This window comes from Castor canadensis, chromosome X (genome assembly GCF_047511655.1).
Source record: "Castor canadensis chromosome X, mCasCan1.hap1v2, whole genome shotgun sequence".
NCBI lineage: Eukaryota > Metazoa > Chordata > Mammalia > Rodentia > Castoridae > Castor > Castor canadensis.
In genome coordinates this window covers 91,275,059-91,347,147 of record NC_133405.1, presented here as the reverse complement: position 1 = coordinate 91,347,147, position 72,089 = coordinate 91,275,059, and the positions used below count along the sequence as shown (strand labels likewise).

At 42.3% G+C, this 72,089-nt stretch overlaps 1 long non-coding RNA gene across 27 annotated transcripts; it reads right to left on the bottom strand.

The window, feature by feature from the left end:
- Window positions 1-12,982: 12,982 nt before the first annotated feature.
- Window positions 12,983-58,288, bottom strand: LOC109680997 (uncharacterized). Of its 27 annotated transcripts, none has more exons than XR_012444457.1 (8): window positions 57,439-57,883; window positions 55,408-55,508; window positions 48,531-48,648; window positions 43,609-43,741; window positions 31,441-43,513; window positions 26,090-27,109; window positions 19,215-19,311; window positions 12,983-17,901 (listed from the first exon to the last, which is right to left on the bottom strand). It is a non-coding gene; the product is annotated as an uncharacterized lncRNA (long non-coding RNA). The 27 variants fall into 27 exon arrangements; XR_012444438.1 differs by having other exon boundaries at window positions 12,992-17,901; window positions 19,215-23,261; XR_002211864.2 differs by lacking the exon at window positions 12,983-17,901 and adding an exon at window positions 58,212-58,288 and having other exon boundaries at window positions 19,276-23,261; window positions 57,439-57,809.
- Window positions 58,289-72,089: the final 13,801 nt, after the last annotated feature.

Here is a 72,089-nt window from a genome sequence, read left to right as displayed (position 1 = left end):
CAATGTTGCATACAAATACAGTTTTTCTGTTTTGTAACCTTGGCAGTAGTCATAACCTTTTGTAAGAGCTGCTATGGAAACTAAGGGACAGTCACCATGGTACTGAGTACATTAACAAAAAGACTTTTTTTTCACTTTTAGAAGTCACTCAAACTCAATGTAATAAATTTGGAAGACATAAGGCATAATAAAAAATGCGGGTGTTATTCACAATCGCATCACTCAAGCATGACTATTAATACTATTTTGTGATTAATTTCTTTACAGGTTTTTCATGCATAAAGTGTCGTTCTAAAATTTAAAATTTATTTTCAAGTGATACAAACAAGCAAAATTATACATATTTATGGGATATTGTGTCATTCAGATACATGTACACATTGAGTATTATTCTAATCAGGGAAACCTGCTTTCTTTTTGAGCATTTGTCATTTGTCTATGGTGGAAACACTGAAAATTCTGGGTTTTAAAACAAAAGTGCATTTCTTTTAAAAAAACTTTTACTCATATGTGCACACAATGTTTGGAACATTTCTCCCCCATTTCCTCTGCCCCCTCCATGACCCCCCGAGCCCCCTCCCTTAACCCTCCGCTTACCCCCTTACCCCTGGCTACCCTGAAGACACTATTCTGCCCTTATCTCTAATTTTGTTGAAGAGAGAGTATAAGCAACAACAGAAAGGACCAAGGGTTTTTCCTAGTTGAGATAAGGATAGCTATACAGGGAGTTGACATGCATTGATTTCCTGTACATGTGTGTTACCTTCTAAGTTTTTTTTTTTTACTTCTTAAAATTTTTAAAAATTTTATTATTCATATGTGCATACAAGGCTTGGGTCATTTCTCCCCCCTGCTCCCACCCCCTCCCTTAACACCCGCTCCGCCCCCTCCCTCTCCCCCCCGCCCCCTCAATACCCAGCAGAAACTATTTTGCCCTTATCTCTAATTTTGTTGAAGAGAAAGTATAAGCAATAATAGGAAGGAACAAGAGTTTTTGCTGGTTGAGATAAGGATAGCTTTACAGGGAGTTGACTCACTTTAATTTCCTGTGTGTGTGTGTTACCTTTTAGGTTAATTCTTTTTGATCTACCCTTTTCTCTAGTTCCTGGTCCCCTTCTCCTATTGGCCTCAGTTGCTTTTAAGGTATCTGCTTTAGTTTCTCTGCGTTAAGGGCAACAAATGCTAGCTAATTTTTTTAGGTGTCTTACCTATTCTCACCCCTCCCTTGTGTGCTCTCACTTTTATCATGTGCTCAAAGTCCAATCCCATTGTTGTGTTTGCCCTTGATCTAATGTCCACATATGAGGGAGAACATACGATTTTTGGTCTTTTGGGCCAGGTTAACCTCACTCAGAATGATGTTCTCCAATTCCATCCATTTACTTGCGAATGATAACATTTCATTCTTCTTCATGGCTGCATAAAATTCCATTGTGTATAGATACCACAGTTTCTTAATCCATTCATCAGTGGTAGGGCATCTTGGCTGTTTCCATAACTTGGCTATTGTGAATAGTGCCACAATAAACATGGGTGTGCAGGTGCCTCTGGAGTAACCTGTGTCACAGTCTTTTGGGTATATCCCCAAGAGTGGTATTGCTGGATCAAATGGTAGATCAATGTTAAGCTTTTTAAGTAGCGTCCAAATTTTTTTCCAGAGTGGTTGTACTAGTTTACATTCCCATCAACAGTGTAAGAGGGTTCCTTTTTTCCTGCATCCTCGCCAACACCTATTGTTGGTGGTGTTGGTAATTATGGCTACTCTAACGTGGGTGAGGTGGAATCTTAGTGTGGTTTTAATTTGCATTTCCTTTATTGCTAGAGATGGTGAGCATTTTTTCATGTATTTTTTGGCCATTTGAATTTCTTCTTTTGAGAAAGTTCTGTTTAGTTCACTTGCCCATTTCTTTATTGGTTCATTAGTTTTTGGAGAATTTAGTTTTTTAAGTTTCCTATATGTTCTGTTTATCAGTCCTTTGTCTGGTGTGTAGCTGGCAAATATTTTCTCCCACTCTGTGGGTGTTCTCTTCAGTTTAGAGACCATTTCTTTTGATGAACAGAAGCTTTTTAGTTTTATGAGGTCCCATTTATCTATGCTATCTCTTAGTTGCTGTGTTGCTGGGGTTCCATTGAGAAAGTTGTTACCTATACCTACTAACTCCAGAGTATTTCCTATTCTTTCCTGTATCAACTTTAGAGTTTGGGGTCTGATATTAAGATCCTTGATCCATTTTGAGTTAATATTGGTATAGGGTGATATACATGGATCTACTTTTAGTTTTTTGCAGACTGCTAACCAGTTTTCCCAGCAGTTTTGGTTCAAGAGGCTGCTATTTCTCCATTGTATATTTTTAGCTCCTTTGTCAAAGACAAGTTGGTTATAGTTGTCTGGCTTCATATCTGGGTCTTCTATTCTGTTCTACTTGTCTTCATGTCTGTTTTTGTGCCAGTACCATGCTGTTTTTATTGTTATTGCTTTGTAATATAGTTTGAAGTCAGGTATCGTGATACCTCCAGCATTATTCTTTTGACTGAGTATTGCCTTGGCTATTTGTGGCCTCTTGTGTTTCCATATAAATTTCACAGTAGATTTTTCAATCTCTTTAATGAATGTCATTGGAATTTTGATGGGAATTGCATTAAACATGTAGATTACTTTTGGGAGTATCGACATTTTTACTATGTTGATTCTACCAATCCATGAGCATGGGAGATCTCTCCACTTTCTATAGTCTTCCTCAATCTCTTTCTTCAGAAGTTTATAGTTTTCCTTGTAGAGGTCGTTCACATCCTTTGTTAGGTTTACACCTAGGTATTTGATTTTGTTTGAGGCTATTGTAAATGGAATTGTTTTCATACATTCTTTTTCAGTTTGCTCATTGTTAGTGTATAGAAATGCTAATGATTTTTCTATGTTAATTTTATATCCTGCTACCTTGCTATAGCTATTGATGATGTCTAGAAGCTTCAAGTAGAGTTTTTTGGGTCTTTAAGCTATAGGATCATGTCATCTGCAAATAGGGATATTTTGACAGTGTCTTTACCTATTTGTATTCCTTTTATTCCTTCTTCTTGCCTAATTGCTCTGGCTAGAAACTCCAGTACTATGTTGAATAGGAGTGGAGATAGTGGGCATTCTTGTCTGGTTCCTGATTTTAGAGGGAATGGTTTCAGTTCTTCTCTGTTAAGTATAATGCTGGCTGTAGGTTTGTCATATATAGTTTTTATAATGTTGAGGTACTTTCCTTCTATTCCTAGTTTTCTTAGAGCTTTTGTCATGAAATGGTGTTGGATCTTATCAAAGGCTTTTTCTGCATCTATTGAGATGATCAAGTGGTTTATGTCTTTGCTTCTGTTAATGTGGTTTATTACGTTTATTGATTTTCGTATGTTGAACCACCCCTGCATCCCTGGGATGAAGCCTACTTGGTCGTGGTGAATAATCTTTTTGATGTGTTGTTGAATTTGGTTTGCCATTATTTTGTTGAGGATTTTTGTGTCAATGTTCATTAAGGAGATTGGCCTATAGTTCTCCTTTTTGGAGGTGTCTTTGCCTGGTTTTGGGATAAGTGTAATACTGGCTTCATAAAATGTGTTAGGCAGTTTTCCTTCCCTTTCTATTTCGTGGAACAGTTTAAGGAGGGTTGGTATCAGTTCTTCTTTAAAGGTCTGATAGAATTCAGCAGAGAATCCATCAGGTCCTGGACTTTTCTTTTTGGGGAGACTCTTGATTGCTGCTTCATTTTCATTTTGTGTTATAGATCTATTCAGGTGATTAATTTCCTCTTGGTTCAGTTTTGGATGATTATATGTATCTAGAAATCTGTCCATTTCTTTATGATTTTCAAATTTATTTGAATATAGGTTCTCGAAGTAGTCTCTGATGATTTCCTGGACTACCATGGTGTTTGTTGTTATCTCCCTTTTGCATCCTTGATTCTACTAATTTCGGTTTTTTGTCTCCTCATTTTAGTCAGGTTTGCCAGGGGTCTATCGATCTTGTTTATTTTTTCAAAGAACCAACTTTTTGTTTCATTAATTCTTTGTATGGTTTTTTTGGTTTCTATTTCGTTGATTTCAGCTCTTATTTTTATTATTTCTCTCCTTCTATTTGTTTTGGGATTTACTTGTTCTTGTTTCTCTATTAGTTTTTGATGTATCATTAGGTCATTGATTTGGGATATTTCAGTCTTTTTAACATATGCACTCATGGCTATGAACTTTCCTCTCAGGAGTGCCTTTGCTGTGTCCCATAGGTTCTGGTAGGTTGTGTTTTCATTTTCATTGACTTCCAGGAACTTTTTAATTTCCTCTTTTATTTCATCGATGATCCATTCTTCATTAAGTAATGAGTTATTTAGTTTCCAGCTGTTTGCATGTTTTTTGTCTTTACTTTTGTTGTTGAGTTCTACTTTTACTGCACTGTGATCAGATATTATGCACGCTATAATTTCTATTTTCTTATATTTGCTGAGGCTTGCTTTGTGTCCTAGGATATGATCTCTTTTGGAGAAGGTTCCATGGGCTGCTGAGAAGAATGTATATTGTGTAGAAGTTGGATGAAATGTTCTGTAGACATCAACTAGGTCCATTTGATGTATTGTATATTTTAGATCTTGGATTTCTTTATAGATTTTTTTGTTTGGATGACCTATCTATTGATGATAATGGGTATTAAAGTCTCCCACAACCACTGTGTTGGCATTATTTTTGTTTGGATGACCTATCTATTGATGCTAATGGGTATTAAAGTCTCCCACAACCACTGTGTTGGCATTAACATATACTTTTAGGTCTTTCAGGGTATATTTGATGAAATTGGGTGCGTTGACATTGGTTGCATACAGGTTGATGATTATTATTTCCTTTTGGTCTTTCTCCTTTTATTAGTATGGAATGGCCTTCTTTATCTTGTTTGATCAATGTAGGTTTGAAGTCTACTTTGTCAGAGATAAGTATTGCTACTCCTGCCTGTTTTCGGGGGCCATCGGCTTGGTAAATCTTCTTCCAGCCTTTCATCCTAAGCCTATGCTTATTTCTGTCAGCGAGATGGGTCTCCTGTAAGCAACAAATTGTTGGATCTTCCCTTTTAATCTATTTCATCAAGCAGTGCCTTTTGATGGGTGAATTAAGTCCGTTAACATTAAGTGTTAGTACTGATAGGTATGTGGTGTTTCCTGTCATTTAGTTGTCTTAGTTGTTTGAAGGTTTGATTGTGTGTACCTAAGTTAAGGTTACCTTCTATTGTCTTGCTTTTTCTTTTCCTGTAGTTTGGTGCTGCCTGTGTTTTCATGGTTAAGTTCGGTTTCACTTTTTGTGTGCAGAATCCCTTGCAGAATCTTTTTTAGTGGTGGCTTTGTGGTCACATATTGTTTTAGTTTCTGCTTATCATGGAAGACTTTTATTGCTCCATCTATTTTGAATGATAGTTTTGCTGGGTAGAGTATCCTGGGGTTGAAGTTATTTTCATTCAGTGCCTGGAAGATCTCAGCCCAAGCTCTTCTTCCTTTTAATGTTTCTGTTGAGAAGTCTGCTGTGATTTTGATGGGCTTACCTTTGTATGTTACTTGTTTTTTCTCTCTTACAGCCTTCAATATTCTTTCCCTAGTTTCTGTACTTGTTGTTTTAATGATGATATGTTGTGGGGTAGTTCTATTTTAATCTTGTTTGTTTGGTGTCCTGGAGGCCTCTTGCATCTGTATGGGAATATCTTTCTCTAGATTTGGGAAATTTTCCATTATTATTTTGTTGAATATATTACGCATTCCCCTCGCTTGCACCTCTTCTCCTTCTTCGATCCCATGATTCTCAAGTTTGGTCTTTTGATGGAGTCGGTGAGTTCTTGCATTTTCTTTTCACAGGTCTTGAGTTGTTTAATTAATAGTTCTTCAGTTTTTCCTTTAGTTTACCATTTCGTCTTCAAGTTCTTAGATTCTGTCTTCTGTTAGTTCTATTCTGCTGGATTCGCCTTCCATTTTGTTTTGCAGTTCTGTTTTGTTCTTTTTTCTGAGGTTTTCCATATCCTGGGTGGTTTCCTCTTTAATGTTGTCTATTTTTGTCCTGAGTTCATTTATCCACTTATTCATTATGTTCTCTGTTTCACTTTGGTGTTTATACAGTGCTTCTATGCTTTCCTTTATTTCTTCTTTTGCTTTTTCAAATTCTCTATTTTTGTTGTCTTGGAATTTCTTGAGTGTCTCCTGTATATTTTGGTTGACCCTATCCAGTATCATCGCTATAAAATTCTCATTGAGTACCTGTAATATGTCTTCTTTTAAATTATTCTTGTGGGCTTCATTGGGTCCTTTGGCAGAATTTATCTTCATTTTGTTGGAGTCTGGATCTGAGTATCTGTTTTCTTCATTCCCCTCTGGTTCCTGTACTAATTTTTTGCTGTGGGGAAACTGTTTTCCCTGTCTTCCCATCATTGTCTTTGGTGTTGTTACTGTCCCTGTACTGTGTGCAATTAAGTATTTTCTAGCTTGTATAATAACAATGGTAATATTTAGAATGGAAGGGTGAGCGGAATTGGAAAGCAAGAAGTTAAAGGAAAGGGAAAAGCAAATAAACAGACAAGAAAGTTTCAAAGGTATAAACAGGGAGCATTAGTGTACTAATTGACAGTAAGCTGAACAGGCATTAGAGAGACAGAGAGAGGATTGAAAATAAAAAAAAGATAAGAATAAAAATAAAAAATAGGTAAATGAAATATCTATATATAAAAATAAAATAAAATAAAATAAAATGAAAAATAGAAAATTAAAAAAAACCAAGAACCAAAAAACCAAAAAACCTCCAAGTTCAAATGCAATGAATTTTCAGTCTTAATAATCTGGGTGTCCATCTCAGTCTCCAATCCTGGAGATGGTGCCTCAGATGTTGTTCTGTATTTGTCTCATCAAAGGGGACGCATAAAGTAGAACAAGACTACACACATCCACATGCACAAAAACCCCACCAAAGTGTCCCAAGTTCAAATGCAATACAGTTTCAGTAAGTTTTTCAGCATGCAGTTGTAATTCGGTTGTTCTCTCATCAAAGGTAGGGAGAAAAAGAGAAAAAAAAGAAAAAAAAACAAACAAGAGTCTGGAGACAGTTCTGAGAATGGTATCTGCAGCTGTGGCTTGCCTGCCCGCTGCTGTCAGCCTGCTGTTGCTGGAGGCGTTATTTATGCAGATCTCTGGGGTGAGCTTAGCACTCACCTGGCCTTGTAGGCGTTGTTTACTCAGAGTTTTCCTGTGAGCCTCTGCTACAAGCTTTCCCCTTTCCAAGCACTGGGAAAGGTGACACTGCACCTGCGTTCTCAGGCCTGCGTGTTTATTTACAGTTCACTTGGGAAGTGGGTCTTCCCCCCTCTCCTGTGCAGTTTTCCTCACTTTTACAGGCTTTCTTGCTCCTGATTACTGGGCGGTGCTGCTGCTCCTGCCAGCCGCCATATTGTTTACAGTTCACGTGGGAAGTGGGTCTTCTCTCCTCTCCTGTGGAGTTTTCCTCCCTCCGCCACTCTCACAAGGTTTCCTGCTCCTGGTTGCTGGCCACACACCCCCGCTCCCCCCAGAGTCTCTCTGGCCCACCCGCCTTGTTTATTTACAGTCCCAGGAGGGATTCCCTTCCCCTAATCTTCGGTGCTCAGTGCACCTCACCCTCTTTCCCACGTGTATTTATTGTTCTTATTGTTTATTACTCAGTTTCTCTTTTTTCCCTGGCTGGGGATTGGTCTGTCCAGTGGCTCTGCTGCTCTGGACCAGGCTTGTCTGTGGGAGTACCGTGGTACCACGAAGCTCACCTTGTCTGCGTCTTCCCAAGCCATCTGGGCGTGGGCGACTGGTGGCCCGGGGGCCCCCCTTGTTTCTCTGTTTAAGTGGAGATTCTCTGTGCCGGCTGGATGTGTGGAGGGGTCAAAGTTATGCCTCTTCTCAGTGATTATGCCTGCAAAGTGTGTCTCCAGCATGTCTCCAAGATTTCACTATAGGAGGCTCGCTTTCTGCTTCCTCCCTCTAGCCGCCATCTTGGAATCCCCAGTTACCTTCTAAGTTAATTCTTCTTGAACTGACCTTTTCTCTAGTTCCTGGTCCCCTTCTCTTGTTGGCCTCAGTTGCTTTAAAGTATCTGCTTTAGTTTCTCTGCATTGAGAGCAACAAATGCTATCTAGTTTTTTGGGTGTCTTACCTATCCTCATACCTCCCTTGTGTGCTCTTGCTTTCTCATGTGATCAAAGTCCAATCCCCTTGTTGTGTTTGCCCTTGATCTAATGTCCACATATGAGGGAGAACATACGATTTTTGGTCTTTTGGGCCAGGCTAACGTCACTCAGAATGATGTTCTCCAATTCCATCCATTTACTTGCAATTCTTCATGGCTGCATAAAATTCCATTGTGTATAAAAACCACATTTTCTTAATCCATTCATCAGTGGTGGAGCATCTTGGCTTTTTCCATAACTTGGCTATTGTGAATAGTGCTGCAATAAACATGGGTGTGGAGGTGCCTCTGGAGTAACCTGTGTCACATTCTTTTGGGTATATCCCCAAGAGTGGTATTGCTGGATCATATGGTAGATCTACGTTTAGATTTTTAAGGTGCCTCCAAATGTTTTTCCAGAGTGGTTGTACTAGTTTACATTCCCACCAGCAGTGTAAGAGGGTTCCTTTTTCCCAGCATCCTCGCCAATGCCTGTTGTTAGTGGTGTTGCTAATGATGGCTATTCTAACAGGGGTGAGGTGGAATCTTACTGTGGCTTTAATTTGCATTTCCTTTACAGCTAGGGATGGTGAGCATTTTTTCATGTGTTTTTTTTTGGCCATTTGAATTTATTTTTTTGAGAAAGTTTTGTTTAGTTCACTTGCCCATTTCTTTATTGGTTCATTGATTTTGGGAGAATTTAGTTTTTTGAATTCCCTATATATTCTGGTTATCAGTCCTTTGTCTGGTGTGTAGCTGGCAAATATTTTCTCCCACTGTGTGGGTGGTCTCTTCAGTTTAGAGACCATTTTTTTTTTGTTGAGGAGAAGCTTTTTAGTTTTATGAAGTCCCATTTATCTATGCTATCTCTTAGTTGCTGAGCTGCTAGGGTTCCATTGAGAAAGTTCTTGCATATACTTATTAGTTCCAGAGTATTTCCTACACTTTCCTGTACCAACTTTAGAGTTTGGGGTTTGATATTAAGATCCTTCATCCATTTTGAGTTACTATTGGTATAGGGTGATAAACATGGATGAAGTTTCAGTTTTTGCAGATTGCTAACCAGTTTTTCCAGCAGTTTTTGTTGAAGAGGCTGTCTTTTCTCCATCATATATATTTAAAACCTTTGTCAAAGAGAAGTTGGTTATAGTGTATGGCTTCATATCCGGGTCCTCTATTCTGTTCCACTGGTCTTCATGTCTGTTTTTGTGCCAGTACCATGCTGTTTTTATTGTTATTGCTTTGTAGTATAGTTTGAAGTCGTGTATTGTGATACCTCCAGCGTTGTTCTTTTGACTGAGTATTGCCTTGGCTATTCATGGCCTCTTTGGTTTCCATATAAATTTAACAGTACAGTTTTCAATCTCTTTAATGAAAGTCATTGGGATTTTGATGGGAATTGTATTAAACATGTAGATTACTTTTGGGAGTGTAGACATTTTTACTATGTTGATTCTACCAATCCATGAGCATGGGAGATCTCTCCACTTTCTATAGTCTTCCTCAGTCTCTTTCTTCAGAAGTTTATAGCTTTCCTTGTAGAGGTCACTCACATCATTTGTTACGTTTGCACCTAGGTATTTGATTTTTTGTTTGAGGCTATTATAAATGGAATTGTTTTCATATATTTGTTCTTAGCTTGTTCATTATTAGTGTATATTTATATCCTGCTACCTTGCTATAGCTATTGATGGTGTCTAAGAGCTTTGGAGTGGAGTTTTTTGGGTCTTTAAGGTATAGGATCATGTCATCTGCAAATAGGGCTATTTTGACAGTTTCTTTATCTATTTTTATTCCTTTTATCCCTTTTTCTTGCCTAATTGCTCTGGCTAGGAATTCCAGTACTATGTTGAATAGGAGTGGAGATAGTAGGCATCCTTGTCTCGATCCTGATTTTAGAGGGAATGGTTTCAGTTTTTCTTCATTAAGTATAATGCTGGCTTATAGGTTTGTTATATATAGCTTTTATAATGTTGAGGTACTTTCCTTCTATTCCTAGTTTTCTTAGAGCTTTTATCATGAAATGGTGTTGGATCTTACAAAGGCTTTTTCTGCATCTATTGAGATGATGAAATGGTTTTTGTCTTTGCTTCTGTTAATGTGGTTTATTACGTTTATGGATTTTCATATGTTGAATCACCCCTGCATTACTGGGATGAAGCCTACTTGGTTGTGGTGAATGATCTTTTTGATGTGTTGTTGAATTCGGTTTGCCATTATTTTACTGAGGATTTTTGCATCTTCATTAAGGAGATTGGACTATAGTTTTCCTTTTTGGTGGTATCTTTGCCTGGTTTTGGGATAAGTGTAATACTGGCTTCATAAAATGTGTTTGGCAGTTTTCCTTCCCTTTCTATTTCGTAGAAGGAGGTTTGGTGTCAGTTTTTCTTTAAAGGTCTGATAGACTTCAGCAGAGAATCCATCAGGTCCTGGACTTTTTTTTGGGGGGGAGACTCTTGATTGCTGCTTCAGTTTCATTTTGTGTTATAGATCTATTCAGGTGATTAATATTCTTTTGGTTCAGTTTTGGATGATCATGTGTATCTAGAAATCTGTCCATTTCTTTAAGATTTTCGAATTTACTTGAATATAGGTTCTTGAAGTAGTCTCTGATGATTTCCTGGACTTCAATATTATTTGTTGTTATCTCTCCTTTTGTATTGCTGATTCTACTAATTTGGGTTTTTTCTCTCCCCATTTTAGTCAGGTTTGCCAGGGGTCTGTCGATCTTGTTTATTTTTTCAAAGAACCAACTTTTTGTTTGTTTTTTTGGTTTCTATTTCACTGATTTCCGCTCTTTTTATTATTTCTCTCCTATTTTTTTTGGGGATTTGCTTGTTCTTGTTTTTCTAGGAGTTTGAGATGTATCATTAGGTTATTGATTTGGGATCTTTCAGTCTTTTTAAAATATGCACTCATGGCTATAAACTTTCCTCTCAGGACTGCCTTTGCTGTGTCCCATAGGTTGTGGCAGGTTGTGTTTCATTTTCAATGACTTCCAGGAACTTTTTAAGTTCCTTTTTTATTTCATCAATGACCCATTGTTCACTAAGCAATGAGTTATTCAGTTTCCAGCTGCTTGCATGTTTTTTGTCTTTACTTTTATTGTTGAGTTCTAGTTTTAATGCATGGGATCAGATAGAATGCATGGTATAATTTTTATTTTCTTATATTTGCTGAGGCTTGCTTTGTGCCCTAGGATATGATCTATTTTGGAGAAGGTTCCATCAGCCACTGAGAAGAATGTACATTGTGAAGAAGTTGGATGAAATGTTCTGTAGACATCAAGTAGGTCCATTTGATCTATTGTATATTTTAGATCTAGGATTTCTTTATTGATTTTTTTGTTTGGATGACCTATCTATTGATGATATTAGAGTGTTAAATTCTCCCACAACCACTGTGTTGGAGTCCTTCAGGGTATGTTTGATGAAATTTGGTGCATTGGCACTGGGTACATATAGCATGATAATTGTTATTTCCTTTTGGTCTATTTCACCTATACTAGTATGGAATGTCCTTCTTTATCTCGTTTGATCAATGTAGGTTTGGAGTCTACTTTGTCAGAGATAAGTATTGCTACTCCTGCCTATTTTGGGGGGCGGGCATTGGTTTGGTGAATCTTCTTCCAGCCTTTCATCCTAAGCCTGTGCTTATTTCTGTCTGTTAGATGGGTCTCCTGTGAGTAACAAATTGTTGGATCTTCTTTTTTAATCCATTTCGTCAAATGGTGCCTTTTGATGGGGTATTAAGTCCATTAACACTGAGTGTTAGTACTGATAGGTATGTGGTGATTCCTGTCATTTATCTGTCTTAGTTGTTTGAAGGTTTGATTGTGTGTACCTATGTTGAGGTTACTCTCACTTTCTTGCTTTTTCTTTTCCTGTAGTTTGGTGCTGCCTGCCCTTTCATGGTCATGTTGGGTTTCACTTTCTGTGTGCAGAATCCTGTGAAGGATCTTTTATAGTGGTGGCTTTGTGGTCACATATTGTTTTAGTTTCTGCTTATTTTGGAAGACTTTTATTGCTCCATCTATTTTGAATGATAGTTTTGCTGGGTAGAGTATCCTGGGGTTGAAGTTATTTTCATTCAGTGCCTGGAAGATCTCAGCCCATGCTCTTCTTGCTTTTAATGTTTCTGTTGAGAAGTCTGCTGTGATTTTGATGGGTTTACCTTTGTATGTTATTTGTTTTTTCTCGCTTACAGCCTTCAATATTCTTTCTCTAGTTTCTGTACTTGTTGTTTTAATGATGATATGCCATGGGGTAGTTCTATTTTGATCTGGTCTGTTTGGTGTTCTGGAGGCCTCTTGCATCTGTATTGGAATAGATTTCTGTAGATTTAGTGAGTTCTTGCATTTTCTTTTCACAGGTCTTGAGTTGTATAACTAATAGGTCTTCGGTTTTTCCTTTAATTACCATTTCACCTTCGAGTTCTGAGATTCTGTCTTCTGTTTGTTCTATTCTGCTGGATTGGCCTTCCATTTTGTTTTAAAGTTCTGTTTCGGTCTTTTTCCTGAGGTTTTCCATATCCTGGGTGGTTTCCTCTTTAATGTCTATTTTTGTCCTGAGTTCATTTATTTCTTTATTAATCATGTTCTTTGTTTCACTTTGGTGTTTATACAGTGCCTCTATGGTTTCTTTTATTTCTTCTTGTGCTTTTTCAAATTCTCTACTTTTGTTGTCTTCGAATTTCTTGAGTGTCTCCTGTACATTTTGTTTGACCATATCCAGTATCATCTCTATAAAATTCTAATTGATTACCTGTAGTATTTCTTCTTTTAGATTGTTCTTGTGGGCTTCATTGGGTTCTTTGGCATACTTTATCTTCATTTTTTTGGAGTCTGGATCTGAGTATCTGTTTTTTCATTTCCCTCTGGTTCCTGTACTAATTTTTTGCTGTGAGGAAACTGGTCCCTGTTTTTTCTGTCTTCCCATCATTGCCTGTGGTGTTGTTATTGTCCCTGTACTCTGTGCAATTAAGTATTTTCTAGCTTGTAATAATAACAATGGTGATATTTAGAATGGAAGGGTGAGAGGAGATGGAAAGCAAAGAAGTTAAAGAAAAAGGGAAAAACTAATAAACAAGTAGAAAAAAAGAAAACCAACCAACAAACAAAAAAGTTTCAAAGATATAAAGAGGGAGAGATAGTGTACTAATCAAGAGTAAGCTGAACAGGCATTAGAGAGACAGAAAGTGGATTGAAACAAAAAATATATATAAATAAATGAAAAAAATCTTCAAGTTCAAATGCAATAAAGTTTCAGTCTTAATAATTTTGGTGTTAGTTCCTCAGCCTCCAATCCTGGAGATGGTGTCTCTTAAGTAGTTCTTTCATTGTCTCATCAAAGGGGAAAAAATCTAAAACAAAACAACACAAAACAAACAAACAAAAAAACCCCACAAAGTGTCCCAAGTTCAAATGCATTACAGTTTCAGTAAGTTTTCAGCATGCAGGTGTAGTTCAGTTGTTGTCTCATGAAAGGTAGAGAGAAAAAAAGAAAAAAAAAAGGAGTCTGGAGACAGTTCTCTGAATGGCTGAGACTGTGGATCACATGCCTGCAGCTGTCAGCTTGCTGTTGCTGAAGGCTTTATTTATGCAGATCTCAGGAGTGAGCTTAACACTCACCTAGCCCCTCAGGCTTTGTTTACTTAGAGTTCTCCTGGTTGCGACCGGACCGCCACTGCTACAAGCTTTCCCCTTTCCAAGCACACTGGGGGAGGTGACACTGCACCAGCTTTCTCAGGCCTGCATGTTTATTTACAGTTCACATTGGAAGTGGGTCTCCCCCCCCCCGCTCCTATAGAGTTTTCCTCCCACCACCACTTTTAGAAGCTTTCCTGCTCCTGGTTGGTGGGCATGTGCCACTGCTCCTGCCTTCTCCAGCCGGCTTGTTTATTTACAGCTCACATGGGAAGTTGGTCTTCCCCCCTCTCCTGTGGAGTTTTCCTCCCACCGCTGCTTTTACAAGCTTTCCCGCTCCTGGTTGCTGGGCATGTGCTGCCGCTCCTGCCTTCTCCAGCAGGCTTGTTGTGAGGATTTCCCCTCCCCCTCTCTTCGGCACTCAGGGCGCCCTTTCCTCTTTGCTCCATGTCTTTTTTGTTGTTATTGCTTATTATTCAGTTATTTTTTTTTCTTTTTTCCCTGGGTAGGGGTCAGTCTGTCCAGGGGGCTATGCTGGTCTGGCCCAGGATTGTCTGTGGGAGTACCGCGTACCACTTAGCTCACCTTGTGGTCCGCGTCTCCCCAAGACGTCTGGGTGCTGCCGTCTGGCGGCGGTGCGGGAGCCCTCCTGGTTTCTCCGTTCAATGTGAAGTGGAAATGCTATGTGCAGGCTGGAGGTGTGGAGGAGTCAAAGTTTTGCCTCTTCTCGGTGGTTTGTCCTGTAAGGTGTTATCTCCAGCGTCTCTCCAAGATTTTACTTTAGGAGGCACGCTTTCTGCTTCCTCCCTCTAGCCGCCATCTTGGAATCTCCTCAGCATCATTTTATATGTAATCTCTTGATACCTGAAATTTTAATCAAACTAACAGTGGCGGTATCCTCTCATGTCCAAGGACACGTTCCAATATTATTACATTTGATGGCCTCATAGAATTAAAAAAACACTGATTTTCCAAAACCAGCCTCCTCAAATAGACATTTGTTTTTCATTCAGCCTTTTGTTATTTTAATGTTTTAAAGGAGAAAAGTACAAACAAATGTCTTCAGTGTTGTGCTACTTGAGTTTACTCTTTCCATGTGTCCTTTCTGGCTGAGTTTCCTGTGTACTTGGGTTTCACTGCATGGTCATAAAATACTCACTGACTTGTTTAATGTAGTTTACCAGTTTGACAAATTAAAGAACAAATCAACTAACTAGGTATGCTTCATGTATATGAAAAATAACATAGGCATGCCATCACACAAAAGGTTACCACACTTCAACCCCAACGTCTTATTTTCGCCTAGAATGTTTTCTCATTTTCCATTGTTCTTAAAGAAGCTTTGAATGAATGCAGACTATTTTCCATATTTGTTCTGAGGACAGGATTAAGGGTTGGGGTGACCTGCACAATTCTTAGTTCAAGAGCACTATGTTTTGACAGTGAGGTGGCATGCAGCATCCTTAATGGATGACTTTTTCTTATGGCACTGTGGACAGATACTATGTGTGCTCTGACTTTTTCTTTCTTTTGAGACAGGGTCTCACTAGATAGCCCAGGCTAGCCCAAAACTTGCAATCCTCCCACTTCGGCCTCCCGAGTCCAGGGATTATAGCTGTGTGCCACCATGTCCAGCTATAGTTCTGTGAATTTGGGTAAACCCAGTCATGTAACCACTACAGTGAAGATTTCATATCAAAGTTCTGTCTCCTTTGCAATAAGCCCCTTCCTGAACTCTTCCCCCTAATCATTGATATATTTTTAGTCTCTGTAGGTTTGCCTTTGACCCTAGATTCCTTCAATTGGCATAATAAATTCAAAGACACATCTCACATGTGTCATTAGTTCTTTCATTTTTATTGCTGACCAGTATTATATCGTGTAGGCTCACATTGTTTATCCACTCACTGGTTCAAACGCACTTAGATTGTGTCCAGATTTTGTTGATTAAAAATATATCTGCTAGGGGATGGAGATTCTGCTCAGTGGTAGAGCACTTGCCCAGCATATACAAGGTCCAGGGATCCATATCCAACACTATATATATATAGCTACTATGCAAATTTTCATTTTTAGGTTTTTGAGTTTGTATAATTTTCATTTCACCAGAGTAAATATAACTGAGAGCAGCATTGCAAGGCTGTATGGTAGTACAAGCTTAACTTCACAAACAACTGGAAAACCATCGCTAAGGGGCCTGTGCTACTTTTGCACTCCTACCTATGATAGCAGAGGTCCAGTTGCTCCATGTACACATCAACACTTGGTATTATCAGGTGCCCTGGCTCCCGTTCTAACAGGTGTATAATGGTAACTCACTGTAGTATTAATTTGAAGTTCCTATATGCATGACTAAGGATGTTGTGCAACGTTTTATGTATTTATTTGCCATTTGCATATCTTCTTTGATGAGTACCTATCCTCTGACCCACTTTTTAGTTTTGATAGTTTTTATATTCTCAATACAAGTTCTTTGACAGATATTTGATTTGCAAGTATTTTCTTCCATTCTGTGGCTTCAATCTCTTTAAACATGTCTTTTGAATTTTGGTGTTATCTCTATGAAGTATTTGCCTAACTCAAGGTTTAAAAGATTTTCTCCCAGATTTTCCTCCAGAAATACAGGTTTTGATTTCAGGTTTAGGTCTACGATCCATGTTGAGTTAATTTTATGTATGGTGAAGGTACTTAGTGTGGCTTTATTTTTGAATATCCAATTGTTTCAGAACCATTTTTTGAAATAGGAACTCCAATTTTCCACTGAATTGCCTGTGCAATTTTGTTGAAGACAATTTTTGTTTTTGTTTTTGTTGTTACAGTACCGGGGCTTGAACTCACGGTTTGCACCTTGAGCCACTCCACCAGCACTTTTCTGTGATGGGTTTTTTCGAGATAGGGTCTCATGAACCATTTGCCCTGGCTGGCTTCAAACCGTGATCCCCCTGATCTCTGCCTCCTGAGTAGCTAGGATTACAGGTGTGAGCCACCAGCACCTGGCCTAAAACAATTTTTTATCGTGCTAGGGATCAAACTTGGGAAGCTGCCCAAACGACAGCACCGGGGTTCTCCTTCTCCCAAACACTAATATATTTGTACAGAAAACTCCTACTTAGACAAAGGGAATAAAAAGAACTTGGGTGTCATTTCTATAGTGATATGAGATAATCTCCAAATTAAATTATTAGATAGGAAAAACAAGATGTAGTGTAGTGAGTATAATATGCTACCGTCTGCATATAAAAGGGGGAAAGGATAAGTACCCCATTGAAGCATAAACTATGTCTGGAAAGAGACACAAGAAGCTGGTGTAACCCAGATTACCTCAGAGAAGGAAAGCGGTCAGTGGGTGGCTGGGGAGATGAAACCAGGAGTGAGACATCTGTGTATCCTTTCACAGTTTTTGAAGATTGTACTATGTAGATATACTACCTTTTCATAAAATAAAATGTTAAGAAGCATACTTTATTCTATATTACAATGAAGTAAGAGTCTAGATATAGGATTTCATAATTAATTTACACATGCTCAATGTGGAGGGTTTTTTTGAGTGAATACATTGAATAGATGGGCAGACAGAACAGATATTCAATCAAGTCTTAAGGCACATTGGCATTATTTTCTTGCTTGTCAAATAAAATGATTCTCAGGTCACCTAAACCTAAAATAATTGAGACTGGAACACATTTCTTACTTAGGATGCACACTGATATCTGTGCAAAGATCCTGTATTAAAGCCCACCAATATCGTTCCATATCCACAGGGAGTTTGAGTTACTCTCCCCCAAAGTGACACTACTGCTGGTGACACATTTTTCAAAGTGAGAGACAAAAATCAAGGCCCACAGTCTGAATAGCCACAGCCAAGAACTATATGCACATATGCTGCAGGACAAGAGGTCCTGCTTGTGAATTACTGCATATGTGGTCCTCATAGGCCATCTCTGGTGGAAGTGAGCAACCCAAGCTGTACAAAATGTGGGAATAGACAGGATTTCCATTTACCAAAACAGGTGGGTGAGTTAGATCTGAAACCGTGTCTGTGCCCTTCCAGGTCTTCTTTTTGTCTCTGGATTACCCTGCAAGAAAGTGAGTCATGGGCTCCCTCTGTTTTTTAGATGAACTCTGTAAGCCAGACATGTCCCATTCAGTTGCTTTTCAGGGAAAGGAAATGTGGGGATGACTGCATGCTCCTGGTGCAGTGTTCAGGGAGGATACCCAAAGGAACTAGAAATAGCCATTTGATCTTCCTACAGATAGACACTCTTTCTGGGGTATCAGGGCCATTAAAGGTTAGTCCTCTATTTTATCAGCTTTGTAAGCTTGAAGTTTCATATATTAAGTAATGAATGGCATCTATTATGAGTAGATGTCACAGTAGATCATTTCACATATAATAAACCTATTAATGTACAAAGTATGAAATACTTGCAACAGAACATTAACTAATATTGAACTCACCTTAGAAGGACTGCTACCATTGCTTTTTAGGTGAAGATCTATTTTTATATGAGATGTAAAAGGGAAACTGAAATTTTATACTTCTATTATTGGAAAGTGATGATAATGCCATCATCTTCCTAAAGACTTTAAAAGATATGATTACCTGAGAATAAAATGTGTTTCACATTTTAAAAATAGGTTCCTAAAGGTAAGATCCATCCATTTGCAATATAGATGGAAAGATTCTTGAAATCTAATCTAACTACTCTGTAACCTGTATTTTTGTGACCAAACATAATAACTGATAATATTACAGACATAATTTATTGCCCCCAAAACATCACAGTACAGTGGGGTGGGGGCTGAGATCACACTATTTCCCATGGATCTTGAGACTCCTGTTTCTTGGGGAACACATGGCAACCTGATGGGCCACAAGTGGGCAAGTGGAGGTAAGTGAGTCACAAACCCAGACAGGAAGGGATGAGGATGAATTGCAGGACGAGAATGGGCTGGAATTAGTACAGGAGAAAGAGGAGGGTAATGAAGGAGTAAGTACAGGTAAATGGGGCAATGAGAGGGCAGAGTATGGTGAAAAGGGAACAGGAAGGGAAATGGGCGGGGGAGGGGGGAATATCCAGTGGAGTGAGTACTAGAGAACAGTCGAAAGTCCCCTAGGCCAGCCCTGGGTCCCACCTCCCACATCATTTATGCCAGCTGTCTCATTGCTTTAGCTAAAACTTCGCAACTAAAATTATGATCCCTCTTCAGCCTTTTCCCTAGAGCATTCAAGACTACTCAAGATCCCTATGATCAGGCCTGTGAACGATAGCTGCCCTATAACCACCCAGATCAATACTGGCCTTCAAAAATTTAACCAATTATTTCATTGTATTTTCTGATTTATTTATGTAAAATCACCAAACTAGGAATTATGATTCCTTCTCACCTTCATCTTGTGGAGCCTGTTAATGTGTGAGGTCCCAGAAGAGAAAGGCTTGCAGACCAAATTAAAGTGCTCGAATAACATGGTTTATTAAGTCAACCTAAAAACACAAAATATTTAAAAAACTAAAAACCATCAAGAAGCAGAGGATAACACACTTGGGATAGGGTGCAAACAGGGTGAAGAACCACATTTCCAGATTCTGCTGTTAGGCAATGGTCACAGACCCTGCCTCTGCCTCTCTCTCTGTCTGTCTCTGTTGCATCAGCCTCACTAAGTTGAGGATGAGAACCAAGGCTTGAATAAGAGACCCAAAACGACTGAAAGTGCACACAACCCATGACATATCCTGCTTCCCTCAGCTTTTGCTCACTAAATTTAGCCTCCTGAGAGTGACAGCTTTTTTTTTTTCTGTGTTCAATGAGAGGATACTGATTGCCAATGTAGGCATAATATAGTTCGGGTGGTAGGATATCTTATGACTTGGTCTTCCTGTCCCTTTCTATGTATAAGCAATACTCTTGTTTGTTCCATTACATATCCCATTTATTCTATTTATCTGCAGCATGCCTTACTACTGACTTACTTGCTTGGGGCTGGTGGAGTGGCTCAAGTGGTAGAGTCCTGCCTAGCAAGTATGAGGACATGAGTTCAAACCCCAGTATTGCCAAAAACAAACAAACAAAAAACAAAATAACTATAATCTAACTTTCTTGTTAACTGTATTTAAGACATTTTGTGAATTATGCCCATTTTAAAAGCCACTTGCTTATTTCTTATCTATCCTGCACACAGGGTGAGTTTTCTTCATATCTCCTAAGCGCCTAGCTTGCGTGCTACGTTTAGCACTTCTTACAAGTTTTGTCCATCATGTTTGTTTGCACACGCCTCGAGGACAAACCATGAAGAAAAATCAAAGCTATTTCTTTGAAAAGACTAATAAAAGCCAGGGATTCTTAGCTAAGTGAGGGGAGAAAAAAAGAAAACACAAATTCTCAAATGTCCTTGATATAGTGGGCTTCCACTACAGTGTAAACATTTAAACGATAGTGGTGAAAATATGAAAAAGTAATGCCAATGAATTTGAAAATGTAGTCAATGTAACAAGGGAGAAAAATACAATGATATCTATAGTTACAAAAAATAGATTTGATAAAATTTGACGTCCATTTACAATTATAAAGTCTTATTATCCAGATTTTTTTTTGGCGGTACTAAGGTTTGAACTCAGGGTTTCATGCTTGCTAAGCAGGCATTCTACAGCTTGACCAACACCACCAGTCCTACAATATAAATTCTCAGCAAACCAGCAATAAATAAAGTGCCAGGCTCCATATCCTGAGGCTGAAGACAGCAAAGAATGGAGGGAGATGTGTGGAGATGCCCTGTGGCTTGCATATGTGAGAACCACCAGAGGCCAACATCCTTTAGGGAAGACATCATGGCAAAGGGTTCAATGTCTTACTCACAAACTGGAATCTTCCTTCTATCCACCACCCAAAGTCACAGGCAAGTGAGCACTAGATTTTTTCCCCTTCTAGCCAAGGCACTTTCTTCCCAAAAGTGAATTATCAGGTCTGGTTTGGGAATCTGACAACCTATAAGACATGACTCAGGATTTCAGAACAACGGCTTTAGGGGCCTATGACAGCTAAAAAAGGGGAAGTTTTATGGGCTATTTCTGTGTTGGCCAGGTCTGTCTGTTCTGCTAGGGAGTTGAGGGAGCAAATGCCTTTCCTGAAGTCCGCAGAGAGGGGGAACACCCCCACCCCAACTCTGCCAGCATTGCAGAGGCAAGAAGCTCCCATGTGCCTTTTCATCAGCACCCAGAGCTGACCACTGTGGTTGGAGCCATCACTTGTTGTCACAGGGAATGGTGGCATTGGAGCTTGAGACTAGAGACTTTACCTGGCAGTAGTGGCAGCCCCCGACCCTGCTCAGAGGACTGTGTAGAAAGAGGGCATATGGAGACTCACAGCCACCTGTTCTCTGGGAATTTGGGAGTCATGACTATTATGTGTAGCATTTGAAAAACACCTTCTGCAGGGCGCAGCTGGCTCACACCTGCAATCCTCGCTACTCAGGAGGATGGTGGCTTGAAGCCAGCCTGGGCAAATAGTTCGCGAGACCCTATCTCAAAAATACCCATCACAAAAACGCGCTGGCAGAGTGGCTCAAGGTGAAGGCCCTGAGTTCAAGTCCCAGTACTGCCAAAAAGAAATATACTTTCCTTCCTCATCTCCCAGTGCTACTGATCCTGCAACAACACAGGATGGCTCCACCTGAAACAGTCAGTCTTGAGTGATGAGGAAAAGATATATAGGAACTTCTTTCTTCTCCCTTGTACACAAAAGGGATGCCTGCACCTCACCTGGTTTTTGTTAACACTTTGAAGAAACAAAAATCTTAGAGACACTCCTGCTTTTGGTGAGGATACAACAGCTTTTAGCAGGCTAATGCTCCCAGTGAGAACAACTCAAAAAGGGGTGAAAGACAAAAATATTTGTTGGTATCAGAAAGCTGCTGAGGCACCTGAGATTTGAGAGGCCAAGGCACCAAATAATTAAAACACCAAGGTTGCTAGGTGTGGTGGTGCACACCAGCACTTGGGAGGTTGAAACAGGAAGATTCCAATTTCTGGACCAGCCTGGGCTACAAAGCAAGACCCTATCTCAGAAAACAACAACAACAACAAAAAAACAAAAAACAAAAATCTGAGGTTGTCAGAGCAGATGACCAAGACTGACAACAGCATGTGCTACCCGGAAGAGTCAAGGCTGTCCTCAGTGCTGCCCTTAGATTCCACAAGTGGCGGCCACTCTCAAGGTTTCTAAGCTCTCTCCAGTGCCTGACACTAGCTGGGGCCAAGGCCATGCAGACAGGTCCCTGGCCAGGTTCTATTCTTGCGAGAAGAAAGCCCTTGCTGCATGGTGCCACGTTACTTTCAGGGGATCCCGTGAAATTACACTGGCAGAGTGCTGCTGACATGCTCATGTGGAGTGATGCTCATACTGAAGACAGGATGTATTCTGGACTTAGTATAAGGCTCCGCCACCAACCCTTGGGCTCGGGCTACATGTTTGGGCCTGTGTACCACCTCCTCTGCCAGGGCTCTGACTGTAGTATTGCCTCTGTCTTTAGCATCTAAGGAGAGCAGAGCACCTTTATTATGAGTATGCAAAAAAGTAGGGAGCAAGGATGGAAAATGACATACATAATACAAAGATGAATCCAAGGAAGTATGTGTGTCTATACTAGCCTGAGAGAACCTTAGTCAGCTTGGCCTGCTATAACAGAATACAGTAGTTCCCCCTCATCCATGGTTTTGCTTTCTACTATTTCAGTTACTTGTGTTCAGCTGTGGCCTGAAAATATTAAACTGAAAATACCCCCCAAAAACCACTTGATGAGTTTTAAATTGTGCACCATTCTGAGTAGCATGACGAAGTCTCACTCAGTCCCATGAATAATCCCTTTATATATCATATCTTCACTGCATCCACTACTTGCCTGTTGGACACATAGTAGCCATCCCAGTTATCAGATCAGCTGTCACAGTATTGCAATCCTTGTGTTCAAGTAGCCCTTATTTTACTTAATAATGGCCCCCAAATGTAAGAGTAGTGATGCTGGCAGTTCAGATATGTCAAAGGAAAGCCATACAGTACTTCCTTTATGTGAAAAGCTGGAAGTTCTTGACAAGAAAAATAAACCATTATTAGGTCGAGGTTGCTAAGAAATTCCTGCTAGTGTTACTGCAAAAGCCATGGCTACAATGCTTTATAAGTGCTTACAGAGGATGGATGGACAAGGCAGTAAATCATAGGGTTTGCTACTTTCTGTGGTTTTAGCTAATGAGTGGGTCCGGGAACTCATTCCCTGGAGATAAGGGGCACTATTGTGTCATAGACCGGGTGGCTTAAACTATAAACATTTATCGCTCACAGCGCTAGAGACTGGAAAGTCTGAGGTCAAAACACCAGCAGATCTGATGTCTGGAAAGGGCTGGCTTCTTGGTGTGCAGATGGTGTCTTCTTCTTGTGTCTGCAACTGGGCAAACAGAACCAGCTCAGTTCCAGCATCTTTCTCTTCTTAAAAGGACACTAATAGCATCATGGTGGTTCTACCATCATGACCTCATCCAATCCAAATTATTACATAAAACTCCCATACCCTAATACCATCCAGTTAGGGGACAGGGTTTCAACATACCAATTTGGGGAGCAGGCAGATAACACAAACATGTAGCCTGCAACAGTAGCCAAGTATTTTTCTCTACATTTTTAGTTTGTTGAAAAAATGTCATAATTTTGAAAAGTAAAATAAAAATTAGGCCAATGCTAAGAAAATGAGTGGATATAAAATATGAAGGCAAAATATTAAGGAGGACAAAAGATATTTCATATTAATAAAAAGAAAAGACATAATGGAACTGCATGTTTATGCACCTAAAAACATAAAGTCCACAAAGCTCTTAAAAATAATAGGTAAGTGCAGTGGCTCAAGCCATTAGCTACTTGGAGACAAAGATCAGGAGGATTGCAGTTTGAGGTCAGCTGGGCAAAAAGTTCATGGGAACCCATCTCAATCAGTGGCTGAGTATGGTGGTACATGCCTGTCATTCCAGTTTCATAGGGAAGCACAGATAAGAGGATCACAGTCCAGGCCACCCTGGGCATAAAACAAGACCCTATCTCAAAAATAACCAGAGGCACAGTGGCTCAAATGCTAGAGTGCCTGCCTAGCGAGCACAAGGCCCTGAATTCAACCCCCAGTACTGCCAAAACCAAAAACAGTGATGAATCTTCTATCTGATATTGGCTTCTTAAATTTAGAAATTAACAGTCCTGCTTTAGAGCAACCAGACAAAATGTAATGACTCAGCTGAATAATACAACTATTAAGCCTGATTGCGTGTGTGTGTACGGATATAGGTGTACATACACATATTTAAAGCCAATGATGAACACACGAAAGAAACATTTTCAATATAGATGATTGAATAGAAGATCACAAAGGAAGTCCCAACAAACCACAGGGATATTTTGTCTAGGCACAATGTAATGCAATCAGAAATAGAAAAATCTGGCTCTCCTAAGATATTCTGTCAAGGAAAAAAATAAATTATAAACCTATTAGAAATGTACAATCATTACACATTAAATGTAGAAATATGTAGAATGTAGCCAAAACATTTAAATTAAAAGGAAAGTCTACATATTTAAATGCAAAATTATCTTAAGTGGAATTCAGAGAGAAATAAACCAAACATCTAGCACAACAGCAGAATAATGTAAAAACTAGTAATAAGAATAAAATGAGATATTAACAACTAAGAACAAAATGTTAGATTCCATTAACAAAATCACTAGGAAAAAAGTATACGGGCCAAAGGCATCTGATTAAAAATAAAAGAAATAACATCAGGATTAAGAAAGGGAATATTACTACACATACGAGAGTGATTTTAAGTAAATAAGAATCTACATAAGGTTTCCAGTTCAAAAGGTAAATTGGCAGCCAAGTGCCAGTGGCTCATGCCTGTAATCCTACCTAATTAGGAGGCTCAGATTGGGAGGATCACAGTTCTAGGCCAGCTCTGGCACAAAGGCTTGTGATACACCATCTCATTGAGGGGGAAAAAAAAGCTTGGTGGCATGTGCATGTTATCCCAGCTACAGCGGGAAACCTAAAATAGGAGAATTGAGGTTTAGACCCTCTCTCAAAAATAACCAGAGATGAAAGTGCTGGAGGAGTGGCTCAAGTGGTAAAAGCACCTGCCTAGCAAGTGCAAAGCCCTGAGTTCAAATACAAGTACCACCAAAAAAGTAAATTGCCCACAAGCAATTAACCTTCCCCCTCATAAGATATAAGTACCCTGTCATTAAAATAATATTAAAAAAAATTAGAAATCCACCAGAATGAAGGGAATAGGAGAGGCATTTCCATTCATGGTAAAAACTTAGCAAAGTAGAACTAGATGAGAGCTTCCTTGATCTAACAAAGGGCATCTACATAAAATCTACAACAGACACGGTAGTCCATGGTGAACAAGCGAGTTCTCTTCTATATCAAGAGCAAAAAGAAAAGCATATCTTCTATCGCAATCATCATTTGTATTCAGGACTGAAACAGATGTCCTAGCCAATGCAATAATCAAGAGAAAAAAGTCAAAGGTGTAAGATGAAATAAAGCCACCATCACTTGCAGATGATATGTTTCTGAATGTTAGATGAACTAAAAGTATCTTTAGATGTGCTTAGAATTTATAAGTAAATTTGGCAAGATCACTGGATAAAGTGTCAATACATAAAACTGTATATATATACAATTGTATTTGTACATATAAGGAAAACAAGAAAATGAAACTGTAAAATGATGCTCCTTACTATAGTATTAAGAAATATAGCTGGGTACTGGTTTGAGAGGCAGAGATCAGAAGGATCATAGTCTGAGGCTAGCCCAGGCAAAAAGTTCACAAGACCCCATCTCCACTAGTAACTGGGTATGGTAGCATGAGCCTGTCATTCCAGCTATGCAGGAAGCATAAATACGATGATCACAGTCCAGGCCACCCAGGGCAAAAAGTAAGACCCTACCTCAAAAATAACCAGAGCAAAAAGGGCTACAGGCATGGTTCAAGAGGTAGAGTGCCTACCTAGCCAGCACAAAGCCCTGCGGTCAAACCCCAGTACCTCCAAGAAAAAAAAATGTAGAAAAATTCCTAGGGATAAATTTACAATATGTACAAGACATCTGTAGAGGAAACAAAACACTACGGAAAGAATGCAAAGACCTCAATAGGACAGTGAAGTATGGGCATGAGGACAGACAAGCAGATAAACAGATCAGAATAAACAATCCAGAAACAGACTTACGTGTAGTTTATCAGTTAATCATCAATAAAGCCCATAATGAAACTCAGCAGGGAAAGAATAGTCTTGGAGTAACAGGTGCTGGAGTAACTGAATAATAAGTTGAAAATACTCTCGATCTCTTCTTCACATAAAAATTAAAGGCTGTTAAAAAAATGGAACAGTTGATTAAGTGTGGAGCCTTGTGCACAAATTAATCAATAGTGCAGGCATCTTTATGGTTGGTTAATTTATAAGCATATTTACAAAATGTGAACTTCCATCAAAAGTATAATATATTTATATAAAAATATGAAAGGCTGCAAAATAAACACGCCAAAGACGGCTCCTGTATATTGACCCTCTGTGGTTTACTTCACGGTAGGATAGGGTCATTAGCTCTAAGCCAGCTGGTGCCAAACTCAAAGTTTTGCCTGTCCAGCTGCCTTAAATATAGCCCAAATATTACTCTTGGTCATTTAGAGCATACTTGCTTTGCATACCCTGCAGAACTGTGCCCAAATTTGGCAAGCTGTACATAAAACAAGCCCACGGACTATAAAAGACCCTGACACAGACTCGCCATGTGGCTGCTGAGCAACAGCAACTAGACATGTAACCTCTAATTACCCTTTCACCCCAAGTTCCGTTGCCCACTTGCCTTTCTGGGTGATGACCCCATGCCACTGTCTTAGGAGGTCTCTGCAGTGAGGGCTTGCTTTCTCATGTGACCTGTCCCAGCACTGCCAAAATCACAGCTTGTTGTATGATACTGATGCCTCATAATCATGTCCTCAAAACCTCAAACTTACTAGGCAGTGCAGTAAGGATGGGATTTGGGCGATGAACTGGTGTGGGGTCTACACAGTTAGTAAGATAATCAATGTCAAATCGATCACGCGAGGCCTTCAGTGGTGGGGCTCAGAATCCGGGATGCCACTGTGACAGTTAGACATGGCATTGCTCTGTGCTGTTACACTCCATATTTTGTGGTCTCCTCATGTGCCTCACCAGACTGGCCAAGTAGACAGCCAACACCAGTACCTAAATTAAATGAAATCACCTCATAAGAACTGACTTCTGTGGCCAGCTGCCCCAGGAAGGAGGTCAGCCATGGATCTGGGAACCCCACTGTGAGGTCTGTGGGCCTGAAGGCAAAGAAGGGAGCAGTGCGTGCCACTGGAGGGAGAGTGGGCTACCCTGACCCCAGGATGGGCTATAGTAGGAGGAGTTTCACATGTGATGTGGGGAATTCTGAGAGGAGAGGACATCCTTATCCCTGGGGACCACAATGACAGGTATTTGAGCTGAGAAGTCAGCCAAATTAGGCTGAAGCCTGTTCCCTACACACTACTGGAGGAGTGGTCTTTACAAGCAGCTAGCATGCCATGGCTGTTGTGACATTCAATTGTTCTGTTGCAGATGTCACTGTTCTAGCCCCTCCCTTGAGGTACTGGAGATGCCAACACTTGGGCTAATGCAGCTAAAGAGTTACTTAAAGAAACTAGAGGCAAGGAAGTTTATATCCCTGTCCACCTGGGAACTGTGGAGGAGGTGGCTGTCTTATTGAACTGTTGAATTCAGCTGGGAAACCAATGTTGGCCCTTACTCCTGACTGCTTCTCACCAGGAGGCCACCCAGAGAGGAGGTGGATGCTCAAACCTCCCCACCCCATGAGATCAGACACAGGCTGAAGTGACACCCTGGGCTGGGACAGTGGTGTCCCTACTGCAGCATTCTGCACAATCAGTGTAGAAGAGCGAGTGACAACTCCTCAGCAGGATTTTGACCATACTCTACATCTTACTTGTTGGTGAGGATTTCTGTGGCTTGTACATGTGTCCATGAGTCCTCATAAACCCCTGGGCAGAATGTCAACAGAAAACATTAGCTGACACCATAATCAGTGAAGTCAGAGTACGCACATCAGGTGACAGATGGTGTTGGGGGCATGAGGACTTGGTGAGGCTGAGGGGCTGACTGAATCCTGAGTCCACACAGTTGTTTCTCCAGAGCTCATGATCGACATTGGTCCTAGCGGCTGTCCATGGTGGGTCGCAATGGAAAAATCCCAGGGGCCAAAGCTGCCCTCAGGAAACTCAGGAAAGACAAATGCATGGTGAAGAGTTGCCTGTAAACTCTCTAAACAATGTCCCACATGGCCCAAAACAAAATCACTATGAACTGTGAGGACACCCAGCTCCAGGTCCAAACAAACCACCTACAGCCAGGCCCTGCTTAGGGAGCCCTCTGAGGAATAAGAGTGGTTGTGGATCAGGTAATGTCCTCCAGAGGACATTACAACCAAAAAAAGGAAGGGTAGAAACACACACACACAGAATTTATCATAAGGAACTGGCTCACATAGTTACAGAAACTGACAAGTCCCAAGGTGTGTACGTGGCCAGAAGGAGACCAGGAGAACTGATTTTTTTTACAGTTCCAGTCTGAAGGGCAGCAGACTCGAGACCAGGAAGAGCTCACGTTTCAGTTTGAGTTCCAAGGCCAGAAAACCTGGATGTTCCAGCTCCAGCAGTCAGGCACAAGGAGTCCCCTCTGCTCAAGGCAGGGTCAGCTTTTGTTCTACTCAGGCCTTCTACTGACTGGACAGGCCTCCCACCCTGGGGAGCACTATCTGCTCTACTCAGCCTCCCCAGTCAACATTGATCTCATCCAGAACCACTCTCACAGACACACCCAGAATGAGGTTTGACCTGTGGCCTGGTCAAGTTGACACGTAAAATTAACCATCACAGGTTATACTGAACCGTAAGGAATTAAGAGGATCCCAAATTGGATGTTCTCTACGAAAATCAGTGGAAGAGCATAATACTTCCAGAGCTGGGCCACAGCCCTGGCAGCCAGGCTCTTCTGAGACTTCCTCCCCTTCAGTCCCGTCCCTGACCTCCACCAGGGACCGGGACCAGACCTCAGATAGAATGCAGTGGTCAAAGAACTGGCTTGTGCAGGCAGACTATCTTCGCTTCACCACATTAACTATGGGTTGGGCTCCAAAAAAATAGACAACAGTGGCCCAGTCTGTTGGTCACACGTGCTCACACCTCCTTATCTGAGAAAACACTCAGCATTAAAGGGACCTCCCCAGGAATTGACTGGTTTAGGAGGATGTTCAGAGGGGTAACTAATGACTTAACTATTAAAATTGGACTAGTTTTGATAAAAGATGTGTCTGTCCTCACTGCTATCCCCAAACTGTGCCTTTTCCCATCAGTGGAATGAACTTGTCAGTCAGTAGGTGGCCTGAGGGAACCAGTCTGAGGTGTCTGCACCACTGGTAGCACTGCCCGGGGCCACTAGTCAGCCTTCCTCTCCTGGCATGGGGTGAATACATAAATCACCAGCTCAGGCACAGCCTGTCATGGCTGGCGTAGCTAAAGAATGGGGATGAATTCCTACCATGTCACCTTGCAATTCCTAGGTCTGACCTTGTGCTTAAAGCCATGACTGGTGAGAGGATGCCACGTACAAGACATGGAGGGTGAAACACAGTTGTTCCCTTTAGTACAGCACCTCTGACAGACATCATCACTCCAATGACATCTGAGTTAATCTGGGAAGATGGTATGGAGAAACAGACTTGGCTGATATGTTCTATTCAGGGGGAAGGTCACCCAAGGGCCACCACTATCACATTCACCTTTGAGAGTCAACAATCCATCTTTCCTGGTCACCCACTGATTGCACATGGGCTTGCAGACAGGCCTAGGTGTCTGCTCCTATCCCCACCAAGAACCCAGCTTTGGCATCCCATCAACACCATCCTCCTTTCCAGACCTGACAGGATGTCATCTCACAGACAACATGACTGAAAGTGACATCACACTGAGTGATGGACGAGTGCCCCCAAAAGGTCCATACCCCCTGCTGGTCTGTTCAATTTGGGGGCTTCACCTGGAACTCAGATCAGTTCCTGATCCTACACAAGACAAACTCCAGGCGCCACCAACCACATGTTGAGGAGGCACAATGGACAGGAGGGATGTTGGTACCGTTGTGCGAACGCATTCCTTAGTTCTGACACCTGTTGGGCCTATCTATCGAGTCACCGATAAGTCCTCCACTTTTTAGTGGGGACCTGAGTAACAGGTACCAGATGAATTAGAGGAGGCTACCACTTCACCTCTCCTCTCTGAGGGGAACACTTGCAATCAGAACTTTTTACCACTCCGAAGTTGGCTTTCTAGAGCCTCTGGATCAAACGAAAAACACCTACTGACTGCTTTTGCTCTAAATGGCTCTCACAATCAACCTCAAGGTCTTCACCCTCAGAGAACTGCCTCCTGGTAGCAACGTGGACAATTATGAAAAACGAAACCCCCACTGGACAGAACCAGTGGTCCTCCACGCCCAGATTCCTATTGTTCCCTGTGTGATGGAAGAGGTCCCCGTAAAATCCAATCGGCCACAGAGGCCCCCTTATTAATAAAGAAATAGTATTCAATGGTCTGCTACGCTTGCCTCTACCGAGGTGGCACAAATCCATGAGAAAATAGCCACATGTCCTGTCTGTGGAACTAATTCACCAAGAACTCCAGAAATGCCTCCAGCCTGGCACAGTAGGGACCAAAGGGAGGACGGTCAGCATCCTCCAAACAAGAAAAGTAATTGCTTTCTTTATGGAGTGAGCACGGAGCATAAGAGGCCAGACAATGAACTGCACACCGTGGCAACCCTACTCTTAACACTCCAGTATCCATACTAGGGACAGACCAGAGTGCTCTATGAGCTAGGCTGTGTACAATCCTCCTAGCAATAGAGGATTATTTCTGGTCCGTGACTAATAGGCAAACTCCTCGATTGGGGCTTTGGCAAGGACAGGGCTGGAAAATATGTATGCCCAAGACATTTGAGATGAAGAGACATGGGTAAAAACTAGCCAAACCATCCTCTGCTCTGTGTGTGTTGGTGCACCTTATCTGCATTCATATCAAACAAGACAGGGAGGAGGTGAGATAGAACACCAAAGATGAACTAACCAAACAAACAAAGCAGGTAAAGCTTGGAAGGAGAGGGAGTCCCCAGCCCTTTGGGACAAGCCACCTTACCCCTTCTACCAGTGGGAACATGAGTTCAGGTTTTTGAGGCATCGTGTTGCTGCAAAACTGGACTGCTATTAGTGATTCGACCAGTCAAGGGACATTTAAAGTCAGTCATTAGACTGTACCAGTGCCCAGACATCTAGACCCTTGGGCTACTGCATGGGAGGAAACCTTTAGAGAGGAGCAGGGCTACCTCAGACCTGGGAAATCCATTTCACTGGGTGTCTCCTAGCAGCAGCAGAAACTATTAGTCATACTTTAATGAGGGCAGAGACCCACACAGGTGTTTGTGAACTCCAGCTCTGCTAACATTACCCCGGTGTTCCCACAGTAGCTTTTGTGGATGTGCCTCAGGGTGTCATCAGATCCCAGCTTCTGCTTCACTGCAAAGCAAATATAGCAAGGTCATTAAAAAACCACTTTGCTAGGGTATGCCACCACCCTACTGACCCCAGCAGTAGCAAGACATACAGTAAATTTGCTGTCAAACCAAGGCCTATACAGAAACTTGTAGGACAAAAGTTCGTCAAGTCTTCAAAATACCATCAAATTGTTCTTGTTACAGCAATTCACAACCCTTATGCCATACTAAAATGTGTAATAAATGAGGAGACCAACAGAGGCACTGTGACCTGTACTACTGCACACAAGACACACACAATTACTGCTTCATGGACACAGGAGCCCAGACACTAGAATCCACCCACCTGTGACATTCATTCTTCCTCCATCACAGAGAATCCACAGCCCAGCCACTTCCCTGCGATCCTGATGTGCCCCTGATGTGTACCCTATCTCTGAGACCTTCTGAGACTGTCACTCAGCACATGCCAAGCATAATACCTTCCCCTGTCCACAGAGAGGTGTCTTCACTCCCTGAAGGCCCTGCAGAACAAAGCTCCACCTGTTTTCCACACTCAGGAGGTAGAACTCTCTCCACTGGAGCAGGGGACACCACTGGGGTGATCCTCTAGGGCCCCGAGGGCTGCTAAGCACAGAATGACCTGCAACTTTAAGCCCTCCTCTTTTGCTGGGCCCCTCCTCACCCGAGACGCTCCTTCCTTGCCAGTTGTGAGGACACATCCATTGCTGGGTTATTCTGCCCTGGTGATCCCCAGCTGATAAGGTCTGTCTGGGAACACCACGCCCACAAGCACAGCACACGAAGACATACAACATGGGGCAGATCGGGGACAACGGGAACCATGCCGTTGACTATCTGGATTGGTCATCTTCCTACAAACATGACCAGACACCAACACTAAGTCCTGCACTCTTCCTCTTAGCTATGCTACTGCAACAAGCACCAGCTGTGACTCAGTCCGGCTCTAAGATGAAGTCTGTGACTCACAGGTGCCTTGTAAGTCCTGTGGGCCAACTGTGACCACAAATCAGCTCCACCTGATTATTATTAAATACTAGTGGCACCAAACAGAGCAAAGAGCCATACCTATGGAGTCCCATTTAAAACATGCCAGGAGGGAGCATGCACCCAGTATTGGCGTAATCAAATTAAAAACCTTACAACCCGGAGACCATCCCAACAAACCCTATGGGGTTACATAGGTAACATTCTAGCTATTAAGAACGCCTACAGTGATGATAAACGTGAACCATGCCAACAATACACATGCTTACAATCACTGGCCTTTTCCTCTTTCATTTTTTTTTGTCGCATTTACTCACATGTGTATACATTGTTTGGGCCACCTTCCCACTCCCCTGCTTCCGGGCAGAACCTGTTCTGCCCTCTTGTTCTCCAATTTTGTTGAAGAGAAAACACATAATAAGAAAGACATAGCGTTTTTGCTAGTTTGAGACAAAGACAGCTTTAGATCTAGGGCAAATGCAGCAATGTTGTAGGACTTGGGTTACATGACAAGGGGAGAACATATACGGGAGGTACGGGGTTAGATAGAAAACCCAAAACATGAAAGCATCTGATGTCCCCACTTCAGAGGAATTAATACAGAAACCTTAAAGCGACAGAGGTCAACACGAGAAGGGGATCAGGAACCAGAGTAAAGATCAGTTAGAGATGAATCAACCTGGGTTGTAACACATTTGTACATGAAAGCAATGCTAGGAATCCCTCTGTATAGCTGTCCTTATCTCAACTAGCAAAAATGCTATGTCTTTCTTATTATTGCTTATTTCTACTCTTCAATGAAACTGGAGAAAAGCACAGAACAGGTTCTGCCTGGAAGGGAGGGGGAGAGGGGGAGAGGGTGGGGGTGGGGACAGGAGGGAGAAATGACCCAAACAACATATGCACAGGTGAATAAATGAATAAAAATAAAAAAGACAGCTATACAGAGAGGTTGCTAGCGTTGCTTCCATGCACATGTATATTGCAACCCACATTGGTTCATCTCTACCAGACCTCTTCACTACCTCCTAGTCCCCTTCCCATAGTTGTCTCTTCCAGTTTAGGATAACTATATTCGCTCCTCTACAGTGGGCACATCAACCACATTCAAGTTTTAGGTTTTCTTCCCTTTCCGTATAACTCCCATGTGCACTCTCCCCTTAGTGGGTGACCCATGTCCAATAATATTACTGCATTTGTTTTAGGTTCATAATCTGCATATGAGGGAGAACATATGAGAACATATGAGCCTGGCTAACTTCGCTTAAGATGATGTTTTCCAGTTCCATCCATTTACCTGTGAATGAGAAAATTTCATTCTTCTCTGTGGCTGAATAAAATTCCTATTTCTGACAATGCTCTCTTACCCTCCAGGACAAGCCCTACTTAGTGATGCAGAAAGAAACCACACTAGCTAAGTAGCCAGAGGCACCTTTCCATCCACCTCTTCCCTGGCCATCTCAATATGTCAAAGAAAGCAATGCTACATCCCATTATCTGGACCAAGGCACATCTAAAATATCAGTGTTTACAACCAGCTCGGGAATTCTTCACCATTACAAAGGATCATAATCCGTGGGAGTGAGTTCTGCGATCACAACACTGTCTGCTCCAGGAAACAATCCAAGCTTGGGTGTTATGTGAAGACAGTTCTCATAAAAACATGTTTGGTCCTATGATGAAACCTCAGCACTTTATGCAAGGGGGATTTCCACCCAAAAGGACAACTACTTCCCACACAGCCAGGCTTGAGTCTAGTGAAGCTGTAAAAATGCTCTCCTAAAACATCTTCCCCTAGATCAGAAGCGATGCAGCAGAAGGTCGCCACTGAAACACAGCGGTATACTGATTAATAGGGACAGAAACGGCTCAGATGTGTGACCCCTCTGAGGACCCCATAGGAGATTGCCCCCAAAGTTCAGGATCCACGACATTAGGTGGCTAAGTAAACAACTTTAAAACACAAAACACAACAAAGACAATGCTGCAAGCACCTGCATAGGTCATCTCATGCTGACACAGGCACGTTGATGGTACTTAACTACTGGTCATTGGTGGGAAACCGAAACTTCAGTACACCTCTATCAGAAGAAAGAATGCACAACTGCCCAACAAAGCAAACCTGTATCTAACCTCAGCCATAGCCATCCACACATGGCAAATGTAACTGCATGCTGGGCTGGCTGCTGACAACCTGATCTTAGGATACATCGTGTAATAACTATTCCCTTGTCAAGTCCTCCATAACCTCCTTTTTCAAGATGAGCCTATCCTGTAACAACTGACATCCAACAATCGTTTCCAGAGGCTCACATCCCACAAATATGTGGCCAGTTGTGAGATGAGCCCGTAATCAATTAAGTTGACGCAGACACTGAATGCAAGGTGCAATACACTTTGTTTGCCTATAACCGTCTATCTTCCTATTCGCATCAGTTGGGATTGCACTGAGCCACACCACCTCACCTTTCTAGGAACTTAAGAGAGACCATGCCTAGGGGAGCCTGGTGAGTCTGTAAGAACCAGCCCTAGTATGGGCTTCAGTTCATCCAATTTTGGACCTTATGGGGTTTGGCTAATAATGCCGGTAGATTTTTTACATGGCAGCAGATTCCCCCGAGGACCAGCCCCCACAAACCATGCTAACCACAACCTACAACAACCACAAATGAGCTCTTCAAATGGCCCTTCTCGTCTTAACCAGTCTAGGGTGACTAATTCTGGGGGCCTATAAGAACATCATACATGCAGGACACCATATAATAAACAGCCATGCCCACGAAAATTAAAACAGTCCACAGACCGGAAACTCTTGGCCGAATGTCACTGTCCTTTAGGGAACATGTTGCCTGACAACCACATAGCCCTCAATTACTTATTGCTGTTGATGGGAGTGCTGCATACTTGCCAACACAACTTGCTTCATGTGGGTAGATCATAATCAACAAGTTTTGCAGATAGTCAGGGACATACATACACCATAGAGTCCAACAGTGTCACTATACTGAGCAGATTGAAGAAATCAGAATCTCCTTTTCTCCACCAGACTTGCTGCAAAAGGGCTTTAAACTCCTACTTTGTGCCTTTGCCGGATTGTGTTTTGTTGTTGTTCCATTTTGAAAGTGCTGGGGATTAAACTTAAGAGCCTTGTGCATGCTAAGTATGTGTTCTACCACTGAGCTCCCCCCAACCCCCAACCAGATTCTGGGTCTTGAGAATGCGTTATTGCTGGTTGCAAACTCAGGGAATAAGAAATAACATGCAACTTAGGTTACCATGACATGGGGCTAAGAGATGGACTGTTACATACACGAGCCAAAGACGGCCCCTGTATAGTGGCCCTATGCTGTTTTGCTCTTCATAGCATGTCCTGAATTTTAGCTCAAATTTGGTGAATGCAGGCAATGCTTTCACAGGACTTTTCTACAGTACTCTTGTAATTTGTGTTTATAGGCTTGAAATAATTTTTTTTAATTTGTAGACATTACTTGAAAATCTTGTATTTTTCATGGAAACTTTCTGAAGCCCGAACTTTCTCCATCTGTAGCATCAGGGAGTTTAGACTACTCAATATTTACTTCAACCTGTGTTAATGACTGGGACCAGAAGAGACGAAGCAGGCAAAGATAAATTTTGGAAAGCCACTTTCATAAAACATTGCATGAAAGGCTCCTGCACATGCCCATGCGGGAACTTGAACCCGGGCAGCTTGGACAAAAAGCAGGAATTCCACCTGCTAGATCATAGTTGGCAAACCATAGCCTCTGAGCCAAATAGGGCCTGCTGCCTGTTTTTGTATGCTTTGCAAGGAAGGTAAGAATGTTTTTCCATGTTTAAATGGCTGAAAATATCCAAAGATGATTTTTGTGACCTGTGGAATTAAAGTTTCAGTTTCCATCAATGAAGATTGATAGGAACACGGCCTCACTCTTTTACAAATCATCTGTGGCTGCTTTCCCACTGCAATGGCAGAGCTGAGTAGATGTGACAGACACCACATGGGCACATAAAGCCTAAAATATTTACAAGCTGGCCCTCACAGAAGTAGTTTGCCAAACTCCGCACTGCACCAGGTGAAACCCTTCTGATCTGTGGTTCTCAGCTGGAGACATTTTTGCTTGCTAAAACTGGGAAGGGCACTACTGCATCTAGTGAGCCAAGGCCAGAGATGCTGTCGAGGATCTAACACATATGACAAAGAGTAATCCAGTGCACATGTCAACAAAACCATGGCTGAGAAACCCTGGGGAGATACTGTGGCCTTGGGCTGAATAAACTAAACACGTCACCCCTCCCTGGACTCCCACCTCTGTGTTCAGCTTCTGCATCCCACCCTGAATGCCACTCTTGCACAGGGCTGCCCTGCGTGAGGCATGCACCATTAGGCTCTGCACGTGGCCCTTGCTGTTCCCCCCGCAGCCTTCCTTCCTTCCCACCATTGCTCTATCGTCACATGATTTTGTCTAATTCCAACTGGCACTGCCCTCTTCATCTCACCACAGGTCAGGCTGCTCTGCTCAGGCCTGCCCACCTCTCCCCTGGCTGTTGGGTTACCTCTCTTGTCTTTCAGATCTGTTAAGGACTGAACGCTTGTGTCCACTTGCCCCAAATTCCCATGTCACCCATAACCCCCAGTGTGATAGAGGATATCTTGAGGTGAGGCCTTTTAGAGGTAATTAGGTGAAAAAGGGTGGTATCCATCCTCATAAATGAGGTTAATGCCCTATGAAGAAGAGATAGGAGAGCTCTTGCTTCTCCTCTCTCTGCTCTCTGCCAGGTAAGGACAGCAAGGCAGTTTTCTGCAGGCCAGGAAGCAGGCCCTCCACAGGAACCAAACTGCCTGGCATTTTGATCTTGGACTTCCCAGCCTACAGAACTGAGAGAAATAATGTTTTGCTGTTTAAGCCACTCGGTCCATGGTAATTTGTTGTACAAATTAACTGCAACATCACGTGTTAGGTCCTGGGCAAGAGGTGAGCCCATTCCCAGGGCTCTTCCTCACACCATCTTGACTGACCCACTCCCGACTTTTGTCCTGGAGGCTATTATTCCGTGCTCAAAGCAAAACTGAGTCGGGGTAAGGTTATTTGGAGATCTTTTCACTTCTTGTCATTGCCCTCCATCCAGAATACCAAGGCTGAAAAGCCTGATTGGGTGAGGGGCTGGGTCATTGCAAGACAAGGGGCTGCACAGTGGCCTAACTACTAGGAAGTGTGGCTTTGGCACTAGGGTGATTCACAGTATGAATCCTGCCTCAGATTCCTGGAATGGAATCTTGGACTCCTGATCCCTAGGCCTGTCTGTGCCTCAGCTTTCTAATTTGTGAGAAGGGAAGGGTGACCCTATTCCATACGGCTGAGCACTGGGTTAGAAGCTTTCTGCCAATAAACTCTCTAATCCTCCCAAGGGCCCTGTGAAGTAAATACTGGCATTATGCCCATTTTACAGGTCAAGTGTGCAAGTCACCTGAGAGGCCTCCCAGCTTTCACAACCTAACTTCCAACACCCACATATATATGGCATGGACGTCCTTACCCATGGAGACCAGCATCAGGCTTTGAACAGGATTGTACTTCACCCACTCTAGAGTGAAGTTCTCAGCCGTGTCCTCAGATAACACGCCCCCATAATTACATATTCCTGTTGCTGCTGAAATGACCACCCCTGGGTGGTGTGGAAATGTTAAGTGGGGGCTTCTCGTTCCTTCTTATATAGGGTTCTCTGTGGTGAGTTATTCAGAGTTCCCACCCTAAAACAAGTGTGGGTCATACCCAGAAATCATATGAGAGGTATTCTTCCTGATACGAAGCCCTGAGAAGACCACAGCATCACTTCCTGCCACAGATGCATGACCTAAACCCAATCATGAGAAAACAACAAACAGACCCAAACTAAGGGTTGCTTTAAAGGCCCATAATCTTCAAAGTGTCACGGTTATGAAAATCAAATGAATTAGCGTGCTCAGGTTGCCACAGACAGAATGCTATAGGCTGGGGTGGGGGTGTTTTGTCTGTGTGTATGTTTGAGACGGGATCTGTCTATGTTGTTTCAGTGTGGCCCCGAATTCAGCCTCCCAAGTACCTAGGACCCAGGTGCACACCACCAGGCCTGGCTCTTGGGTGAAAAACAGAAACTTATTTCCTTGCAGTTCCAGAGATTAGAAGCCCAAGATCAAGGTGTCAGCAAGTTGATTAAGGTTTCATGCCGAGGCCTCTTGGCTAATAGATGCCTGTCTTCTCCCTCTTTCTGTATCCTAGCCTCCTCTTCTTATAAGGACACCACTCGTATAGGATTGGGATACATCCCAAGGACTGCATTTATCCTCAATTATACCTTTTTAAGATGCTATCTCCACATACTGTCACATATGAATGGGCGTGGCAGACAATGAATCCACATAATAGGGATGTGTGTGAGGGGGCTGCTCCATGTTAATGGAAAGAAAAAAGATACGTCAACTAAATGCAACGTATGAGCATAGATTTGATCCTGAATGACAACTGGCAAAAACAAATGAGACCTGTGGATGAGATCATACTATTGCATCAATGGTACCTTTCGTGATTTTAGTAAGTACTACACTGTCTTGGTGGCTGTTATGGACTGAATGTTTGTGTTCATCACAAATGCACAGGTTGAAAGCCTAAATTCCCATGTGGTTGCAGTTCCAGATAGGGCCTCTAAGGAATTAAGGTTAAATGAGATCAGAGGGCGGCCCTGATCTGATAGGACTGATGTCCTTACAAGCAAAGATACCAGAGCGTTCACTTGCTCGCTCTTGCTCCCTATCTCTGCATGAAGACATAGCAAGAAGGCAACCTCCTGAAAGCTAGGAAGAGTGCATTCACCCAAAACCAAATAGGAGGGCACCTTAATTGTGGACTTCCAGCCTCCAGAACTATGAGAAGTAAGTATCTGTTATTTAAGCTCTCCAGTCTAGGGTATCTTTTTGTGGGGGCCCAAGCATATTAAGAGAGTGATTGTGTGGGAGAATGTTCTTGTCCTTAGAAAATGCACACTGAGGTGTTCAAGGGCAACTATGGAAGATGTCTGTAATTAACTCTTAAATGGTTTGGAAAAAGAAATAGAGGTTGAATACCCAAAGATATCAAATATCCCAAAATCCAAAAGTCTTTCAACACTCAAAATGTTTCAAGGGCTGGGGGTGCAGCTCTCCCTATCTCTTAACCTATACAAAAATTAATTTGAAATGGATTAAAGATCTTAATGTAAGAAGTGAAACTTTTTTAAAGCTTAGTGTATATTGATAGTCCAAGGGGGTTTTGCCTTGGTATTTCAGGTCTCTATATATCGTGCTTTAATCAAATTAACCCCCTCCTATCACCATGCTCTCCTAATATTCAACAGCTTACTGTACAGTGCATTTATATTATATTCATGTATAGATGGGTTCTTTCAATATTTTTCATTTTCTAGCATTTTCTTTATCTCTCCAAACTCCAATAGCCCAAAAATGAAGGGCAGGAGGGAAAAATAAATCTTTTACAGGGGTGGGTACCAGTGGGAGGGGGGTGGACATAAGGAAAGGGGGAATGAGGGTATATATGGTGGTTGTATTTTGTATCCATATATGAAAATAGAGGAATGAAACCTGTTGAAATTGTTCTAAGAAGGGGATAAGGGGGGAAGGAGGAGAATGATGGAGGGGATAAATCCTACTATGATATATTGTAAACACATATGTAAATATCACAATGTATCCCCCTGTACAACTACTATATGCTAATAAAATCATAAAGAAATTAAAAAAAAATAAGTGAAACTTTGAAACTCCTAGAGGAAAACAGGGAGAATCCTTTAAAGATACAGGCACAGGTGAAGCTTTTTTGACTTGAACCTCAATTGCTCCGAAAATAAGAAACGAAAAATGGGATTGCATCAAAATAAAATGCTTCGTCACAGCAAAAGGAACAATTACCAGAAGCAAAAGAAAGTATACATAATTGGAGAAAATCTTTGCTAGTTATTCATCAGAGAAAGGATTAATATCCAGAACACATAAAGATCAATACATAAAAATCAAACACCAAAAGAATCATCCAATTAGTAAATGGACGAATGACTCGATCAGTTTTTAAAAGAAGTACAAACGGGTAATGAAGAAATGTTCAACATTCTTAGCCATAAAGGAAATGCAAATCAAAACTACACTGAGATTCCATCTCACCCTAGTCAGAAAGGCAATCAAGAAAACAAACAACAAATGGTGGTGAGGAAGTGGGGGAAAAAGAGACCCTTATACACTGTTGGTGGGGATGTAAATTAGTGCAGCCACTGTGGAAATCAGTATGGAGGTTTCCTTAAAAATAGAGCTACCATGTGATCCTGCTGTATCACTCCTGGGCATATATTTGAAGGAATGTAAGTCAACATACAGTTGAGATACCAACACACCCATGTTTATAGCAACATTATTCTCAATAGCCAAAATATGAAATGAGCCTAGGTGCCCATCAACCGATGAATGGATAAAGAAAATGTGGCATACGTACCCAGTGAAGTATTATTCAGTCATAAAGAAAATGGAATTACATCTTTGCAGGAAAATGGATTGAACTAGAGATCATCAGGTTAAGCAAAATAAGCCAGACGAAGAAAGACAAATAGCATATGTTCTCTCTCATATGCAGAATCTAGTTCTTAAAAATAAGTGACAGCAATGTAAAACAGGTTCTGTTTGGGGATGGGTGCCAGCAGGAGGGGGAAGGGCAAAAGGAGAGGGTGAAGCGGGGTAGGTGAATATGGTTCAAGTACTTTATGGCCATGTATGAAAACAGAATGATAAAACCAGTTAAAATTGCTTTCTAAGGGGGAGAAGAGTGATGAGTAAAAGTAACAGAGGGGGTGAATTTGACTAAAGTACATTGTATGCATGTATGGCCGTATCATAACGAGACCCCTTTGTACAACTTATATTTGCTAATGAAAAATACAAAAGAAAAGTGTCAGGGACTAGGGATGGAGCACATGCTTAACAATGCATGAGGCCCTGCCTGGGTCTGATCCCCAGCACCCAATTTTCTTTGAGATTTTGGAGTATTTCAGGTGCCAGAATTTCTGATTAAGAATGCTCAACCAGTAAAGTCTATGCAGGGGGAAATCCCAAATCTGAAATGTCCAAAATCCCAAACATTTTGGATGAACGACATTCAACCTGTATTGTGTAATATATAAATAAAAGAATGCATATGTAGAGTGAGGGAGGGAGGGAGAATAAAAAAGCCAATGTGAGAAAACATTAATTGCTGGATCTGATTGAAGGGCATATGTGATCTCTGCATTATTTTGATGGAAATTATTTCTAGATCTGAAATTATTTTGAAGCAAAAGGTTTAAACATTTCAATGATCTTGTTTGTTCCTTCAGGACACAGGATCGTTAGGAATCAGAGCAATATTATCGACCAGTAATATTCACAGAACTTTCCCAATCTGTGGTTAGGTTTGCTTGACCAAAGGATGTCTCCTGGGCTGGGGGTGCAGGTCAGTGGCAAAGACCTTGCCTAACATGTGCAAGGCCCTGGGTCTGATCCCCAGCGCTGTAAGAAAAACAAAAGGCTACCTCCTTACATGGGCACAATATAGGTCCTTTCTTTTTAGAGCACTCTGAGGCTCCCTCCCTTCACTATCTCTGTAGTCCTGTGTCTATATGACAAGTGGCTTATCATCATTTTAAGATGAGGCTGTCACACCTGAGAGTGGGTCACCAACACTGCAGACTGCTAAGGAAGGTCAATGCACCAAAGTTCATCCAAGGCGCTGGAAACCACATCCCTGTTCCCCAATGGCATGAATGACTGAGCTCTCTCTTTCCTTTGTGTGACAGACAAACATGAGCCTCGAGTCATGGTCACCCCAAACATGAGGACTTAGAATACTTCCTCTTATTGCCTCTTCCCTCCATCTTACACAAACAAAAAGTCCAAAGCCCTGCCCCCAGCCCCCACCTGTCACACTGTTCCCTTTTCTGTGGCAGGCAGAGCTCAAAGTCTCCAAGACACTGGCAGAGCCACCTGGTAGAGCTTGCATGCTCAGGACTCCCGAGTGAGCTTGGCCAGTACTAGCAGCAGCAGGCTGGCTCCCAACTTGTGTGTCACAGTGAACCTTTCCAGTTACTACTTATTTCTATGGCCACTTTCCATACCAAATCCAAAGTTTTCTGTGATTCCTAACAAGTAGGGTAGCCACATGCCTGTTCCACCTCCAGTGACTTCCCAGTCTGTTCTCAGGGGTGATACCCACCCCCATGAAGGGGACTTATCTCTTACAAATCATCTTAGATGGGCCTCCCTTCTCCAAGCACCCCATACTTTCACATCTCCTTAACCATGTCCACATCTAGGATCTTGTCCTAGGACTTCTTCATCTCTAAGGTCATTCTCCTGAATCCTTCCCACTGTAAGAACCAGCTCAAAATAACATTACTGAGGTGCTATGACAGCAAGCTCCTGTCTATCTCTGCACTGACCATATCCAACTTCAGGTCACTAGGATTGCTTCCCTGTTCTCCCACCTCCATGAGATCTGAGGACTGAGACCACGCCAGGTCCTCATCTCTCAGACTTTAAAAATTGTTTGCCTATGATTCTCCAATGACTTGGAATAAGAATAGCCAATTCCTGGGAAGTGACCTATTCCTTGCCATTGAATGCTCACTGCTTCTGTGAGGCTGGCCAAAGGCCCACAAGGTCTGCCCTAAAAGCTAAAGAGCTAGAGAGCAGAAGCCTGGGTCTGCCCCTCAGCTACCTGACTCCTTCACCTGAACCACCATCAACACCTCCACTGCAGTGAATGCTAAGCACAGAAAGGATAGAACAGTAGGCAAAGCCATTCTTGGCTCCTCCTGTCTCTTGGCCATGTTAACCACACTGGCACATCAGGCAGGTGCCACAGCTTATGGAGAATGACAGGCTCTTCTCAGTGCAGGCTTCACTGGCTCTTCCTTGTTCATGTAGCCTAACCCAGGAATTCTCATTTTCCAGATGACAACAAGATTGACCTGTGTGAAGAAGAGCAAGGCAGGTGTCTTAGTCTGGTCTCGCTGCAATAACAAAACCCCACAGACTGGGGTACTGTTCAATACGTGAAACTTACTGCTCACTTCTCTGGAGGCTGGGAAGTCCAAATCATGGACCAGCAGATTCTGAGTCTGTGAGGACTTGCTCTCTGCTTCAAAACTGGTGCCTTGTTGCCTGCCACACCTTCCAGAAGGAACAAAAGCGGTGTCCTTATAAGGTACAAGGGGTGGAAGAGCAAAAGGGTTAAATTGTGTCCTCTCATGGTGAAAGGGGCAGAAAGAGCAAAAGGGAGGGACAAACTCTCCCTCAAGGCCTTTATAAAGGGCATTAATCATCCCCCACCGGCCTACTTCCTAATACCATCACCTTGGGGGTTAAGCGCTAACCTAAAAATTTTGCAGCCACACACACACATCAAACCAAGCAGCATGGAAGCTGTTGCTCTGGGTTTTTCACACATCAGGATGCCAAGTGCCTGTGAGGGAGAACTGTGACACAAGGCTTGAAACCAGCAAAGAGGAATGTGGAGCTTACTGGTCTGAATGGAGGTCTATGCACAGAGGAAGACAAAACAGGCACCGAACAGAGGGAGTGGACCCTAGTCATAGACTTTGAACAGTTATTGTGTGTAGTTTAAAGATCTGGTTGAGGGTTTTTTTTTTTCTTTTCTATTCCTCTGTATGACTGAGGTAGATACTGTTGGGGCTTTGCTCAGATACACTGTGTGGGGCCAGTGTCCTGTCCCCACTTATGGCTAGCATCACCTGCTAAGGTCCTTCCTCCAGAAGACTGCCCTTGGCCAACAGAAATCACCTAACCAAAAATGCCCTCCCCCTGCACCCCTGTTCCCAATGGCAGGGAGCACCCGTGGCCACAAACAGTGAGCACACCCAGTCCAGATCCCTGGTCTGAAGTTGCATCAGTTCTGTGGCATCCTTCATGCTCCACATCATCCCATGGATCAGGCAGAGTGAGACCATTCCTGTACCAAAATCACAACCTTGCTAGGCTTCTTAGCCTGCCCTACTCTCAGCTTCCCTTACTCTTGCGCACAGATCTCCCAATGGCTCTCACTCACAAAATCACCCCGACAAGGATTCCTATGTCAGACCTTCATTCTGCAGAACTGGCCTAAAACAGTAAGCAAGCACAACTCTGCAATGCTTTGCATCCATGTGAGAGTCTGTGTGCACAGGTATGCAGGTGCACGTGTGTGAATAAAATAGGGCACATGCTTTTAGGTTTCTAGAAAGTCTGGCTTTATCTCTCTACATCTCTGCCACCTGCTCCAGGCATGCTGCCCTTCAATCACCACACAAGTTCCTACCTCAGGGCCTTTGCACTTGCTGTTCCCTCTGCCTGGAATGCCACACCTTCCTGCGTGGCTCATCCCCTCACCTCCCTCAGGTGTTTTCTCCAATCTCTGTTTCTGGTGAGGCTGTCCCCTTCCACCATTTACAACGTCCCTATATTCTTTCCCCCTTCCTGCTATATGTATCTCCATAGCAAAAGACAACAAAAGAAAGTACAGGAGATACACAAATGCATGGAGACTGAAATGAATGATCAGTGGGTCATCAAAGAAATAAGGAGGGAAATCAAAACATTCTTGGAAGCAAATGAAAATGAAATCACAGCTTACCAGAACTTTTGGAACACAGCAAAACCCAGTGCCAAAGGGGCAGTTTATAGCTCTGAGTGTCTGCTTAAAAAAAAAAAATCAGAGATCTCAAATAAATAACTAATAATACAGCTCAAACTATCAGAAAAAGAAGAAGAAACCAAACCCCAAATTCATAGGCAGGAAGAAATAATAAAGATCAGGGCAGAAATGAGTGAACTGGAGGGGGAAAAACCCAAAGGACAAATGCAAAAAAAAAAAAAGCAAAAAAAAAAAATACAAAAAAAGTTGTTTCTTGAAAAGATAAACAAGATTGACAAACTCTTAGTGAAACTAATCAAAAGAAAGAGGTAAAGGACTCAAATTAATAAAATTAGAGATGAAAATAGGGACATCACGACAAATGCCAATGAAATTCAGAGGCTCATTAGGGAATAATTCAAAATTTTCTGTTCTAATAAGCTGGAAATTCAAGATGAAACGCATAAATTTCCAGATGCATGTGACCTGTATAAATTGACCCAACAGGATATTAAACACTTAAACAGATCTATCGTAAGCAATGAGATTGAAAGAGTAATAAAGATATTCCCAACAAAGAAAGCTCATTAACAGATGGACTCACTGATGAATTCTACCAGACTTTGAAGGAAGAAAAAACAGCAATGCTCCCCAAACGATTCCATGAAATAGAAAGGGAATACTACCAAACTCATTCTCTGAAGCCAGTATTACCCTGATACTAAACCCAGACAAGGACACAACAAAAAAGTTATAGAACAATTTCCTTGAAAAACACAGACACAAAAGCTTTTCAATAAATTATTGCAAATTGAATTCAACACTAAATTTAAAAGATCATACAGCATGATTGAGCTGGTTTCTTTCCAGAGATGCAAGGATGGCTCGACATTTGCCAATTGGTTAACATAATATAGAACATAAACAGAATAAAGTACAGAAATCATGCGATCATCTCAATAGAGGCAGAAAACACCTTTGACAAAATTCAAAAATCCCTTCATGATGAAAGCCCTGAGAAAACTGCAAATGGAGGGAATGTTCTTAAATATATTAAAGGCTATATAAAACAAACCTGCAGCCAACATCATGTTAAACAAGGAAAAACTGAAACCATTTCCCCTGAAGTAAGGAACAAGACAAGGTGTCTACTCTCCCCACTCATACTCAACATATTGCTTGAAGAGAAGAACTAAAGGGATACAAATAGTAAAGGAAGAAATCAAATTACCCCTATTTGCAGAGGACGTGATCCTATACTAAAAGACTCTAAATGCATTACCAGAAAACTCTTCGATCAGATGAAGACTTTTGGTAAAGTAACAGGATACAAAATCAACATGCAAAAAATCAGTAGCTTTTCTACATAACAACCACTAACAGCTTGAGAATGAAATCAGGAGGAAAAAAAATCCCATTCACAATAGCTTCAAAAAACAAAAACAAACCCCTGGGAGTAAGTCTAAAGTGAAAGACCTATAGAGTGAAAACTGTATAAAACACTGAAGAAAGAACTTGAAGAAGACACTATAAAATGGAATGACCTCACATGTTCATGGATCAGCAGAATTAGTATTGTGAAAATGGTTATACTACTGACAGCAATTGAGAGAGTCAATGGAATCGCCAAACAAATCCCAATGTCAGAAATAGAAAAATCAACTCTAAAACTCATATGGAAGCACAATAGACACCAAATGAGCTCAAAGAACAATGCTGGATTTATCACAATACCTGACTTCAATTATACTCTACAGTGCTACTGGCACAAGAACAGACTTGCAGACAAACAGAACAGAACAGAAAACACAGAAATAAACCCAGACAGCTATAGCCACCTGATTTCTGAGAAAGGAGCCAAAAACATAGTATTGGAGAAAAGTCAGCCTCTGACAAATGGTGTTGGGAAAACTGGATATCCACATGTAGAAGACTGGAACTAGACCAGACCCCTATCTCTCACCCTGTACAAAAACCAATTCAAAATGGATCAAAGATCTTAATGTAAGACCTGAAACTAAAAATAAATAAATAAATAAATAAAAAATAACTCTGAAACTGTGAAGCTACTACAGAAAAACACTTAAGACACAGGCATAGGTAATGACTTTCTGGATAAGACTCCAGTTACTCAAAAATAAGAGCAGGAATTAACAAGTAAGACGGCATCAAATTAAAAGGATTCTGCACATCGAAGGAAACAATTACCACGATGAAGAAATAACTCATAGAACTGGAGAAAATCGCACAGTGCAGTGGCTTAAGTCTCTAATCCTAGGTACTCAGGAGACATGGCCTCATGGACTGAGGCCAGCCTGTGAAAAATTTCACAAGACCCCACCTCAACCAATGGCTGGGCACAGTGGTTCATACCTGTATTCCCAGCTATGTGGGGAAGCACAAATAGGAGGATCATGCGGTGCAGGCCAGCCCGGGGCATTAAAGCAGATAAATGATGGGAGAGTCCAGTTAACTTTGAAATTGCCCCATTCCCATACCACTGAAAGTATTAGAAGCCATCATGTTTCACATGAAATAAAGTTGAAAGGGTGGCTACCCTCAAACCAGGTGGGAGTCCCAATACCTCTCTGGCTGACAAAACAGATTAGACTGTACAAAGGGACACTGAGCACTGACTGCTACAATAAGCAATTTTATGGTGTGTGTGAGACACACACATGTGCATACATGGGCTATGAGAACAAGAAGGGCACCACTGCACCAACTGCCCATTCTCTAGCTCCTGAGGCAGAAGGGAAGAGAAACAGCCAGACAACTGTTCTTCTGAGCATTTCAGTGTCCGGTAACCTGTCCTCATGTCCTCATTTCCACCTGTAGGTGACAGTGAATGGAGCTCTGCAGCTCAAAGGATTCAAGAACATGTGACCTAAACGGAAGCTTGAGTTCACCAGCTTCTTTGCCCATGGCTGCCCACACTACCGTCGCATGGCCCTCCAAGCTCAACCTTTAATATACCTTCCCTTTCCCTGTCCCGGCATCTGATCAGTGGCTGGTTCCCATTAACCCTGCCCTGTCCCCTGCTCTCTCCTCACACTTAAGGCTATGGCCTCCGCCACCTCAACTGCACTTCTCACAAAGCTTCTCTAGACTCCTGACCCTCCCATGATCTATTTTCCAAAGACAGTGCGGCCGGTCTCTGGAGGAAAGCTTGTACCTTTCCCCTGGTGGCCCAGAACACTTTCCTTGTTCCACAGGCCTGCTACACAGAACTCCATCCAAACCCAGCCCGGTATTCAAAAGCCCTACTCACCCCAATTCCCCCAGTCTCTCAGAGCACCTCACGCACAGTAGGTGCCTTGTGGACCTTTGTGACATTGCTCTGGATTACCACTCACCTGTAGAAAAATCAAAAGGAAGAGAGCAGACATTTGCTGAGCATCCAGTTACAGGCAATGGAAAAGGTTTATCTACAAGTTGAATTTCCTTTCAGCATACACTTCACCATTTCTGTGTCTTCAGATGGAAAAGGCAAAAACAAAGGGAAAATAGTTATGGTAAAAGTTCTTTTAACACAAGGCCAGCAAGTAACATCACGAAGTAGCTACAAGATCACAACAGGTTTCCTTCAAAACAATGATCACTACAAAGTGGCCATTTTCAAACGGCACTGTTCTTTTTCAAATCCAAAGAACTATCTCTCCAGTCATGGGTCAACTGCAGATTACCAGACAGGCCCGGTGTGAAGCATGTTTCACAACAACATCCACTAATTCTATTAACTAGAATATTCTACTGACCAGAAAATCCCACTCCCTATGATGCTGTGTACCCGCCAATACACGGCCAACTCATCATGAATTGAAGCCTCTAAAACTGGGAGCCAAAATAAACCTTTTCTCTTTATAAGTTGCTTACCCTGGGCTTTTCTTATAGTAACAGAACGCTGACTGACACTATTATGGTTGCCTGCCACCAGACAGAGTCAACCCTCTGTAAAGGGTCCCAATTCCAAAGCCTCTAAAATGTCTGACATTTAATTTAAAACAGTATACATGTCGAGAACCTAGATCAAGACAAAAATAAAAAGCACAATGAATACTGGCCTTCAATTGACCATAATTCTGGACTTATTATACGTTGACTTTAAACTAACGTGAAATTAATACGCTCAAGTTAAGAGAGGGCAAGACGGAAAGTATCACTGGAAAATTAGAATGTATGTTTTGCGAATACACACAAAAAGTCTGTTGTCAAAAAATAAACAGAAAGGAAGCAATCAACAAACATGGTTTTAGTACCTGACTAGAAACAAGTTACAAGTATATTAGTGAGCAGGAAGATCAAGCAACAGAAAATATCGTGATTGAATTACAGAGAGCAACGAGAATGGAAAGCAAAGACAAAAAAGAGAGCAAAGGCAGACATTGGTACAGGCAAGGATTTTCTTTTTTTTTTTTTCTTTTATTATTCATATGTGCATACAAGGCTTGGGTCATTTCTCCCCCCTACCACCACCCCCTCCCTTACCACCCACTCCGCCCCCTCCCTCTACCCCCCACCCCCTCAATACCCAGCAAAAACTATTTTGCCCTTATCTCTAATTTTGTTGAAGAGAAAGTATAAGCAATAATAGGAAGGAACAAGAGTTTTTGCTGGTTGAGATAAGGATAGCTTTACAGGGAGTTGACTCACTTTAATTTCCTGTGTGTGTGTGTTACCTTTTAGGTTAATTCTTTTTGATCTACCCTTTTCTCTAGTTCCTGGTCCCCTTCTCCTATTGGCCTCAGTTGCTTTTAAGGTATCTGCTTTAGTTTCTCTGCGTTAAGGGCAACAAATGCTAGCTAGTTTTTTAGATGTCTTACCTATCCTCACCCCTCCCTTGTGTGGTCTCGCTTTTAGCATGTGCTCAAAGTCCAATCCCATTGTTGTGTTTGCCCTTGATCTAATGTCCACATATGAGGGAGAAAATACGATTTTTGGTCTTTTGGGCCAGGCTAACCTCACTCAGAATGATGTTCTCCAATTCCATCCATTTACCAGCGAATGATAACATTTCGTTCTTCTTCATGGCTGCATAAAATTCCATTGTGTATAGATACCACAGTTTCTTAATCCATTCGTCAGTGCTGGGGCATCTTGGCTGTTTCCATAACTTGGCTATTGTGAATAGTGTCGCAATAAACATGGGTGTGCAGGTGCCTCTGGAGTAACCTGTGTCACAGTCTTTTGGGTATATCCCCAAGAGTGGTATTGCTGGATCAAATGGTAGATCAATGTCTAGCTTTTTAAGTAGCCTCCAAATTTTTTTCCAGAGTGGTTGTACTAGTTTACATTCCCACCAACAGTGTAAGAGGGTTCCTTTTTCCCCCGCATCCTCGCCAACACCTGTTGTTCGTGGTGTTGCTAATGATGGCTATTCTAACAGGGGTGAGGTGGAATCTTAGTGTGGTTTTAATTTGCATTTCCTTTATTGCTAGAGATGGTGAGCATTTTTTCATGTGTTTTTTGGCCATCTGAATTTCTTCTTTTGAGAAAGTTCTGTTTAGTTCACGTGCCCATTTCTTTATTGGTTCATTAGTTTTGGGAGAATTTAGTTTTTTAAGTTCCCTCTATATTCTGGTTATCAGTCCTTTGTCTGATGTGTAGCTGGCAAATATTTTCTCCCACTCTGTGGGTGTTCTCTTCAGTTTAGAGACCATTTCTTTTGATGAACAGGCAAGGATTTTCTAAATAGGACCCAAAAAGTCACAGAAAACAAAAGCAAAACTTGACAAATAGAATTACCTCAAGCTAAAAACAGAAACAGTCAAAGGAGTGATGAGACAAGCCACAGAATGGGAGAAATCTTCGGCAGCTATTCATTGGACAAAGGATTAATATCAATAATATATAAAGAACTCAGAAATCTCAATGACAAAGACCCAAATAAACCAATTAAAAATCAGCAAATGATCTGCACACACACCTCTCAAAAGAAGAAACCCAACTGGCCAAAAGACATATGAAAAAATTCTCAGTAACATTAGCCATCAGGGAAATGAACATCGAAACCACTTGAAACCACAATGAGATAACATCTCCCCCTAGTCAGAGTGGCTATTAAACACACACACACAGAACCTAAAGCTGGCGAGGATATGGAGAAATAGGAACCCTTATATGATATTGATGGGTTTGTAAATTATTGGTGGGAATGTAAATTAGTACAGGCAGTATGGAAAACAGTGTAGAGGTTCCTCAACAAACTAAAAACAGATGTACCATATATATGATTCAGCTATTCCATTCCTGGATACGGATTCAAAGGAAATGAAACAAGCATATGAAAAGAGAGACCTGCACACCCATGTTTACTGTGGCACTATTCACAAGAGCTAAGATATGGAATCAGCCTAGCTGCCCAGAAACAGATGAAACTAAAAAGAAAATGTGGTATATACATATAACAGAGTTTGGTTATGTTTAGTCACAAAGAAGAATGAAATCCTGTCATTTGCAATTTTTGTTGCTGGAGGATATTACATTAAGGGAAACAAGCCAGATACAGAAACACTAATACCATAGGTTCTCTCTCAGGTGTGGAAGCTAAAAAGCCAAAAAGTAAAATAGTGGTTACTAGATAATTGGGAAGGGATTGGAGGTGGACGGATGGTAGATAAAAGGAGGTTGGACTTGATGAGTGTATAGCATATGCAAGCATAGAAATATTACACTGCATCCCATTCATATGTACAATTAATTTGTGTTAATGAAAATAGATAAATAAGACATTCTTAAGAGGTAACTAGGGCACACGATGAAGAGGTCCACATATAGCTAACTGAAGCTACAGCAAGGGAGAAGTCTACTGCCAAGCGCTGGTGACAATGTGCAAAAATGGGAACTTCCCTGACCTGCTAGAGGGAGTGTCAAATGGTGCAGCCATGTAGAAAACAGTGTCTTAGGCCACACAGGTTACTAAAACAAAACAGACCGACGCACAATAGAAACTATTGTGCATTGAGGTGCCCAAATAATGTATACACATGTAAGTAAGTGTAAAAACGATAAAAAAGAGAAATTAATTGCTCAGTTCTGGAGGCTGAGAAGTCTAAGATCAAGTTGCTGGCAGATTCAGTATCTGCTGAAGGCTGCTTCTTTAGCCCTGCTCCAAATCATCTGACAGGCCTAGATCTTACCGGCCTTACGTGACATGTTCACCAAACCATCCACAGGCCATCCTCCCTTCCTGCAACAAGTAAGAGACCCAACTTGTTCAACCACAAGTGTGTTCTTGGTGACCTCTGGCTGGAGGGCTGAGACAATGATCATGTTCTATTCCTTAAAATATTCCTAAAAACTTACATGGATGTTTCCATCGTGCTATGTACTTATGATCTGGGTTCTTTTATGTATGAGGCTTAATACCTTCATAAACGTTTTACTTAAGAGAAGCAGCAGTACAACAAATGTTACATGGCAAGTTACCTACTGCATTAAATAAAAACCTCCTTAATAAGGAAAGCATTTAACGAGTATTGTGCCATGAAGTGTTCATGTAACAAACCATTTTTGAACTCCTATTATATCTCGGGGTTTTCCTGGGTGTTGGAGGCACAGAATTGCAGAACACACATTTCTTGTCCTTGGGAGAGGGGGGTCTGTGGTCAGGTAGCATGGACATCTAAATGCTGCAAAGTTACAGAAAAGCTGTGAGAAAGGTGCATTGTGTCCGGCAAGTTGATCTGGAAGAGGCACCTTCAGATGGACTCATTAGGAAGGACAGAGCACATGTGATGGGTAAACATGGTGGGTAACTGTAAACAGCTGGGAATGAGGCAACGGTCAAGCAGAGGGTGAGAGTGGGCTACTAGGCCACAGACTGAGGTGAGGCAGGACAGGGAATGAAGGTGGAGACTTTCTATTTGTCAGTGAGGAACTGTGGGCATCTTGGATGGGATGATTCCACATTGAGCAGACCTACCTCCCACACTGCAGGAGACTCCATATCCCTGCAACTATCTGACCAATGACTTCACTACAGTTCAGCCTAGGGACAACTGAAAATGCCTCTTCACATGTCCAAACAAGTACAGGTAACGACTATGGGGAGCCAAATAGGCCCTTCTGGGTCACTGAAACTGTTCAATTTCTTGATCACAGTGGTGTGTACACTTTCCTGGATAAATGCAATATTTCAACAAGAAAAGTTTACTGAAAAATAAGGTGGGAAACAGCTTAAAGGAACATGTAGAGTGAGATTTATATTATTAAACAAATATTCTGGGAAAACAAGGGTAAAAATGTTAGCTAAACATCCTCCTCCAGAAGCTATGCAAATAACAAAATGATTTTAAATAGTATAAAAAAGTGAAAGTCAATGAGATTCTTTCTGCTTTAAAAAAACTGTAATTGCCTTTTAAACAAGGTCTCCCTATACTGTCCAGGCCGGCCTTGAACTCATGATCATCCTGGCTCACCCTCCTGAGTTCTGATATTAAAGGCATGCACCACAACGCTGAGCAAGGTTCTTCCTAAAAAGAAAAAAACCATATCTTACAAATGACCAAACCATCACTAAAAGAATTTATTCTAAAGAGGCAGAATCTATAGACTACTCAAATCTGCTAAAAAGCGAAAGTAAGACAATATTAAAGCAAAGAGATTCAGAAATGAGGAAGGGAGCATCATTAAGACATCGAGAGGGGATATTTAAATGATGAGAACACAATGTGAATTGTAAGACACAGACATAAAACGTGGAAACAAAAAAATTTTTTTTTGGTGAAGACAGAACCCCTTAGGGCTCCATGCCTGGTAGGCAAGTGCTCTACCACTGAGATAACACCCCATCCTATCCTACACATTTTATTTTTAATGCATGAACTTACCACATGGGCAAAGGGATGAGGGAAAGAGATGTCAGAGAGATGTGAGAGCACAAAATATTTCTGGAAAATACAGGAGTGAGCACAGATCCAGCTGAGCAAGTGAAAATGTGGCCCCTTGCCCCAGCAGAAGTCCGAAGGGCACAACTCAGAGGGGTACCAGGTTCTCTGGAGCGCAGGGATCTGGTGTGGGTAGGCAGCAAGCCCACATGCAAGCAAAACAAAGCCATGGAGGCAAAGGACAGAACAGTGGCTGCCTGGGAGGGAGCAGCAGAGAGCTGGAAATGTTCTATATCCTGAGATGGGTGATTGTTACATAAGCTGTCCACTGAGATTGTGTGCTTTACTGCATGTACGCTAACACTTTAATAGAGAAGGGAAAATTGAGACAGGTATGTGCCTGTAATCCCCAGCACTTGGGAAGCTGAGACAGGTTGGTGAGTCCAAGGCCAGACAGGGCTACATAACAAGACCCTGCCTCACAAAGAAAAAGGAAAGCAGTTTGTTGAACACCTACCACCAGCTGGGTGCCTCCTGTGTGTTGCACATGTATCTCACTCCTTCACCTACAGAATTTCAGCTACTGCATTTTTAAAAAATTTTAACTGATACATAAAACATTAAAACGTACATATTTATGGGATAGCATGTGACATTTCATACATGTATGCAGCGTATAATGTTTAAATTGGGCAAAACAGGTCTGTCTCTACAAATATTTATCATTTCTTTGAGGGTGAAACTTTTCAAAATCCTTTCTTCCAGCTTTCTGAAATGGACAGTGGATTACTGTTATCTAGAGTCACCTCACTGTTCAATAGCACCTCTACAGGATTCCTATTTACTTCCGCTCACTCTCTTTCCAAGACAGGAAATATTTCTAGGTCTTTCCTCTCCCCTCCTCCCACCCCCTTTCTCATACAGGACTTCTAGGTGCCTCCTCTCCACCTATCTTCCCGTACCCTCTGTCTTATTCCATGTTCCTTCCTCACAACATTCCTTCCAAACCCCCTTATCATCCAGGACCATACCATTCTTTCCTCTACTCACTCTTCATAGCCCCTTGCTCTCAAAGGACATCTGCATCCCCTCCCACCTCTTTCATTCACAGGAAGGAGGCAGGCAAGATTCTCCCATCTGCTGCCCTCCCCATCTCCACACTTCTTTCTTCACATAGCACTTCTGAGATCACACCTTTCACCCTTATCCCTCTCTCACCTGCAGGAGCAACCCAGCCTTCCCTGCCACCAAGATGCCCAGGCTGGCTCTCACTCCTACAGAGCCACTGCTCTGTCCAGGCGGCCATCCTTCACCAGCTCTCCTCCCATCCAACTCATCACTTCTCTCTGGTGTAGTCCCCTCATTGTGTGTCTTCCTGCCAGCCCCCCTCACTGAGCAGACTCACCTTGGCCTGTGCTCGTAGGATTCGCACTCACCTTCTCACTGCCACAGAGCTGTTTGGTCATCTCAGGGCAGACTTGACCGGCATGTTTTTGGTAGTTTTAGCTAAATTTGAAAGGTAAGACATTTAAACAACTGCCATAGATACGGGGGAGGGGGGTGTCGCAGTTGGGCAGGGAGGATCATGGGGCCCATTTGGTGGTCTTTAGGACAGAGCTAGAAGGCTTCTAGGGCTGCTCATGCAGTACCAGAGGATGGGTGAGACAGTTTCATTATCAATATTGAAGATTTGAGCTAAAAAAGATTAAATTAGGAAATGTTACAATTAGTAACCATCCTGCAGGGTACAGTGCACAAGCCTAAGGATCTAAGGGCTGTTTTGGATGGGCATACAGGGTGGGCTGAAGGATCAGAGCACAAGTCGAGGGAAGAGTCTCAAGGTTGGTCAAGAGTATTATGAGGTGGGACTATGGATTTAGAAGGTAGGATGAGGTGGAATGGTTATCAAGATAATGATTGGTATAAATATTGAGGGCTCCCAATTCTGGATTTGGGGGCCTCAATGTGATCGGAGGTGCCCCAGGACAATCTGGTGATGGCATTACAAATCTGGCAACAAAGGGCTGGTCTAAGACCAATTAATAAATGGGCAAATGAAGTGAACAGACAGTTCTCAGACAGTTCTCAAAAGAAGTACAAACTGCCAATAAATACATGAAGATGTTCAATATCCTTAGCCATAATGCAAACCAAAATGACATGCAGATTACAAAATGACATTACAGATACTGCATGTTCTCTTTCATATGTAGAATCTAGACCTTAAAAAAAAAAACAGTGACACGGGGGGGGGGAGGGGAGAGGGGGGATGCGGTTGTGTGATATTTGGGAGTGGGAAACAGTGGGAAGGGGGAGGGTGAAGGGGAGTGAACGTGATCAATGGACTTTACAGGCATGTATGAAAATAGAACAAAACCCGTCTAAAAGAAGGGGTAAAGTGGGGCAAGAGAAAGTAATAGAGGGGGTGAGTTTGATCAAAGTACACTATATGCATATACGGAAAAGTCACAACGACGCTAATGAGAGAGAAAAGGGGGCTGGTTTAGACACCTAGAGCACATTCACAGTGTTTTGAAAGTCTCAGCTAAAGGAATAAGAAAATGAAATACGTAACACAAATTCAGGGGGGAATCCAGTGCTGCTCTGTGCCTACTGGAAGAGTGGGCGAGGAGACATGTTTTTTAAATTTTACTCATTTATTTTGCGGTATTGAGGTTTGAACTCAGGGTTTTGAGCTTGCTATGCAGACGCTGTACTGCCTGAGCTATGCCTCCAGCAAGAAATCACTATTCATATTGTTAGAGAGGATTTAGGTACACGAAGGAAGAAAAGAGAAAGCTGGGGTGAGTGCTCAGTACCCCCAGTTTCAGGCATTGCTCATCTCCGCGTTAGACAGGCCTGAGAGGAGTCAATGTAGTGTGGCGTTAGGGCCGCATGGTAGTATCACCACATCTGGCTGATCTTCTGATTGGTCTTGTCTCATTCCGTACTCAGAATCTAGACCTTAAAAAAACAATGACAGGACTGGAGGCGTGGCTCAAGTGGTAGAGCACCTGCCTAGCAAGTGAAAGCTCCTGAGTTCAAACCCCAGCTCCACCAAAAAAAAAAAACAACAAAAAACCACAATGACAAAATGGGGCGGGGGGGGGGCGGGGTGGCTGTTGTGTGATATTTGGGAGTGGGAAGGAGGAGGGTGAAATGAGAGAGTCATCCAAGCCATCCAAGGTCATGCCATCCACTCCACAGCCAGGGCAGAAACTGCACAGTGTCAAAATGGGTCCATGGCTGGGGAAGCACTCACGCCATCCCAGGTGTTCCTGGAGGGCAGACTGGCAAGCAACAGGCTGTGAAAGCTGTGAGAGAGTGTGGGGGGTGGGGTGAGGGTGGGGGGGAGGTCAGGAGAGAGGTCCTGCGAAAAGTGTTTCCTGCACCACCTTCCTGGGACTGATAAAATGCGGATTATGATAGTACTCACCTGCCCCCTTGTTAGGACGACAAAATGCGCTGAAGCAAGAAAAGCACTTGGCCCAGTGCTAAGGACCTAAGGCCGAATGCTAACTGTTACTATTTGGGTCACAAGCCTAACTCCCTCCAATCAGGATGGCCCGTTGTCATCAGGAAAATCTCGTAACTCCTTTTTCTTAGGCTCGCAGCCTAGTTCAGGCTCTACGTTCGTGCTCAGGTAGTTCGTCCTCACTGCCACCCTACAAATGGGCAAACCGAGGCACAGAGAAGGAAAGCACTAGCTAGGCACAAACGCCAGGGATCCGGCTCTTTAACACCATAACTTGAGATCCTGAAGGTGAGCGACCCCCAAAGCGCAGGCAGCCGCGGCCCTGGAAACACCTGCAGGTAAAGTAGCGCATGCTCACCTCCCGCTCTGGGGGCATCCCGCCCACCACGCTCCCGAACATCCGCGTACTACGTAAAACGTTCTCATGCCCCGCCCTTCACGTAGAATGCCCCGCCCTTCACGTAGAATGTCCCAACCCACCAAGTGAAACGCCGCTAAAGCCCCGCCCCACACGCACAACGTCCCACCCACCAGGAGAAACCCCCGGAGGCCCTGCCCAGCACGTAGAACGTTCTACATGTCCCGCCCTCTGTGGCCTACGGCGGTCCACTCCGTACGAAGCTCCGGCATAAGTTACTCTGCACGTTTATGTGAGCAAAAGTACAGTGCTCGGGTCAGTCAGACCCTGGCTGGAACCCAGGCTTAGCCACCCCCAGCCCCAAGAATGGGCTCACCCCTGAGTTTCTGGCCGCCGTCAGACCTCTGAGCACCGCCCTTGCCTCCGATCCTCTGAGATGGGGCGGGCCTGAGTGGAGCCAAGCTGACCAATAGGGGATGGGAAGGGCGGTGCTTTACCGAATCAGATGAGCTCTTAGAAAGTCGTAGACTGACTTGTGGAGACCAGCGGAGAGAATGGGAAGGTTGGAGACTATGAGGACCCTGTAGGGAGCCCGTGGGGAGCGGTGGCTTGCGGATAGGAAGGAGTGACTCACAAGTGGAATCTAAGGCAGGAGTGGAGCCATAAGTGTTTGTAAGGTGAGCCACACGGATGCAGCCCTACGTGTGTAATGAATGGCAAGGGTAGCTCAGCAATTGGGAATCCCCAGTAACAGATGATAGACAAGAGTGAGTCTCAGGACATCATTAATAGGGAGAATAATGGAGGGGACGAACCAAACCGGGGTACAATGTATGTACACACGGAAATGTCACAACGAAATCCCCTGTACAACTATCATATACTAATAAAAACGCTTAAAAAGACAAAAAAGAAAAGAAAAGAAAAGAAAGCAGTAGTCACTGAAAAGGGCTGTCAGGTGGGGAGCGCTTAACATGGTAACTTCAGGCTGCTGCATGACATTGGGAAAAGCAATGTTTCCTATTAACATTGGAATTGCCCTATGCATGTCTGGCGTTCCTGCCTCCCTAACAGCAAGATTGCCTTTCTTACTCTGTGTTGATTTTCACTTTTTCTGTCCCAGGGACGTTTTTACTCTTTCACTTCCCACCCTACTTTTTGACCAAACGCAGGCGAGGTCAACCATGGTACGTAATTCTTTCTGTGAAATCCAGATGTTCACATCGTCCGAGTTGCAATGATCTAAAGACAGTTTGGAGAACATAATCCGCAGTTGGACAAATGTCTGTTCTTTATATTCCTTCACTACCAGTTTAGTGTTGGATCATTTGACAGGACAGTCAATTGACTTTGAAAAAGATTGCTGAGAGTATTAAATGGGAAAATACTAGTCAGTTTAACAAATGATATTGGGGCAAGTGGGCATCCATAGGTAAAGGAAGGACATTGAAAACCTACCTTTCAATATACACAAAAATAAACTCAAGTTGTATTTTAAGTCTAAACGTGAATGCTAAAATGATAAGACACTAAGAAGTAAGTGAATGAGTAAATCTCTGTGGTCTTTTGGTAGGTAGTGTTTTTTTTTAGATGTGACACCAAAAGCACAAACAGCAAAAGAAAAAAAAAATAGATGAGCGGACTTCATTGTGACTGACAGTTTTTGTTCTGAAGAGGAAAACACCAAAAAAGAAGTGAGAAAAATGGGAAAAGTATTTGAAAATCCTGTGTCTAACAAGGAAGGGGTTTGCATCCAGAATACATTTTCTAAACACTCTTACAACACAATGATCAAAAGAAAATTAGTAAATCGGCAAAGAATCTGAGTAGACATTCTCCAAACTAGGTATACTGATGGCTAACAAGCACATGGAAAGATGCTTAACATTAGTTATTAGGGAAAGTTCAAGCAAAATTACAGTGAAATGCCACTTCACAAGTCCTAGGATGACTAGCGTTAAAAGGAGAAAATAACAAGTATCTATGAAGATGTGGACAAATTGGAACCTTCCTTTACTGCTGGTGGGACTTTAAAATGATGCAGGCACTCTGGAAAATATTTAGGCACGTCTTCACAATGCTCATTATAGAGTTATCACATGACCCTCGTGACTTAGCTCCTAAGTATATATGCAAGAGAAGTGAAAACAAATACCCGCCCTGAGACCTTGTACATGAGTGTTCTTACCAGCCTAATTCATAATAGTCCAACTGTGGAAACAACCCAATATTTTCTCAACTGATGAGTGACTGAAGAACATGCATGGTCTTACACATTACCATTTTTTCAGCAACAGAAAGGATTGAAATACAAGTACATGCTACAATATGGACGAATCTTTAAGTTATATTAAAATCCACTGGGTTGTACAGGTTATTTATTCATTTGTTTATTAATTATTTGTTGGGGATTCTGGTGTTAGAACTCAGGACTTGCTAGGCTAGTGTTCTACCACTTGAGTGGTGCCCACAACCTTTTTTTGCTTTAGTTATTTTTCAGATAGGGTCTTGTGTTTTTGCGTGGGGCTGGTCTCAGACCGAGATCCTCCTACCTACAGCTCACAGGCATACGCCACCCACCTGGCTCATTCCTTGAGATGGGGTTTCTCCAATGTTTTGGCAGGGCTGGCCTCAAACTGCAATCCTCGCGATCTCTGTCTCCTGGTCTCTACCTCCTGAGTAGCTGCCATTACAGGTGTGAGCTACTGCCCCCAGACCAACTGTGTGCTTCAAATAGGTGAATTTTAAGTGTGCAAATTACATCTCTATAAAGTTATTGCAAACATTGTGTGTGTGTTGGATGTGTCACTGACCATAAAAATGCTGGAATGTGTTTATTAATGCCAAAGAAATTAGTTTTCACAGAAAAAATGCAGAAATAATAGGACCATCTCATGCAAGTATGTATTCTATCTACAGTTCATAAAATTCCTGAAAGTTTTATGCACCTAATAGCAGTGTTTCAACATTCACGAGAGAATAACTGATAGAACTGAAAGGAGAAATAGACAAATGTATGAGATTCTTCAAGGTTGTTTTCTCAATAAGTTATAAAAATGAGTAGACAGTAAGTATGAAGATGGAAGATTTGACTCACACTATAAACCAAGTTGAACTAATTGAGATTTCTAAAACACACCACACAGTGAAAGCAAAACACATATTCTTTATAAGTGCACACGAAACGGGCCATGTTCTGGAGCCAAACAGAAATCAGATTAAAATGAAAAGGATCCAAATAATACAAAGTGTATTTTCTGGTTTTGCTTAATATTGTTCCATTTGTCTCCTGCACCATTTAATGCCACTATCAATGAGTCCAAACAGTAGGATGAAGCCAATGTGTAACATGAACTACAACCGTTCACCCCAGTGCCCCAGCTGACCAAATCTCATAAATAATCGACATCTACCTTAGAAAGCCAGGTGACTTTTTCCTTAAATATACACTTGGGCCAAGGAATTAGTCCAGGCATAGTTGGATACGTTATGCATAACAACCCAGATCCTGAACATGGGGGTAACAGGAATGCTCTCTAGGACCAAGGTAGTGAGCACTTGAAGGTCTCTCACAACTGATCTTTGGGGACAAATAAGTGTTTTGTGGAAGGAGGCACTTTTGGTGCCCTCCTATTGAGAAGCACATAGGCTGGGGGACACAAATTGCCTGCCTCCAAGTAAAGAATCCCTGCAGTTGAATAATTGTTTTAGAAGGACTACCTGAGGGCAGCCAATCCACCCTACCATGTTTGTCTACTCCATGAGACAGGTTGCATTTTTCTGCCGCAGGGAATGACAGATAATGGGAGTGGGAAAGAAGTCTGCAGGTGTTTTATATGGGAAATGTAGGTGCTGAAATGCTCTTCTCCTGCTCCTGAAACCTCAACATGGTTAAGGCAGAATAATGGTCAAGCATTGGCAAGAGCCCATCTGGAGGGGAATGGCAGATTGACATTCAGCTAAGTTTAAATGAACTTGCAACAGTTTGAAAGCCACACCAGGGTATTTTTCTTGCTGAGAAAGACTCCAAGGGTAGCTTGGAAAGACAAAAGAGCAGTAATCCTCTTCTTTCTCCCCCCATATCTTCTGGATTCTAAGGTGTTCTCTCCCAAGATGCTGGGTTGCCACTCTCCTTCCACCTCTGTAAAATTTGGATATCACTTTTCCAGTCAGCTGGAACTTTTTTCCCAAGTACTCTCTACTCAAACATAGCACTTTGGCTGGTGGAGAGGCTCAAGCTGTAAGAATGCCTGCCTACCAAGCATGAGGCCCTGAGTTCAAAACTGGCACTGTCATTGTGGCAAGTCAAAGGCAAGAGAGACAAGGACAGCTTTAAATAAATAAAAAAAAAACTTAGCTAGCAAGTTCGAATTCCATAGGCCCCATTATGGTCACACATGTGAGGTATGCAAACCAGGCTGTCCAAAGGTTGCAGGGTGTGTGTGGGGGGGTGTGGATATCATGAGTAGGAATGATCAGGAAGAAATCCTAATTTTTTCCAAATAAGTCTACATAACCTCTGTGTCTGTCTCCTCCTGATCCCTACCCGGGAAGCAGTCAAGAGGAGATGATCCTTTTCTTGGGACAGCACCATTCAATAACCGAGCTGCCTTGCTAAGATGGGTGAGGGAGACAGAGTCAGAAATATTTTTGAGTCAATTTTTGAGAAAGCCACATTCTGCTATTGCTGAATAATTTTTAGAGGTATGTGGGTGGTAGGACTCAAGGGAGTTCCATCAAATGTCTTTATTATTAGGCCATTGTGGAGTGGGTTTTGCAATAAAAGGGGCACCATTGGCAGAATACAAATTTTCTGGGAAGCAAAAATCATGGCATGTTAGTTTTAAAGGACCTAATGATATGCTTGGGATCAGCTGATCAGGTTGAATAGCAACTTTGTAACCTGAGCGATCACAACAGTGGTGAGACATATTTAACAGCCCCAAGAGGAGAGCAAAGACAGACACAGTCCATCCCTTAGGATAGAGTGGCTATACAACCCTATGCAATGACATTCTTCCTGCCATGTAACAGATGTGTCCATTTTTATCAAGAATCACAAAATCTGGTGCATGCAGTAGCTCCTGCATTAGATATACAAAGTTCGGCTCAATCATCCACTCGGTTACATTTAATCTCAGAGAGAATGTGCCCTTACCATCTCTATGATCTCTATGATTGATCCAGACAGTTTAGTCAGCAACCAGGACTTGTTTCCACATGTTGTAGCCCCAGAGAAGATGTCTTTAATCTGCCAGACTGCAGTTTTCCAAGTGGTGTACCGAAAGTCTGGATCATTGACATAACTCAAGAATTGACTTCTGCCCACTGAGCAGAGGAACCTTGTCCTCTTTCATTTCTGCATAGCTGGTTCCAAGGCCAAACAGTCACAGCAGCCTGTGAACACCATCCATTTTCAACTTACCTTATCCTTTGCTGGGCCAAGTATAGCTATTTAAGGAAACCTCTGTGAATAGAGGGCCCAAATGAGCTAGTGGTTTTGCTTTCAGCAGCAGGATAAAAGGTTAAGTTTTTTTTCCCCAGAGAGACAGTTGCCAATCTGATGCATGAAGCTGAGATGCCTCTGGGACCAGAAGGCTGTGATTTTGATTTTACCATTTCCATGTGATACATAAGCTTATTGGGCCCTTCTCAGCTTGATAGTCATTGAGTCTGAGTTGACTGACCTTAAGATGGGAACATTAGCTTCTTTACAAAAGCTTCTTTACCTCCTAACCCCTCCAGGGAGGCAAGGAGTCCAACTCTCCAAGGGTTGTCACTGGGCACTGACATCTTCCCTTTGCTAACCACTCCAATCAGCAAAATCATCAGTCAAAGAGAAATGTACTGTACCTGAAACCCAAGGAGCCAGGTAAGGTTCTGGGTCACTTTTTCAGTGGTAGCGTGTCCGAAGAGGCATCAGTTTTTCCTTGACTATCACAAAGATCAAGTGTTATGAATCTGCCCAAATAGTCCCAAGGCATTACTTGGCAAGCAGGCCCATGATCTGGGGGACATAAATCAGTTAACAGACAACCTTGCTTTCAGAGATGTGATAACACTGTTTTGAGGAGAGGACTGTATTGACACTGAGATGTGTGACCGACCAACTGATGAGATATCTTCTGTACAGTGAAAATGTCAGACACTAGAAGGTAGAGGCCCCCATGATAAATCTTGAGTCATTCATCAGCGGCTAATCTCATTGGAGTTTGTCTGCTGACGTCCCTTTCTAGCTCTATCTCTACCTGGCACCTACGGAATGGGAAAGTACAGACAGGGAACCCATCAATCAGTAAGATTTATATGTAGAAGCAACAAGAACAGTTCATTGAGCTATCCCAAAGAGTCCCCCTGCTCCCACCAAACAAGGTCATGACGGCTTCCAAATCCCACCGTGCGCTCCACTTTAAGGGTACTTTTTCCCTTTAAAGAGCTACATTAACGTGCCTCCATTAAAAACACAGAGAGATCTCAAGTAAATGAACTAATGCTGCATCTCAAACTCCTAAAAAAACAAGAACAGGATAAACCCAAAATCAGCAGAAGGAGAGAGATAATAAACATAAAGGTCAAAATCAACAAAATGGAGATTAAAAAAAAAACTATACAAAGAAGCAACAAAACAAAAAGTTGGTTCTTTGAAAAGATAAATTCTTATCCAATCTGACTAGAAGGAGGAGGGAAAAGACTCAAATTAATGAAATTAGAGATAAAAAGGGACTATCACAACAAATACCAATGAAATCCAGAGGATTATTAGGGAATACTTTGAAAAGCTATACCTGAACTAGAAAATCTAGAAGAAATGGATAAATTTCTAGATGCATAGGACCAACCAGAATTGAACTAAGAGGCTATAAATCACCTAAATAGATCTATAACAAGCAATGAAATTGAAGCAGCAATAAATAGTCTCCCAAAAAAGAAAAGTCCAGGACCTGATGCATTCACTGAATGATTTTGTCAGACCATTAAAGAAGAACTAATACCAATATTCCTCAAACTTTTCTATGAAATAGAAAGGTAAGGGTCACCACCAAACTCATTCTTTGGAGCCGGTATTACACTCATTCCCAAACTGGACAAGACACACAAAAAAGAGAATTATAAGTCAATCTATTTTTAATGAACATAGATGCAAAAATTCTCAATAAAACTGGCAAACCAAATTCAACAACATATCAAAAAGATCATACACCATGATCAAGTCTTATACAATTACACTTGTACACTATTGATGGGAATGGAAATTAGTACAGCCACTATGGAAAGCAGTATGGAGGTTCCTCAAAAAGCTAAATGCAGAACTACCATATTATTCAGAATTACCACGCCTGAGTATATATACAAAGGAATGTAGGTCGGGGCATATTAAAGACGCCTGCACACCCATGTTTATTGCAGCATTATTCATAATAGCCAAGCTATAGAAACAGCCCAGATGTCCTACAACTGATGAACGGATCGAGAAAATGTGATACCCCCCCCACACAGTGGAATATTATTCAGCCATGAAAGAAGAATGAAATCATGTCATTTTCAGGTAAATGGGTGGAGCTGGAGATAACAGTGTTAAGCCAGGTTCAGAAAGGCAAAGGTCACATGTTTTCTCTCATATGTGGATAATAGATCCAAATGATGAACATATACACAAATACAAGTATGACTGTATATACACAGACAGACACACACAGAGAAAGAACATGTTTCCAGAAATGGAACTGTTTGACAAGACTGGAGGGAGGAGGGAAAGGAAAAGAGAACAACAAAGAATGAAAAATATTGAATTAAATCAGATCTGTGTCAGCACAAGGGACAATGAAACACCGAAAACTGTTGAACAATATGGGGTAGGGGGGAAAGTGTAAGGAAGAGTTATAGAGAGGGTCAGACTGATTAAAGGGCAATGTATTCACAGGTGAAATGCCAAGGTAAAATCCCTTTGAAAAACAAATATACACTTAAATAATGAAGGATAGGAATGTAAAACAGGTCGTGTTATGGGGAGGGTGCTAGTGGGTTAGGGAAGGGTGTTGGGAACCAAAAGCCACAGTCTGACAAGGTCACTGTGGCTTAGCAGCATTCCGACAAGGTCGGAATCTGCAGGTGCACCACACCTCTATCAAGGTGGGAAGGAATGCTAAATGGTTTCGCCTGACTAAAAAGAAGTTTAGACTTAGTCAAGGACACTGCCAGCAAAAATGCAGGGTGGCCAAAACAGAAAGGCTGCAACTAGGTCAGTGTTTTTGATGTTTAAGTCTCTTCCTCTTTTGTATAAAGCTTGCGGAGAAAAATAAAATTTTGCCAGTTGGTCATCAGCCTTCTGGCCCTCTGAATATGTGTCTTGTCTGTTCATTCCTTCCCTGAGCCCTTTCGAGTCAAGGACCTCTGCGATCCTGGCAGAAGGGTAAATAGAGAGGGCAAAGGAGGGTGCATATGTTTGACATACTTTCTAAGACGTGAACAAAAATGGAACACTGAAGCTATCAGTCATTTTAAGGAAGGGGGAGGGAGAATAATGGTGGGGATGAACATAACTGGGGAACATTGCATCCATATACAGAAAAGTCACAATGAAACTCCCTCTATAACTATGGAGTTTTAAAAAAAGAGCTCAGACCAAGAGTTTACCATGGATGTGTGATAGGTTAGAGTAAGAGCTGTTAGGAAATACCCTATGCCCTGGCCAGAATGCAAGGATGCGGGGGAGAAGAAGAGGGAAAACTGGGAACCTTAAAAAAATCCCCTTGGCTCTTTGTCGCAGGTTGGGTACCCCCATTGTCTAAAAACGTGAGAGCTCAGGACTCCTTCCGTTCTGCCCCGCAAGTCCCCCAGCACTTTCGCTCCAGAGTCCTTGGTGCTTTCAGATACCCCCATATCTAGTACTCCTCTTCTACCTGGAACCATGTAAGATAGTGTCTTATATTTAACAGACCTATAAAATTTGAACCCCTCCCCTTCCTGAAGTTTCGCACCATGCATATGCCTTTAGGTTCATCACTAATCATCTTTCTCCTTAAAGTAGCCGAAATAAAGGAAGGACGAGAGGAGCCAGGCATTAGGGAATGGACAGAGGGAGAGAGAGAGAGAGAGAGAGAGAGAGAGAGAGAGAGAGAGAGAACTAACAAGAGGGAGAAACATGCCAGTAAGCAAGGCACACTTACCTTGATTGGGTTTCAAGTGACCAGCAGTGTGAGTCAACTGAACTTCTGATAGTTATGGTCCACTGAAAACTCTGTGTCCTCACTGCTGACATCATTTGTTGGAGAATCATAGCTTCATAGAAGTTGGCAGGAGATATGAGACTTTGGGGTCAGAGTTTGTAGTGGTTCATGTTTGCACTGGTTCTCCCTTGCCACTTACCCTACATTCCATCAGACAAATGAGGAACACCCAATCCAATATTGACATGCAAATTTTCTTCATAAGGTGGTTGAGGACAAGCTATTACAAGAAATGCAGAAAGGCCATGAAGACTCAATCCAATAGTATCTACCCTTTGTTTCTACACCATCTTGGCCTCAGGCAACTTCTCCCATAAACATGTGTGGTGATTTCACAGGTTTTGTGACTGATCAAGGAAAAAGACATGACCAGGAGATGGCAAGTAGTACGCTGCAACTGCCCTGTAGCTTATTAGGGCTGTACCTTGAAAGGTTACTGGAGAGAGGAAAGTCCCTAACAGCAGGAGCCCTTCCAGAGACAAAGGCAGGGAGCCCTTACCAATTGCTCCAATGAATCACCAGTGAGCATCCATTTGGGACCTTCTTGTCTGTTAGGGTCCGATATAACCTCTCCTGTTCATCACAGGGTTGATGGGTACACCTGCACCAGTCTATAGACGGTTTCTTGGGCCTAAGTGAGGGTAGCCTCATTGATGATGGTAATTTTGATTTAGGCCAGATAGGGTGTTTGCCATGTTAACAGGCAACACATGGCTCTGAGTGTGTCTTTCATGAGATTCTGCTAGGTCTAGGGCAGCTACAGTCTCTGGATTTGTTTTAGCATTAGCCACCATGCCCAGTAAAGAAGAATGATAGTTGTCAGGTGGCCACCTGAGAAATAGTTGGGTGGACTCAGTACTCAATTCGGTCTGCTTTACACTTGTCAAGTCATCATGGCACACCTCATTTGTTGCCTGGGAGACCCTCTCCCACATCCCCAGAGGATGGAGGACATCTTGGGCCTTGGCTAGCATTTTCCATTGACAGTCTGCCCAGGTCCTTATGAAGCACAATGTAGGGTGGACAATCCTCTAAACCATAAAATACACATCAACCACACACACACAGACACACACACACAGACACACACACACACACACACACACACACACACACTCTCACCTGAATGGGGATCCAAAGCATTTCTGTGGGTCATTCCCAAATTATGCTCTAATTGTACAGAATCCTTTGGCAGGGATAGCATATTCTGTACTAGGGAAGCAATTCTTTAATTTCATCCCCTATTAGGTGGAACACATTCCTTGCCAGATACATTCTATATAACCAGGAAGTCCCTTGTTTGTTTCGGTGCCTTGCTTGGGTAGTTAAGGAGAACCCTGGGCCTCAGGGGAGAGAGAAGATGGGTCTCTGCCTCCTAGTCAGAACTGACCCCCTTTTGGGCTCTCCCTTGTTGTTTTTTCTTTCTTTATTGCCTTCTGGGTGATTATTGGCAAAGCAGAGAGTAAATTACCCCAGTCTCTATAATGGTGACATGGCAGTGCCTTTTCTACTATAGATCACCAATCCTCCTCTGCAGAGTACTTTATTCCACAGTGTTTCTCCTAGAATTTTGGGCTTCCACCTCCTCTCCAGGTGGCATCCTGGTAATAAGGTGCTTCCCACAGAGTTAGCAAATGTGTCATGGTTTGGAACACCTTCAGGGTCCTGGATTGGGCAGGACTTTAAGCATCCTTGCCTTTTATTCACTTGAAGTCACACATTGGCTGGGTTGGGATATTGATATCCCTTTAGGAAGGGGATAGAATAATGATATCTGCAACAGCAAAATTGAGTATCACTGTAGCAGTGCCATCTTGCAGAGAGGCATCAAGCAGAGGATGCTTGCAAAGACCTCTTCCCCAAGAGCATTTTGGAAACCAGCCTTCACATGATGTCTCTGTCTTAGTGGCTCATTTACCTGCTTAGTGGTCTTCAGCAATAAGGGTATCCTCACTTCCCAGAGAATTCCAAATCCTCAACCCAGTTGCAAGGAGCTCCTCCCACTATATACCCATTACAGGTTCAGGGGTGATCCAGCCTCATTCCAGAGGCATGCACTCCCACTCTTTTTCTATTCAGGTGCACAGATCTTACAAAGTCCACTGCCAACCTTGTTGGGGACCCAAGTGGGCAGCTGATCTCCCTCACCAGGTAACTAGGTGCTTCTGTACCCTCAAAGTCGTTTTTAACGGTGTGGCTTCTCTGAGATTCTGGTGCGACTCCTCATCCAAGTCAATGAGGCACTGGAGGGGACCACAAAAAGTACATTGTACACTACAGCAAAGAGCAAATGCCATGCCAGACAGACACAGAGGCATTCCAGATGTTGAGTCCCAGCACTTATGTCTTGCCAGGATTGTTTTGCCAGTTGCCTGTCTTACTGACTGTTAGTCAGTATGCTAATTTCTTGTTCACCACCCAAATCCCATCATCTTCACCACTTGTGAACTCCAGAACTTGGGGGTTGATCAAGTAAAAAGACATGACCACAAGATGGCGGTATCACAAAGCGAACTTCATTTGGGCTGTGCCTTGACAGGTTGCTGGAGATGGGAAGTCTTCACAAGAAGAGACCTTCCAGAGGCAACAGCAGGAGGCCACCAGCCAGCAAGGGAAGAGGACAAGGCAGTTTCCCGGGAGGGAGGAATGGTAGAGGGCCCGTGCTCACTCCGTCAATTAGGAAAACCATTAATTTCCTTGTTTTCAGAGGGTTGACCATCCTCTGTCACCTCCCCATTGATTAAGAACAGAGGCGCTCCTGGGAGATGGGGAGGGGGGGAGGAGTTTGGCAATTTAACCTCATTGACATGTTATGTGGCTCTTTCCTCATATAGTAGTGACACTCCAGTAGGGCCAGTCTTAGCTCAATACTGTAGCTACCGTAAAACGTTAAACATAGTACTTATCATACCTACTGCTTTTGACTTTTCATGTAAGAGAAATGAAACATAGGTCTGCATAAAGTCACGTACACAAATATTCATAGCTTTATTTGTAATAATCAAAACTGGGTGTAACCCAAATAACCATTATATAAAGTACAATTCAACAGCATAAAGTAACGAACTATTGGTAGAAAAAAGAGCATGGATGAATCTCAAAAGAGTTATGCTGAGTTAAAAAAGAAAAAAAGAGTGCATATATATGGTTTCATTTATATAAAATTTTAGAAAATGTAAACTAAGCTCTAGTAAGAGAAAGTGAAACAGTGGTTGCCTAGAGATAGACATGGGGATGGGAAGGGAGGGAAGCAACACAAAGGGAAATGAGAAAACTTCTGGAGGTGATGGAAATGGTGACCATTTTGATTGTGGCATGGGCCAATGAGTGCACGGCAAAGTCTTTGACAATGTATTTTCTAGTTAGATTTTCTTTTAAAATGAATGATACCTCAAATCTTCAAGAGTTAATTTGTTTCTATTTGTTTATTTTAATTTTTTTTACATTTTGAATCATATTTTCAAAAATATCTCTTCACTTTCTATAAATGTATGCTTTTTGCTGTTTGTAGTGAAAGTCTCATGCAAGGTCTTGCTTTCCACTTTGATGGTCTTAGAGACTTTGATTCAGATTTGAACCATTTGTGTATCAGAAGTTTGATATTTAAGGAACACTGTGGATTAGGCTCCCACTGCTGAGAAAATGAAAAAGTGATGAGCAGTTAATCCAAATGCCACTTGATGAGTCAAGTGCTCATACATGCTAACTGGGTTAGACTATTTCATTACCCCAAAAAACAATCAATTCCTGTCCACAGTTCTTCTCTTTATCAAAACATCCTCATTCTTCAAGGTCCCATCGAAAAGTTTCATGCCTTGGTACACCTTTGGGGAACCAGGTCATTTATGTTGGACAGGTAGGTCATGTGCAGGGCAGACTGAGGCAAAATCCATCGGGTAGTCAGGATCTGAAGAGCTCTCCTCAGCCTGGGCCTGGACAATTTGGGAGAAGGCGACCAAGAAAAGCTAACCACCAGAGTCCTCTGGGATTTGAAGCTCGCATCTGCATTGTGGGAAAGATGATGTGAAAACCAATAGCTCCATTTATGAGGCAGCTGCAGGAAAAAGCTTTCTTTTCTGGACAGGACAACTATCTGGCTTGTGAACCTCTTTTTACAGCAGATCCTGACTCCTGAGCTGAGCATGAGCCCACAATTGACCTCATGGAGAACTGAGAGCTAAGGTCCAAGCCCCAATGAGGCTGTCTAACCATTGATTGGGGCCCTGGGGATCACTTACATGGTGGTGTGACGATGGCAGTGAGGACTACAGTGAAATGACCAGAAGTTAAAGACAAACGTAGGCCTGCAGTGGTTTCTATCTTCAGCAGGTCTCATGGGTGAAAGTGTAAGGAAATGTGGCATGTATCTTTCTGAGAAGTTAATCCACATGCCCAGAATATGAAGATGGCTGAGACAGCACAGAGCATGTAAGTGTGTGACGGACCTTTGCAGTCATGAGCTCTGCTGGCAGACAATGGGGAAGTTTCCTAGGCGAAGACTCAAATCCATCAGTCCTAAGTCTATTTTCTGGTTCCAGAGAGGTACTGCTCAGAGCACCCTTCACAGGGAGAGGATTGCACAAAGGAATCACTTTCTTAAAATTCCAATAAGCCAGCTACAATACACCAAGTCTACAAATGAGAGGAAACTGGAGCCTGGGGAAAGACTTAAGAGTGGCCACTCAACCCACTAGTGTAGTGTGTTTGTGTGTGTGTGTGTGTGTGTGTGTGTGTGTGTGTGTGTGTGTGTGTGTTCCTCACTAAGAAGGAACACAGAGAGACAGAAAAGTCCCATGCTCATAAAATTTTGGAGGGAAAACTGGAGCTTAATGTAACAGAGCCTAGTCAACCACAGACATTTTATTATTTTCTCAGGATGGGACACAGGGTGCAGGGCTCTGTGTGTTGGGCTGCTTTCAGTGGCGTGATAACTGTCAAGCTCACCAAAAATGCAGCTGGTTCCTAAATGGAAATACAGAAGTACGTCTATCTCCTAACCCCTCCTCCACAGGGTGAAACAACTGCTT